General features: G+C 30.8%; 7 protein-coding genes and 1 long non-coding RNA gene across 8 annotated transcripts; 5 read left to right on the forward strand and 3 right to left on the reverse strand.

Annotated features, from left to right (window-relative positions):
* Positions 1 to 1,075: 1,075 nt before the first annotated feature.
* Positions 1,076 to 3,258, forward strand: LOC130951354 (phosphatidyl-N-methylethanolamine N-methyltransferase). Its single transcript, XM_057880005.1, has 2 exons — positions 1,076 to 1,640; positions 2,721 to 3,258. Exons 1-2 carry the CDS (start codon positions 1,396 to 1,398, stop codon positions 2,968 to 2,970), a joined length of 495 nt encoding a protein of 164 aa, XP_057735988.1. The 5' UTR covers positions 1,076 to 1,395; the 3' UTR covers positions 2,971 to 3,258.
* Positions 3,259 to 3,393: 135 nt separating this feature from the next.
* LOC130951353 (photosynthetic NDH subunit of subcomplex B 1, chloroplastic) lies at positions 3,394 to 7,095 on the reverse strand. The gene is made up of 7 exons (XM_057880004.1): positions 6,556 to 7,095; positions 6,123 to 6,273; positions 5,842 to 6,032; positions 5,139 to 5,396; positions 4,305 to 4,410; positions 3,955 to 4,040; positions 3,394 to 3,678 (listed from the first exon to the last, which is right to left on the reverse strand). The coding sequence occupies exons 1-7, from the start codon at positions 7,026 to 7,028 to the stop codon at positions 3,513 to 3,515; spliced, it is 1,431 nt and encodes a 476-aa protein (XP_057735987.1). The 5' UTR covers positions 7,029 to 7,095; the 3' UTR covers positions 3,394 to 3,512.
* An 861-nt stretch (positions 7,096 to 7,956) lies between these two features.
* LOC130948286 (uncharacterized) lies at positions 7,957 to 12,048 on the forward strand. Its single transcript, XM_057877001.1, has 5 exons — positions 7,957 to 8,874; positions 10,372 to 10,429; positions 10,527 to 10,610; positions 10,960 to 11,101; positions 11,429 to 12,048. Exons 1-5 carry the CDS (start codon positions 8,376 to 8,378, stop codon positions 11,792 to 11,794), a joined length of 1,149 nt encoding a protein of 382 aa, XP_057732984.1. The 5' UTR covers positions 7,957 to 8,375; the 3' UTR covers positions 11,795 to 12,048.
* A 659-nt stretch (positions 12,049 to 12,707) lies between these two features.
* On the reverse strand, positions 12,708 to 15,001 carry LOC130948287 (probable WRKY transcription factor 40). The gene is made up of 5 exons (XM_057877002.1): positions 14,727 to 15,001; positions 14,572 to 14,634; positions 13,895 to 14,236; positions 13,658 to 13,774; positions 12,708 to 13,459 (listed from the first exon to the last, which is right to left on the reverse strand). The coding sequence occupies exons 1-5, from the start codon at positions 14,808 to 14,810 to the stop codon at positions 13,103 to 13,105; spliced, it is 963 nt and encodes a 320-aa protein (XP_057732985.1). The 5' UTR covers positions 14,811 to 15,001; the 3' UTR covers positions 12,708 to 13,102.
* Positions 15,002 to 20,892: 5,891 nt separating this feature from the next.
* LOC130948192 (uncharacterized) lies at positions 20,893 to 21,977 on the forward strand. Its single transcript, XM_057876904.1, has 2 exons — positions 20,893 to 21,121; positions 21,187 to 21,977. The coding sequence occupies exons 1-2, from the start codon at positions 20,893 to 20,895 to the stop codon at positions 21,975 to 21,977; spliced, it is 1,020 nt and encodes a 339-aa protein (XP_057732887.1).
* A 144-nt stretch (positions 21,978 to 22,121) lies between these two features.
* Positions 22,122 to 23,437, forward strand: LOC130948194 (uncharacterized). Its single transcript, XM_057876905.1, has 3 exons — positions 22,122 to 22,170; positions 22,288 to 22,745; positions 22,922 to 23,437. Exons 1-3 carry the CDS (start codon positions 22,122 to 22,124, stop codon positions 23,435 to 23,437), a joined length of 1,023 nt encoding a protein of 340 aa, XP_057732888.1.
* Positions 23,438 to 39,846: 16,409 nt separating this feature from the next.
* Positions 39,847 to 42,743, reverse strand: LOC130947657 (uncharacterized). The gene is made up of 4 exons (XR_009072759.1): positions 42,051 to 42,743; positions 41,841 to 41,968; positions 41,586 to 41,723; positions 39,847 to 40,096 (listed from the first exon to the last, which is right to left on the reverse strand). It is a non-coding gene; the product is annotated as an uncharacterized LOC130947657 (long non-coding RNA).
* Positions 42,744 to 51,130: 8,387 nt separating this feature from the next.
* On the forward strand, positions 51,131 to 53,235 carry LOC130951214 (V-type proton ATPase subunit D-like). The gene is made up of 2 exons (XM_057879848.1): positions 51,131 to 51,267; positions 52,015 to 53,235. Exon 2 carries the CDS (start codon positions 52,046 to 52,048, stop codon positions 52,832 to 52,834), a length of 789 nt encoding a protein of 262 aa, XP_057735831.1. The 5' UTR covers positions 51,131 to 51,267; positions 52,015 to 52,045; the 3' UTR covers positions 52,835 to 53,235.
* Positions 53,236 to 72,089: the final 18,854 nt, after the last annotated feature.

Below are 72,089 nucleotides of genomic sequence, written 5' to 3' on the forward strand. Positions count from 1 at the left end.
AGAGGGTAGAATTGATTTTGTAATTATCTTTAAATTTTATCATCTGCACGTGAGTCTTAATTTAGTTCTGAAGTTTTAATTATCTCTATTTAGTCTTTAAACTTTGCGAATGTGACTCATGTTAGTCTCCGGAATAATTTTTGACGCACAAACATTAACAGAAAGTCGACATAGACAGCCAGATGCCATATTGGACTATGTAAAACGATGTCGTTTTTGTTTTGTCACTCAAATAGCTCTAAAAAACTATCGTAAGTGATATTTATTAAATTTTTTCTTTCCATAACTAAAACGACATCGTTTTACAAGTTTTAGTGTGGCATTTTATTGTTTATGTTAGCATTTCATTAATGTTTTTGTGCTGAAAATTGTCTAAAGACTAATGTAAATCACATTTGTAAAGTCTGAAGAGTAAAAAAAATAATTAAAACTTTAAAAACTAAATTGATATTAATATACAAATTCAAAAATAAAATTGAATATTAACTCATCTAACATTGATTGCAATTTTTAAAATTTTGATTCAGGAAAAAAAAGGTAAAAACCGATGATTTTTTTTATCAAATCACTTTTATAAAAAACTACTAAACAAATTCTTTTGTACATATATAACTTGTAACGAATATAGACATCACATCTTGTACTCTAGATCTTATAAAATGTATGATATATACAAAATGAATGACAATATTTTATTAAATTTCAATGTAAAAACAATTTGTTCACATTAAATTCTGAACTAAAGATAATAATTTTAATACATTATTAAGGAAAAGGAGCATCTATCCCCCAAATTCGACAGCCCAAGAATTAATACGTCGCGGATCTGAACTCTATTTAAGGGTTTATTGTGGAATTCAAACCTCCGACACTTGCTTAAGCGGATAAGTGAGCTGACCACTCGACCAATTTATGGTTAAGTGAAAAATAATATGATGACTTTGAAATAAATTTTGTAAAAAAGCCTTCTTCCCCTTTTTATTTTGGTCTGAGGTAAATAATAATAGAAAAAAATAAGAAGAAAAAAAAAGGGTCTCAAAATGGAATCCAACAAATCTGGACTTAGGATCGGGCCAGATAGCAAAATGCACAATCCAATAACAAAAGATACATACATTATCACCTTCCCTTTTAGTTTCATAATTCCAACTTTTAAGGATCAGTACCCTTTTTTTGTTCATGTCCATTCCCTTTTTTTAGTTATTTTTTCTTTATTTTCAGATGAAAAAAGGAAGAAGATCTGAGTGATAGATTTTGCAGGAAAAGCAGAGAGAAGGTAAAGGTAAAAACAATAGAAAAACAAAAACAAAAAAAAAGAAGAAGAAAAGGAATCTCCTTTAGATCCCCAAAGAAAGACGCACACTAAGTGTTTGTGAAATTGTGTGAGTGAGAGTGATGGGGATTTTTGCGGCTGTTGGAGTGTTGTCACCATTCCCATTCTACTGGTGGCTATGGAACTGGCCCCAGTCATGGGTTGACCTCTGTGGCAAAGACCGTGACCCTTCTAAGGTCATGGCTCTCGTTGCTCACTTCTTGAAGCTCATTCAATTCATCTCTCTCTTCTCCGTTTCCACTCTCCATTGGCCTCCTCCTTTCTACTTTTGGCCCCTCTTTGCCTTTGGCCAATTCCTCAACTTCAGGTATTCTTCTCTCTATATCCATATATTTGTATACGTATGCATATGTGAACTGTTTTTCATTGATTCTTTTCTGGGTTTGCTTGATCTAGTAATGGGGTTTTGTAAATTTGACTCCTTTTTTTACTTTGGTATGCTATGGATTTTTTAGAAATGGAAGTAACTTTTACTATATAAAAAGAAAGTGCTATGTGGATCTTATAGTTATACTTTAATCAGTTAAGATCATGATTTAATGTCAAAGGTTTAGCATTGCTGATTTACGTAAAGGAGAGTAATGATATTGTTAAACTAGAGGTGGTGGATATTATAGAAAGAGAGAGACTTAGAGAAATGGTATTGCTGATTTTTTGCTTGAGGAATAATTAGCATTACTACTTGTATAAGTGTGTTGTTAATGATTGAGGCCTATTGATTATTTGGAGATTGAGGTATGAGGTTCTGGTTTGGAAATGGCTGTTAAGTGTATTGTTTAGGAGATAAGAAAAGTACTTGATGATGGGTTGATTGATGATACTTTTTGAGATTTTGGTAATCTCTCCCACGTTGCTACGGTTGGTTTGTCTTTCTTTTACTGTTTTTGGTGGAATGAGATAAAGATGTGAGCTTACTGATTATGACATGGAAGGGAATCATTTGGAAATGGTCCAACAGATAACAAATGATTGGCTAGTGAAAAATGCTGCACACCTTGAATGGATATTCAGTTTTTTTTTTTTTTTATTTTGTTTTTTTTGTAAAATTTTTTTTTTGGGGTAACTCGGTATATTTTTATTATGAGAAATGGTTTATGTACTCATTTTTTTTGTACAAATAACACAACTCACACCGTAGCACTGCCTGATGGGGGAAGGGTCGAAGGGAGATATGATAGGAGATATCATTTAAACTGCTATTAGTGCACATGTCTACAAAACTGAAATAGGCAGAGTATAAAGACACTAAGCATTATGATTGTTTGTGATTATGGAATAGATGTTCAAGTTTGATACAATACAACGATTTGTCTACTTTTTTTAATTTTCTTTAAACTTTGTTGATGCATAATAGTAAATTAAGACTGATGAAATGTGAAATGGACAGGGTTTATCAGTTACTTGGTGAGGCTGGCACGTACTATGGCGTACGATTTGGAAAAAGCATTCCATGGGTAACGGAATTTCCATTTGGGGTCATCAAGGATCCTCAATATGTTGGCAGCATTATGAGTCTTGTTGCATGTCTCTCTTGGGTTCCTTTACAATACATTCTCCTGTGGGTTTTAGGATATTTGTTTATAATTATTGTGGAATCAAAAGAAGACCCGTCTACTCGTGCCAAGCCAATTCATTAATGTAGCTTAACAATGTGGGAATAAGACTGCGTAGATCTACCTTCCCTAGCCATATCAAGTGGGAGCCTTGTGTGCTAAGCCGCATTTTGTTCGGATTAGAAAGAATTGGAGGAACTCGCAGCATCCAATGTGCCAATTTCTTTGCATCTTGCTGTTTCATTCCTCTTCTCTAGAATAACATTACTATTTTGGTAGTTTATAATTCTTCATTGAGGATTAAGGGTTCTGTTTCTGATTCCTTCAAACTATTTCTAATGAAATGCAAACAATCCTTTCATTCGTTGGTGACTTTGACATTGTTTCCACTTTCCATAACATGATTCAGCATTCATTATAGATAATTCAGGATTTATTCTGGTGCTTTTGGAAGTTTTTTCTATCCTATGGTCTTTGTATTCCTGCTTTACCATACAGAACACCAAGTGAACCATGAATTTCTAGAGAGAAATATGTCTTTCCTATTAATTTCAAAGTTAAACGACAACATTTGATACAATCACTTAACAGGAAGTGCAGAATCCTTCCATCTTTTCCCTCATCCACTACACTAAGGCTAGAGAGACATTGAAAGTTTGCATTGCATTTGATACAGCCTCAACATCAATATCAATCAACTTCCCTGTCTTTGATGATATTATAGTACATTTCTTCTCTTCTGCATCTGGCACAAACTTTTTTCCCTTCTCTTCAGAACAAAACAATGCAATACTGCATGATAAGAGGAACAATTTCAACTTAGGAATTGGAATGCATGTGTTGTTTGATGGGAATACATCCTGTCATGTGAATCACTTAATCTTTATATATTTATTGTCATTTATTTGGATCTCACCTCTTTAATTATGGTAGATCTCATGTTAAAAACTCATATTAGAGAATCTACACCTTTTGATTGGTTTTTGAAAGAAGCATTTTATGGTCATCAAATTCTAAATAAATGGCCCCTTAAGGAGTTAAGGGACACCAATCATTATTATAAATTACCTTGGTTTGTCTCTTGCATTTGCAAGTTGAATGGCTGCTGTATTTGTAGCTATCACTCCAGCTGAGTCATTGATAAGAGCAGCCAACTGATGCATACATATAAAAGAATGAAATGCTATCACTGTTGTATAATGAAAAGGTGTTAAAACAATTTCTATTAATTAATTTATTCATTATTTTATTTTCTATCTAAAACTATAGTAAATGCCTTAATGTGTGTTCAAAAGCCTATTGCTCTCTATCAAAGGTCTTATTTATTTAATAATTTATTCATTCATCTAATTTACAATTTTTAGAAACTATATAATTTTGCTTCTTAGTTCTTACAAAAGAAGAGTATAGTTGAGTACCTGTCCAGGGGTGGTGATGAAGACTATGGAAGCATCTTCTCCAACAACTTCCTCCACATTTTCCCTTTCTTTCTCATGTGGAATCACAAAAACTGGAGTGAATTCCCTGTTCCTCAAACATTAAAAACATGTCGGTAACATTCATAATGCTAGTAATAATCCTGAGGGGATGTTTCAACAGTACATGTTTTTTAGTAAATATAATTACCAAAGTTAAGCATGATGCCTTTTTTACTTGTTTAGTAAAATGAAAGGCCGAAAGCTTAAAATTATTGAACAAGACAAACTCTTACATAACATTAAAAATGCTTTTGAGTCGACATCTTTAACTTGCTGTCACAAGTCTCCTATGCTTGAAGCAATGATTAACAATTAGTGTATTTTGGTAATAAGTTTTTTTTTTTTTTTTTTTCAAAAAGAAAAATGTAAACAATATTGACTCAAGAAACTCTTGATCATATGTTGAACTTGAAACACACCCTTAGATAATTACTATATACTTTTCATAATTGATTAATAAAAATGGACAGAGGTTTAGGTAAAGAAAATCGAGATTTTACGACAAATTAAACACGTAAAACATAAAATTATAACAACGTTGTTGATAGCTGAAAGTCATTAGATGACAATTTAGTCAAACTTGTCAAATCATTTAACGACTCTTCGTTATCAACTTCACATGAAGTTCACTGCAACCGAGTTTTCACTTTTCACCAATGCAAAATTGTCCGGTCTAATAAAGAAATTTTAAAATTAGTTAACTCATTTAAAATCATAATATCAACCGATTTTAAGAGTTAAATTAAAATCCTTGCTACTATGAAAAGTTTGTACCTTATCTCATATGCAATATCAGCCCAAACTTCAATGGGAAGCAAGCTATCATGATCACCCCTAGATTGCATGTTGGCCTTAGAATCTGATTGAATGCCATGAATGACAATATATTTCCCTTTTTGAGCACCTGCATTTGTGTATTTAGTCTCCACAGCCTCCTTCACCTTCTTTGAGAGTGATACCCTTAGAGGTGGCACTGGGGTCCTTGGAACACTTCTGAATGGCCTTCCCAACCAATCATTCATTTGTTCATACCTACTCAATCAAACTCATAGCAACAAAAAAAATCTCAGTTAGTATGTGTTTTGATTCACTTATCTTAAGGTTTAGTTACCTTAAAAATTAAAGCTTTTATGATTTAAAAACTTATTACTAAAAGGTTATATTATACAAATATTTTTAATCAAATTTGTTTAAAAATAAATTTATATCAGGAATTTGATTGAAAAAACTTATATAATAAAATACTTTGTTAAAAATGTTTAATGAACACAGACCAGATTACAAATTTGTAACCTAATATAGATAATTAATTGCAAATTTTTAAGCCTAATTGAAAATTGAATAAAATATAGGACCTCCATAGTAATTTAACATTTGAACCTATAATGTGTAGCTAAACATGCTCCTAACTAATGGCATGAAAAACCTACCTGATATGATTTAGTAAATCATCCTGTTATGAAGCTATAAAACTCACATATAATATCCTCCATCTGAGAGATTCAAAGTTTCTGGAGTGAATGTTTCAGTTAAAAGCAATCCAGCCCCAGCAGCATTCACATTTGGGTACACATAGCTTAATTTATCTCTTGCTGTTGTCATAAACAAGAATGCTGCATGCCCAAGCCCTGCTAATTTTGTGCTCAAAACCATGTCATAGAATCTATTCTGCAATCACAATATATATATAATGCAAACAATTCATCACAAGTTAACACAAAATAAAATTATTTAGAAGTAAAAATGAAAAAAATGTACCCTAAGAACTCCAAGCATATCAGTATACTCTGCAGGCTCAGGCCATTCATCATCAGGATCATAAGCATTTGCCCACCTCACATTCTTATTCATTTCATATGTTTGCTTCCCCCTCTCTGATGCCAACACATCAATCTGAACTCCGGGGTATCTGTACAGTGATCGATCTAGAAAATTTTAAAACAAAATTTCGTACAATTTTTGTGTTAAACTTAGCCTAGGTCTACTTACTATTTTTTCAATGTCACTATCTATTTTATCTTAAAACACTTATAAAAAACTACCTATTATCTTAAAACTACTATCTCATAATCAAAAACAAAATAAAAAGTCTAAAATAATAGAGAAAGAAATGAAAAATTGGGCAAGTTTGCATTCTCTATTCTAAAAGACATATCAAACACAATTTTAGATTCATGATGATGAAGTGTACCTATCCTTGAGCAACTGAATAGTTGGGAAAAACAAGAGGTTCTCATAAACACCACCAGAGATAACACAGCAGCACCTCCTAACATCACCTCTGACTTTGAGACCCAAAGAAGCAATCTCAACAGCATAACCAGCTGGGAACTTCAAGAATCCATAAGGGTTGTCAGGGTCATCTGGGGGCCTTGGATCCTCCTCTTGCTTCCCATCAGCAAACAATGATCCATACTCCATGTCAGGATCCTCACCATCATCAAAAGGGTCTAACCATGGATTCTTCTTCTTCTTGGCATTGCTTTGAAACAATGATGATGATGATCTTGTTGGCCTTGTTCTAGTGATGGATGAGTATGAAGAACAATATTGGGATTGGTCAAATGAGACATGAGTGAGGTTAGTGCATGGAATGGAAGGTGGGTTTGTGAGGAATGATGATAAGGATTTTGGATTTGACACTAAATTATACATTGCAGCCATTGAAATTTGTTACAAAGTTGCTTCCTTTCTTTTTGTTTAGTAGTAGTAGCAAAGGGAGGGTGATGAAATGTTTGAATGTGTGGAAAAGCGTTGGATAAGTGGGTCCCATTTTTTCTACATTCTAGTTGAGGTTTATTAGTAGGGGTGTTATCGGTTCGGTTTGGTTCGGTTTTGGATCAAAAACCAATCGAACCGATATGTTTGGTTCTTATAGACACATAATAACCGAATCGAACTAACAGTAGTTTGGTTCGGTCGGTTTTTTTTATTTTTAATTTCTAATGAGTAAAATATGAATCACAATAATTAGAGGTTCAAAATAGTTAATAAACTAAAATAATAAGAGTAAAACATTGAAATTGTTAAGAGTTGGAGATTTTTATTGTTAAGTTAAAGATTAAAATGGTTAAAACATTAAAATAGACATATGTTCGATTCGGTTTGGTTTCTATCGAACCAACTAAAAACCGAATCAAATTGATCGGTTTTGTCAAATAAAAAAAAAACAATTTTTTGATTTTCAAATTAGTTGTTGTAATTTTGGATTCGGTTTGCGATAATTTTCGGTCCAATTCAATAACATCCACCCCTATTTATTAGTATGAGTTATCAGTTTTTTTTTTTCCTGGCAATATCTTTCAATTAGATATGTTAATACTAACTCCCTTATGTTGGTCGAATAATTAATTTACTATGAGGATACAGAAAAAAATAATATACAGAAAAAATGCGTCCTATTGTCCAAACTTTCTCTCTCATACGTTTCACTTCATGATTGGTCAAGCTATAACCTTTTCCTTTCTCTCTCATATGCTCTTCCTTGATTCGTTGCTTTCTTCACCAAACTTACCTTACCACCCCATTTTTTTTAGACTTTCCCTTTTCCAACTCTTCTTCTTCACTTTCACTCACATTGTGTGTTTTTTTTTTTTTAAATTTCCCTTTCACTTTCTCACCCTTTCTCATAAACTTTCTCACCACTCTAAACACACTCTCCACCATTTTCCGCCACTCTCACTCAAGCACCCACACCATAAACAGAACAATCCAAAGCTTCAACCTTTTTCACTCACACAACAAAAAGAAAATCACAAACCCCAAAAAAAGAAGCTCAGTTTTCAGCAATGCAGCTAAAAAGAAAAAGACACACTAGGGTTTTGCATTGAATTGAAATCTTATCACTCAATTAGGAATTCAAATTTTCAAACCCAACAAAATCTCTTTTTTTTTTTCCGATTGTGTGAGTGAAAGCCTTAAATTTTGAATTTTTATTCCTGTGGTGTTTCGTTATTCAGCATTGTTGACCTTCCGAGAGAGTTTTCAGAAGAAGGTTCTAGAAGAGCTGTAATGTCGGGTCCACCGAGAGTCCGATCCATGAATGTGGCTGCCGCCGGCGACTCTGAGCTCCGGCAAGTGCTCGTCCCCGCCTGCAACAAGGCTCGTGCCGCCAGCGACGGGAGGAAACCTGTGAAAAAGCCTTCGCCAGAGACTGTGTCAAAGGAGAAGAAGCCTTCGCCGGCGGCGGCACCGGCAATTCTGAAGCGGCAGGAGCGCCACCATCAGGCTCTGCTGAAGAACCTGTCGATGAATGCCTCTTGCTCATCCGATGCCTCGTCGACGGATTCCTCCACTCACAGCGGGGCTTCATCGAGCGGAAAGGCCGCGGCCGTGGCGGCGCGTCGGGTCAGTGTGGTGGCTAGGAAGAAGCAGGGTAGTGTCAAGGCTGAGAAGGTTGAGAAGGTCAACAATTGCAGTGTGGCTGCTGCTTCTGATAATGGTGCTGAGGTGGATTCATGTGATAGCTTGGAGGGCAAGAAAAGATGTGCTTGGGTAACACCAAATACAGGTATCTTTTGACTTTTATTGCTGCTTCATGTTCATGAATCATGATTTTATTTTAATGTAGTTAGTTTGCAAGTTGTGACATTGATGTTGTTGGTTATAGCTATAAAGATGAGATAGATAGGTATTAGTAGTATGTTATCTAATGTGGTTAATAATGGTAGGACATTATGGTGTTATCAAATTTATGTTGCTGACCCCACCTAGGTTGTGTCTGGATTAGTTATTAGATTAAAATTACTTCAATAATTGATAGTTGATTATAATAGATATGATTGATTTTGGAAACACTTAAGATGGATAGGTTTTAATATGTTATGGTATTGTTTGAATAATGTAGCTGACTCCATCTAGTTTTACAGCTTGGATTGTTATTTAAGAGTTATTATGTATATAATGGCATGGTTTCACTGGTAGGGTCTAGAGAGTGAGATAATGGAACAAAAGTAAGAAAATAGCTGAACATGCTTCTAAAGTTGATGGAATGTGAGAAATATGTGGTTTTAGGAAAAGCAAGTGCAATGGTTATTAGAAATTTCCCGGTGTTTAAGTTTAGTGAACCAACTAGTTATTTAGCAGCTTTGTAAGTTAACTACTCAATTAGGATGTGAATATTGTGGGGATTTGTCCATAGAATAGCCATAATTGGACAGAAATTTGTGCTTGAATCCAGTATGGTAGTTGACACTTGACACTGTTTCTATTGAGATATGTTCTTAATTTTGATAGTTTCCATCTTTTTGTAAAGTCTAATTAACATCTGGTTTTTGAATATTACTAAATGCTAATACGTTTTCTCTTGTTCATCCCAATTTAAAATTATGAACTATTGGTCAAAAAGCACCTTCAGCTTTGTATGTCATGTTTTTTTTACATAGAGCAAATGACAATGATAACATTAATGCCCAAAAAGGGAGAACAATAATTTTTTTTTGGGGGATGGGGGGTTTTAACTCACCATATCAAGCTCTGTTTTCCACAGATATGCCACATTCACATCTTTGATAGGCATAAGCATAAGTCATATGTATTGATTGCAAAGGAAACTAGTGGTTGCTAGTGTAGTTAAAATTGGATCATAAGCTAAAAAAAATTATTCCTCCCCCCTCCCCAAGCCCCCCCAAAAAAATTATTGATGATTAATTGCTCTAAACATGTGTTCAAAACAGTTTATTTTGTTTCACCGAGATGGTAATTGCTATTGCCACTGTGAATTTGATGCAATGATGTCTGGCAAAGCAGGGTGCTATAGCAGCGAGTTAGCATCACTAATTTTCTTTCATTCTACCTCATACTGGGCATCTAAGGTGTTTTATGTCAAACAATAATTCTAAGATTCATAATTTCGCATTGGTCATATGCCTTGTTCTTTAGTCAAAATTTCTGTACCTTCAAACCTAGGGGAGGATAAATAAAATGTTATAAGTTATCTATTGCATTAACATTGTAACTATCATTTCTTGTTCTTCTTTAATTTCTGATATATTCTCATTTGTGCCAGAACCAAGTTATGTGGCTTTTCATGACGAAGAGTGGGGAGTTCCTGTTCATGATGACAAGTATGCCAGTTTGTTTTGGTGTTTGCAGAGTCTTTTCTTTTATTTTCAGCTTCCGTGTTGAATCTCTATGAATGCTGGAATTCGGTTTTTTGTGTAGGAAATTGTTTGAGTTGCTCAGCTTCTCTGGAGCCTTGGCTGAACTTACATGGCCTGCCATTCTTAGCAAAAGGCAGTTATTTTGGTACTGACATAATTTTCTTCGGATTTTATGTGTTCTGGATTCAATCATATTTGTATACGAGCTCCACTTTATAGTAAAAAACAATTTGGTACAATGTTCAGAAACCCGACATGGTGGTAGACTGCACCATGACAAAAATCAATGTGAAATGACAGTACAGACTTGTTTTCGTATTAAATATCGCTTCCCTATTAATCTTACTTGTATCGGAAGAGAATGGTCATTAAATAATTAGCATGTTAATATATATTTCCAGTACTATTTGGTTTTTCATTGATTCTGAAGATTCTCATATGTAGCAACTGCTCAAAAAATTCTATTAATTGTTCTCATGTATTCCTGAGCACAGTGAAGTCTTTTTGGATTTTGATCCAAGTTCTGTCTCAAAACTGAATGAGAAAAAGATAGTTGCACCAGGAAGCACTGCCAGCTCATTGCTGTCCGAGCTCAGGTTGCGATCGATAATTGAAAATGCACGCCAGATTAGTAAGGTACATACTCTAATACGGTACATCGTTATTTTCTTATCTTATACACAGAATGTATAAAAGTAGCAAAATTTTGTTCCTTAGTCATTGTCAAAAGGATCTTGCTTCAGGGAATCAACCTTTAACACTTAACTTTCAAACTTTTCTGCTACCTGCCATAGAAAACATTTAGAAAATGAAAGAAACCTACTTCCTGAGACCCTGACCCACATATGAATTGATTAAGAAGACTTGGTTGAGAAAGAAAAATGTTCTTGGTCCATAACTACATACCTTGAGGCTTTCTACACTGTAATTAACATTTTTTTGTCTTCTTCAATTGCAATGCAGATAATAGAAGAGTTTGGTTCCTTTGACACATTTATTTGGAACTTTGTGAACCACAAGCCAATAGTCAGCCAGTTCAGGTATCCGCGCCAAGTACCAGTCAAATCTCCAAAAGCCGAAGCCATAAGTAAAGAACTTGTAAGGAGAGGGTTCCGGAGTGTGGGTCCGACGGTCATTTATACATTCATGCAAGTAGCTGGACTAACAAATGACCACCTAATCAGTTGCTTCAGATTCAAGGAGTGTGCCTTAAACTCGGAACCAGTCTGCAAAGAAAGCTCCTTCAACTCCAAGGTCAAGGAAAAAGCAAACGATGAATCGACAGAGACAGGTCTATTGCTAGCCGTGAACAAGTTGAGCTTCACCTGAAATTAGAGTTCTAGAACTTTGATCAATGATCATATTGTCAAATGAGGTAGTTGTCAGGGAACAGGGTAGGTTGTGGAGTGTACAAAATCCATAGAGATATGAAGTTAGCCGAAATGCAGATGTATTTGAAAAATGCAAAATGACCTTTGGCAATTTCTTCAAGTTCTCTTGTATTAAAGATTCTTGAAATAGTCATATTTTGCTCTTAGCCTACCCTTTTATTTTTATATGCTGACTAATGTGAGATTGATCAAAGTAATGGTTGATTTGGTTATTTAATCAAATGGAAAAGATTGGTAATGAGACTTTAATCAAGTCAAGTCGAATTTCTCATAAGAACAACTTGGAAATTGATGGTTTAATTGGTGGATTAATCAGGATCAAAATAATCTTATTTTACATGCTCATGATTCATGAAAACTATTCACTTTACCCTATGATGGGGACAAGACAAGGGTACACCTTGTGATATCTTATTCCCATAGGTACTCTTTCTTTCAACAATGTCCAGCATTACCTACCTGGTCATTGGTCATCATGGTAAAACAATGGACTAAGTTGAAAGTTTTGATTGAGCACCTCAACAATGTGGGCCCCTATTAGTATATCACTTTCTAACTTCTACCTAATTTCATGTAATCACTGTTAGAATATTGATTAGAGATCCCAGGAATCTTGACCAAATTTGGTGGTTTGATAAAAAATGAAATTGTCTCGGCAAACAAAATACAATGAATGTTTCAAAAGTAATTAGGTTTGAGGCAAGATACTTAACAGCTAAATCAACCTTTTCTTCCAAATGTGACAATGTTTATAGGAGCAATTGAAACAAGTATAAAACTAGATCAATTTTGTAACTTAAAAATTGCATAAATGTACAGTTCTTGATTGATGTATAAGATAAATTCCAAAATGCAAAATCTCAAACAAGGAGCCTGAATCTTTGTATTGAACAGCTTGGAAAATGTCCTAGCTTTACATCACTCCTATTAAATCATCTATATATAATTGAAAGGAGAAATTATAAAGCCATCAGAACTACACTGTATGAAAGGAAATTCTTTGGAAATAACTCAATTTGGAAAATCAAATTTGAAGTAACCTAGATATTTTCCATGTTGCAGAATCCATCCTCAGTGGATCTTAATTTCCACTTATAGGATCAAACTGAGAAATATGTCTCAATTTTTCTAATGTTTGTATTTACATATATAATAAGATCCTATGTTCTAAAAATGAACCATTTATGGAAAATGCCTAAATTGTTGGCACTATGCTAAATAGCTACACTTTCACCAAATTCTCAATTCAATTATTGTGCATCAATCTTCCTGAAAGGGCAGCAACAAGTGCTGCTCTGAAATTTGGATCTTTGGTCAATGAACTAGCCATCTGTTCCACCAAAACATTAGGTACTTGTTCAGGTGAATCAACCTTTGGTTTTGTTGTAATCTTGGAATCATTGTTGTTGTTGGGCTTGGATTTTGTCAAGTCAAGAGTAACTGTTGGTGCAGAAGAGCTAATTGATGCCGAACAAGGTACCGAACCTATGGTCATACAACGGTTCGAGCCGGATGTTGCCTCCATCTGAGAAGGGAGGGGGTGGTTGTGCTCACCCTCGTAAGTCGCAACCAGCACAGATTGATCTTCAACACTTCTTTGCACCTGAATTAAACCAAGCAACAGCAAAACTGACTTAGCTTGTGATGAAATTTTACATCAGGATAGTAGCCACTAACTTCAAGGAACCGAGGCTGGGACAGATATCTATCCTGTACTTGTCCCGGACTCGGTTTCTATATGAAGGTCCTATAATGACAGATATTTAAAGACAATTTTTTTTCTTTCGTTCATCGGATTTACCTTCTTCTTTACAGGACAGCTTGGAGCAAAAGAGCACTTGAAATATGCTCTTGGAGAAGGGTTATCTCTTGTTACTTTTTGTCCATATTTCCTCCATTGGTATCCATCTTTCACAATCTGAAAAATACATAAAAAGAACAAAGCCTATCAACAATTGCACAAAATCATTCATAATACTACTATTAAACAAGGTCGGCTACACAGATCAAACAACGCTGTAAGGGTAAAGAATCTTACAAGGCTTGTATCGGATGCTTCCGTCCTAACATAAACTCTTGAGGTCTTAGCCTTGATGGTTTCTTCCCTCGGCTTCTTGCACGATTCTTCGTCAGTCGAGCTGCTCTCGGAGTTCCCATTGTTCGACGCCAATGCCATCGGATCACAATTGTTGTTGCTGCTCTCAGATTTCCTCTTCTTTGATGAAGGGCTAAGCTCCTTCTCAGGATTTTTCTTCATGTATTCCATCAAGTGGTTCCTCAAAGTGTTGTAATTCTCACAAACCACAGAGAGCATTTCAGCCAATTTCTTGTTTTCGGCAGTCACACGCTTCAGTTCCTCTTCTAAGTAATCAGTATTGGACTGAAAATAGCAACACAAATTGGATCATTCACAGAGTTCTAAACAATGATGCATGAATAATTGAATACCAAAAGTTTGTCAAATTCTACAGTTTCCATGTTTACTTTCCTTAAATCTGAGTTTATGAGTTGAGTTTTACTATTTAAGTTTACCTAAGTTCTACAAATTTATGCAAACTCTTAAGAGATTGATAACCTTATCTTGTATTAAACTACAAACACAAGCAATCATTTCAATTAGAAACCACAAAGAAAGATCTATTTTGCATATTCTAATCATTGAAAATCAATCAATTCTTCTAGATTGTTGCTAACAGATGAAATTACTAAACTAACCTCTTCTTTCAAAGGAACCATGGACAACCCCAATGAGAAAACATTGCTTTCAACCTGTTTCTTCTGAAATCAACAAACACATCAAAACACAAAGAATTAATCTCCATCTCAAGACATTGTTCTTACCAAAGCACTTCACATATAACAATACTTACAGGAACTTCCTCATGATGAACTCTATGATGATGAGGATTAATGTTGAGATCCAAGGAAGTGTTAATCCAAGAAGAACAATCCATAGTTGTCAAATCTATCAAATTCAAACAAAGTAGAGGAACTTTCCCAAACAATAAGCACTTAATAACCAAGATGAAGAAAAAAATCTTAGAGAAATTAAAGAGTGAACCAATTGAGACTAACACAAAGCATGTGTATATATATAGATAGAGAAAGAAAGAAAGAGGAATAAAAGCCAATAAGGTATCACTTTTTTCAATGAATGAATCCAAGTTGAAGAAGGAAACTGAGTGGAAAGACCACACATGGGGAAATATATCCAACCACTTGCTTATAATTAATTAAATAGCTGGCATTTGCAATGTACACAGAAACTGGTCCACTTCCTTTACTTATTTAATTTATTTAAATCAATCTGAAAAATTTTGAACTCGACATTTTGGTCTCTAAGATAGCGTTTCATAGAGAGACAGAAAGAAACGGAAAGACTGAGATTGAGTGGTAAAAATTTATTGAAATAGAGACAAAAATTTTAGTACTAATTTCTGAACTAACAAATATAATACTGAAAAACAAACGCTACCTAAAAAAGTTTTATTACATCAAAGTTTTAAAATTTATAAAAATAAAATATATTAATTTTTATCTTAGTTAGATTTATTATTGTATTTAGACAAATAAATCTTTATAAATGTAATGAAAAAATTTATATTTTATTTTTAAAAATTTTAATATAATAAAATATTTTTAGAAATAAAAATGTCAGATACAAAATGTATGTGAAACCTATTTAAATATATATATTTTTTATTATTCAATTCAAATTGTTTTTCTTTCTATTTTAATACATAGCCAGTAAAACTAGATAAGGAGACGTACGTGGCAATCCATCTATTATTTTATACAAAATAACGTTCAAGCATAGGATATAGTTATAGTTGTTACATATAACATACAAATTTATTTTTAATATATTAATAATATTAAATATTTTTTAATGAATAACTATGTGTATAGTTAATATAAAATTAGTTATTTTACTAGGTATTACTTAATTAACTATATATATTAAGTATTTTATATATACAAGAGAATTATTGTATAGTGAATTGAGTTATCGAAAAAAAGAGCATATATTATCCGAAAATGACGAGACAGAATTATATTCTTGGTAGAATAAAAACAATGGAAATGAATTTTTCAAGTCAAATACACACACCTCTCTGCTCTCTCTATCAATAATAATAATTCGAGAATTCAAAACTACCACTAGTATGGCATTTACAATGAATACATACACTTTTGAAGGTTTTCTATATACCTATTAGGACTCTAATTTTATTTTGGATTTAGCTGTTATATACTGATTTTTTTCCAAAAAAAAAAAGAAAATTGAATTATTATCATGTGTTACCTAGATTTTTTTTATCAATAATAGACTTATCATTGTAATTATTTTTTAGTGAAAATACATAAAGAGTACATAGTATTTAAGGCGTAATAATTCAACAAATATTTTCTAAGAAAATTTTTTAATTCTTTTTAACAATGAGAAAAACTTATTTTTCTCCCTCTCTTAATTCTTTCTGATTTATCAAACCATCAACATCACAATTTGAAGAATTTAGGGTATGAGATTTTTTTCATCGTGTAACAAAAAAGATCTATGTATTTGTATGTCTTTTGAGATAGTAAATTAAATAAAAATCAATTACTTTTAGATGTGGCAAATTTAAAAATAAATAAAATTGAATATTTATATAAATTTTTTATATTAAAAGAATATATGAATTAATTTTGTTATGTTAATTAGTGTAAGAATTTTCACTTATTTGATAAGAATATTTATTGAAAATAATAGTAACAAATTAATAAGATGATGCTAGTTGGAGAGTTAGAGTGACTAGAAAACCTAGAAGCTCTTTATTGACCAAGCGATTTGTCGTCTTTATTAGTATTAGTATATTCTTTAAAATTTTAAGTCTTTATTAATAATAATAATAATATATTAGTGGGTGTTTCTATTGTGTTTGTGGTCCCTTGATTCTTTGTTTACACGTTTACTATTTCAAACATTTTCCACGTTGCATGAATTATAATATATATAATTATTAGAGACTATAGAGAATAGAGATATATACCTTTAATTTTCTTTTCTTTTTTTTTTTCTCTCTTACAGAATTATTGACTTCTCTGTACTTTACTTTTTACCTTATACGCGTCATATACATACTTTTGACAATCTTTGTCGACACCCAATTTTTTTTGTTTTTAAATTAAAAAAAAAATCCGAATTTATTTATATTTTAAATATACCCACATGTTTATTCATTCTTTTTCTTAATAATGTGATAAAAGTTACATGTACACCACATCTTTTTATATATATATATATATATATATATATATATATATATATATATATATATATATATATATATATATATATATATATATCCCATAGAAAGCTATGAGGTAAAATATTTCAATAATTTTAGCTGTTAAGTTTAATTATTAATTTTAATTATAGTATATATATAATTTATATTAATGGTTAAAAATATTAGAATATTCGACATTATAGTATACTTGAAATATTTTCTATTCTATATATATTTTGTTCTTATATTAATTAAAAAAATTATTATTTCAAGTACCTACGAAGAGAGGATGGATAAAAGCAAGTAAAATTAGCATTGTTATTATTTTTTTTTCAAAAAAGGAGGACGTTAAGAATATATAATAATTAAAAATATTATATATATATAAAATTTATTTTTAATATATATTTTATAATAATAATACTTAATATTTATGACAAATTTTAGTGTATATTTAACGTAGTTATTTTTTTAATAATACAACACTACGTATTTAATTAAGTGATGGTATAACCTATGATGTACGAATACTGACACGGACATGGGACACGACACGACACGGGATACGCCGACACGCGAATTTTAAAATCTTACACTACACAGGAACACACATATATATAAAATATAAAATATTTTTTAAATAAGTCGTAATGATATTTTAATATTTTATTGATATTAAAATATAAATTAATTTTTTAAATTATTTTTAATGTCTTATTTTAATTATATCAAGTATTTAAAATATTTTTTATTTTAATAAATAATAATATATACTATCTCTAAATTTATTTTAAGAATATATATTAAGAATAAGACCGGACACGCTGACACGTAATGGTATATTAGGTGTGTTCAAGTGTGTCCGAAGAAGAATTTTTTATTTTTTAGTGAGACACAGTTTAAACGCAGCAGATACGCGTATCGGACGAATATCGATAAATGTCATATTCAAAATGTGTCCAGCAATTCAGCAAAATATCCGTACTTCATAGGACATGGCAATTTTTCATGTATATATGAGTTTTATTTTATTTAAAATATTGAAAAATATAGTAGGTGACGTGGAGCTCAAAGAAACCAAAAAATGAGAAAATTATTTTAGGTGACTGAGATAAGCCTCTGTTGAATTTGACTTCCAAACACGACTTCCACGCGAAAATTCAAGTAAAACTATTTTTTCCCCTCTTCTCTAGGCTTTACTTTATTCAGTCTATGGCTCTATGTATATGTTTCTTCCTTCATTCGTTTTTTTCTTGTGGGCACATTTAAAGCAAATAATAATGGAAAAGGAAAATAAATATGTTATATTTTATTACTAATTAATTGACATTCATGACTTATACGTACACTATTATTAATTGTAAATGCATTATTGTGGCAATAATATTCCACATTGTGCATGGATTTAAAAGATTACAATATATATGTTGCCTTTGGAAAATTATAAAAAAAAAAGGATTAGAATATGTTTGTTGATATAGTGCATCAATAAATATAAAATTTAAATATATATTTTAGTTATGTTTAAAAATTTTTGTATGCACGATTCTTTTTATGTTAAATTCCTTTTTTGTTATATAATATGCAATATATTATACAGTTTATTTAATGGATTCATTAAAAATGAAGATGACCAAATTAAAGTACATGTTAAATAATATAAAATAAAAATAAGGGATTTTTATAAATAAATAAATTAAATATTTTATTTATCAATATTTTAAAAAATATTTTCAATTTTAAATTATATTATATATTTTGTTTACTATGTAAACAAAATAAACATAAACGTATATTATCTATACTGTAAATAAAATAAGTAAAATTTTAGTTAAAATTAATTAAATTTTGTATGTAAACGAAATATATATATATATATATATATATATATTTGTAAATGAGATATGTGTACAATAATAATAAAAAATATTTATAGAATAATTTGGATCGATTGAAAAAATAAAATTGATATAATTATGTTTTAAATTTGAACGTGTAAAAATTGTAATTTAGTCGATAAGAATGGGAAGGGAAGGTTGCTACGGCTATTTTTTTTTATATAGGGAAAAAATTGGCATGTAATACATAGTTATTGGAAAAAGGTTAGTTGGTATTTTTTTTTAATATGAAATTAACTTTTTTGTTTAATTATTATTGAACAAATCAGACGTGGAATTTGTTAAGAAAAGAGACAGAAAATAAATTTTGAACGTCTAATTTGAGTGAGATACATAAAATTGAGAGGTAGATTTGTATGTTAAAAATTTTTAAAAACTAAAATCTACAAAGCTGGGAATTAAATTTAATATACATTATAAATATTTTAAAAATTTAGGTACATAAATTTAAAGATTAAATTTGTATTTTAAATAATAAATTTATGGATAAAATATATTTTTGTCTTTAAAATTTAATAAAAGATTTAAAAATATGTTTAAGTTTATTTTGTTTCAATTTTGTTCTAAAATTTTTTAATTTATATTAAATATATCTTTGACAACTAAATTTTCAAAAAATTTAAGACTAATCCAATAATAAAAAATGAAAATTATGTTTGATTTACTTATTTTAAAATTTATTCTTATAAAATTTTTGTCGAATTGATCCTAATTTTTTGAAAACTTAGCCTTTAAGAATATATTTAATGCAAATAAAAAACTTTTGGGACAAAAATAAAATTTAGAGATATTTTTAAAACTTTTACCAAATTTTAAAAACAAAAAATATATTTTACCCTAAATGTATTAATCTAATTTATATTCTATACATTATACTTAAACATATATCATCCTCCAATAAGATATAAAACATCTTTATCTCTCTAATATTTATCGATAATACTAGAAAGACCAAAAAATAACAAAAACGTATTTTATTTAATATTTATAAATACTAAAATAAATTTTTATTATTTTTAACTAATACTTTTTCTTCCAAAAGATTTTTAAATATTTATTAATTAGTGGAATTTTTTTTGGGTGACTTATTAAGAAGTGGATTGCTGCAACTTGGGCCATTTTTAACAACTAGTATTTTATTTCTTAGTATTTATTTTGCGAGGAAAAAGAAAAGAGAATGAATCTTACATAAAAGTCAAACACCGACACCGTGACTTATCTCCAGGAGTTGTTAACCATACACTCAGACTCAGTCCTGCTCAGAGATTGTCTTCATACCATTTCTCACATTTCTTTTTTTTTTGTATATATTTTTAATGATAAGTGAAAATGTCTGTGTTTTTGAGACCTGAAGTGTTAAATTGTTGTAAGTTTTAAGAGATTAATCCTTAAATTTAATATCTAAAAAAGATTCGTATAAGATTTTAAATTTGCCTACTATACTAGTAGTTAATTTTAAAAGAATAATACTTAGGTTATTATTATTAACCCTTTATTTTTCTAAATGAACAAAATTTTGAACAATTTACTATAATAAATAATGTAGCTTCTAATATTATCAGAATGTATAAAATGAAAAATAGATACTAAAATGTATTTTTTTATAATCTATGGAAACCGTGACAGGAGTATCGCAGTTTATAAATATACGTAATCTGCTATAAGGGTGTCGCAGATTACGTTACGTTGGAAAAAAAAACATCACATAATCCGCGGTAGGGGTGTCGCGGTTTATGTGTGTTTTGGGTTTCGTGCATAAACTGTTACAGAGGTGTCGCGGTTTATGCTTTGTCAACTTTGCCTATAAATACCAAGTAAGATAGAGAGTGGGTCATTTGAGGAGATTCATTTTCATTCTTTCACAAATGGATAGTGAGGAGAGCTTGTTGGTTCTAGTCTACTGCTATGGTAAAATTAAAAAAAGTAATAGGCATGGTGTTAAGTTCACGGATAAAGAACCGTTGAGCATTTTTATTCGTTCGACGGATACTTTGTCGGATCTGAAGAGGAACATATTGCAGAAGGCAGGGTTGTGTGGGGCCAAGTTGGTGAAGAAGCTACTCTACAAGATTCTGATGACGGTTCTGTCAAGTGGTGTGCAGTATGAAACATTTGTCATAGGGTCGGATGAAGACATTGGGGTCTTGTTTCATTGTCAGCAGAGTTTTTCGGAGGTGAGAATACACGAGTTGTATGCCAAGTTAGAAGACCGAGTGGACAGTTCCGGGGCTTCAGCGCCAAATCCCCAGTCGATGATGGTGGGGGTGCTTCCACCTCGATGCCTGTCGTTGCACCTGGTTGTCTCCTAGCTGCACCTTCACTTGCTTTAGCACCAGCATCTAGGTCATCTGGTTTGATTACTGGTCTTGTTGGTGGTGGTGAACCGGATCACGTTGAGGACGCGATGTGGGACGATGATCCGGATCACATATCTGGGGATAGTGAGGAGGACACTCCTGTGTCCCCACCTGCACCTCAGGTGCCGTCCAGTTCTGGGTCCCGCCAACAACCGCCGCATTTCTCAACGCTTAACCTGGAAGCAGTGAGTCAACAACCGAATGATGCACACACCTTCGGATACCAAGGATTACACAACGGCAATGCTTCTGATGAATTTCAGATTGGCCAATCTTTTCAGACTAAGGATGAAGCTGTGATGAGTGTTAACGATTATAGCATTCGTCCTGGAGTTCAGTATCGGGTTATGAAATCTGATCATCTGAAGTATATTGGGAGATGCAAGAAGTTCGGAAACGGCTGCACCTGGATGATCCGTGTGGCACTTCGGCAGCGCAAGAGTACCTGGGAGGTTAGAAGGTACAACGGAGCCCACACTTGCCTGGCCACATCGATTTCGAGCGACCACCGACAGCTCGATTACCACGTAATTTGTGCGAGGATCTATCCGTTGGTTAGGGCGGATGCAGCGGTTACCATAAAGGTGTTGTAAGAAGCTACTGAGTCAACCTACAGATTCAGGCCTAATTACAGGAAAGTGTGGAAGGTAAAGCATAAGGCAGTCGCCCAGATTTACGGGGATTGGGAAGAGTCGTATGGGGAGTTGTCCCGGTGGATCCTTGGGATGCAAGCAACGATGGACAGAACCGTAGCTTTGTTGAAGACTTCTCTAGTGCGTATAGGTGGTGAGGTTGATGAGTCTACAGAGCACTTTCACTGACTTTTTTTGACATTCCCTCCATGCGTTGAGGCTTTCAAACATTGCAAGCCACTAATCAGCATTGACGAAATGCATCTGTAAGGGAAGTATGGTGGGACTTTGCTTCTGTCTATTGCGCAAGATGGTAACTCGAACATATTGCCAGTTGCGTTTACACTTGTTGAGAGGGAGAATGTTGAGTCGTGGGTATTTTTCTTGTCCCACTTGCGTCAACATGTGATCCCACAGGAAGGGATTCTGGTAATCTCTAACAGACACAACGATATTAAGGCTGCACTGGAAGCACCAGACAGTGGTTGGAAACCGCCTCATGCATACCAAGCATATTGCATTCGACACATTGCAGCTAATTTTGCTCTCAGTTTCAAGGGTCAGGATGCAAGGCAGATGCTCGTGAATGCGGTGTATGCCAAGACTGAGGTCGAGTTTGACTACTGGTTTGACATTATGAGGATTGAGAATCCGGCCATGTGTGACTGGGCCAACCGACTGGAGTACGATAAGTGGACCCAACACCAGGATGGAGATTGGAGGCAGACGGTTCGGCCACATGACGACGAACATATCTGAGTGTGTTAATTCTGTACTGAAGGGGACACGGAACTGCACTTTTCAAATCCACATATGGGAGGCTAGTAGAGCTTTTTGTCATCCGAGGGCAGACAGCAGAGGTGCAGTTAGGATCAGGCTAATGGTTTTACGAGGCGCTGGTGAAGGCGATAGAGCACAACCTGAAAGATGCGAGATGCTTCACGGTTACTCTGTTCGACAAACATCAGTCTGAGTATACCGTGGCTGAGACGACTCCTACCGGTAACTTCTCGCTTGGGACGTATCGGGTTTCCCTCAGAGATCGCACTTGTGACTGCGGGTACTTTCAAGCTCTCCATTACTCGTGCTGCCATACGATTGCATGCTGTGCTCAGTCCCGATTAGACTGGGCTACGTACGTCCATGAGGTTTATACCATGAGTAAGGTGTTCAGCGTATACCGGATGGGATTTTTGCCCCCTATTCTAGAGGGTCTGTGGCCACTGTACGCCGGTCCTACTATCGTCCCTGATCCTTACATGAGACGTGCCAGAGAAGGGCGACTGAGGTTAACAAGAATCCGTAACACCATGGATGAGGCCGATACTAGTCGGCCGAAGCAATGTGGGCTATGCAGACAGACAGGACACACTCGCAGGACTTGCCCTCAGCAAGGATCCGCCCCCAGTACCGAGGCATAGGTGTCATTAGGTCGTTATGATTAGCTTATATTATTCTTTCTCTATTTGTGTTCTTATTTTGTTTTAGTTGTACTTACTGTTAAGTAAAATTGTACTTGTTGTGTAGTTGTCATTCTCTCGAGTTAACGTCTTCTAATTTTGTTGGTAATTCTATGAGTATAACAGACTAATGTCAATTAAATCCAAGCAGGAACCTATGTTGCGACATACATTTAATTGCAAGCCAAACTTTCAACCAGAATCTCATCCTCCATGAAAAATGAACTAAGTCCACACTAAAGCATAAACCGCGAGACTCCTGTAGCAGTTTATGTACGAAACCCAAAACACACATAAACCGCGACACCCCTACCACAGATTATGTGATTTTTTTTAACGTAATTCGCGATACCTCTGTAGCAGATTACGTGCATTTATAAACGTGATATCCCTATCGCAGTTTACATAAATTATAAAAAAAAAACGCATTTGGATATCTGTTTTCCATTTTATACATTCCAATAACATTGGAAGCTACATTATTTATTATAGTAAATTGCCCCAAAATTTTACTATTTGTTATGAAAACTTAATTAAAGTTCATTTGTAAAGCTTTCCGAGATGTATTTTCATTCTATTTGTTTATTTAAAACAATTTAAATTCCACAGTTTACCTTTCGTAATTTACAATTTAAATTATTTATCTTTAAAATAGTGTAAAGTTTATAATCCCTAATATTTTAATATATTAAAATTATAGTTGACAAATAATAAAGGTTACATATAGAAAAAAAATGAGAACGACAGGTTAAAAAAAAAGGGGGCATTATAACTCAGATTCAAAAGTTACGTCATTAAATAGTGTTGGCATCCTACCTTTAATTAAACAGTCTATTATAATTAAATTTTTAATTAATAAACTTGTTTATTAAACTAACCTCTTATCGTCACGTTCCTCCTTTAATATTGGTATATTATAGAAATTTAAGTTATAATAATGTAGCACATGCTTATTGTTGCAAAACTTTTTAAGTCTTTTATATTTCCGCATTTAATATAATTAATCTAAAATATGGAAATGAACCTATAAAAACAACTCAATTATTTATTCTGTAGTCGTTGTTTTCACATTTCAATAATAAAATATGAAAATTGGATTAAGAAACTGTGGGAAACATGGGTATTATTTCATATATAATCTCTTTATAAAAGTAAAAATATAAATTAACGAGAATATTAGTAGTTGGCAAATTATATTGTTTATTTTTTTATTTTAAATCATCATCATCAAAACATAAAATATAAATATTACAGTATCTTTAAAAAAAACTCAAAGCATGTAATAAAATAAACTCTATTAAAAATATAATTATTCATACATTTTTTTATTAACTTAAATTAAAAAAAAAAACAATATCATAAAATAATATCAAAATTTTTATGAGTTAAAAATTTAGAGTTCGATCCTTATCGATGTAAAATAAAATTTCCTTTAAAACCAAATAAAAATAAACAAAACCTATAAAAAAAAGGTTATGTTAAGTAACCAATAACTTTCTTTAACAACATGAACAATTACCAATCAAATCAAAACATAATATACTTTTAAATTATCCATCTAAATCTTAATATTAGAATAACCATCCGTACACCTAGTGAAATGAATATCCGATATATTCATTATTCACATTATTTAGTATTTATTTTTATTGTCTACCTATACTTTTTCTAAAGAAATTACGTAAATCCAAAAGAGACAAAATATTGAGTTGACCATGTTTGACCTAACCATGTTATGAATAAAAAATATCTCTCAAAACAATAAGCCAAGCTTGAGTATCTCCGTTTAAGCCATGTATTATTTGCACCATATAATTTGATTTTGACATACATAACATAATGCAAGAAAATCATTAATCTTAGTATAGATAGAATAAATTGTGAATGGTGAAAAGTGGGAAACATAATGGAAAAAAGTGAGTCCCACAATTGAATAATGAGCATGACCAAAAAAAGTGAGTGAAGCACACCCTGGCGAGGCTAGATAGGTAGGCAATATATTTTTGGTCAATTCATTGAATTGAAGGCAGAAAAACAAAAGAAGCCGCTATTAGGATCCATAATTTTCTTAAGGTGTGTTGTGACTTTTTGTGTTCACATTGACGAAATGGTATAAATATATGTCGACGTCCCAATTAATTACAGCACCCTATTATGGACAAGTAATCCCTCCAATGGAATTCAAATAATAATGTTTAGATGGTCTTAGTTCGCAACACATGCACGAGAAAATTATTAGAAGTTGAACCACAAGTTGCATTGTTTGGTTTGTTTAAATGTTTGTAATAAAGTTGTTGTCGTTATTTGAGAACGAAGGACCATCAACTTACACACACTACTTGACTAGCTAACGCCGGTGCATGTCTTTGACTCTTTTGCTTTTTGCCCGAGGGTTTTCGACGAAAGAAATCAAGTGAGAGAATATAAGATAAAAATATACTATATTTAACTCAAATTCTTAGGTAGTATTTGGTGGAGAGACAGAGACTAAGAGATAGAGATTGAAATAAATCTTAGTATTCTGTTTGGTGTAAAATGGGAGACAGAAATTGAAACAAGAATGAAATTCTAATTTAATTTGTACAAAAGGTAAAATTGGAATTAATTAATTGAAATGAGGGTATTTTAGGTATAAAATGTTATTAAAGTTTCAGTCTCCATCTCTAAAAATTTTAGTCCCATGTGTCCCTACTTTTTGGAAGTATTGAAATACTGAAATTTTAGAGACAGAAACAGAAATTAAATTTTAGTACCAGACTCTGAACCAAAAAACATAATACTGAGTGTCAGTCTCTTAGTCTCTGTCTCAATACCTCAAAACAAACGCTACCTTAAAGTGTCAAGTTAATGGGTCTCTCACTCATCTTATAAACTCTTCACTTTTTCTTACTTTCTTTAATATGGGACTAATTTTATAAACTCCTTTCACTTACAACATTAACACCAATTACTCCCTCTATACATTTTTATCATATTATTTTCCTTTTTTATTTTTACTTAAAAAATATTTTTTTTATGTGAGTCTAATTACAATAAGAAGTCAAAAATTAAAGTCTAATTTTTACACGACTTACTATAGAGTATGTTTTTGCTTAACTGTCATCAGACTGTATTACCCTTTTTTTGCGTATAAATATCACCTCAAATAATATTTCTAACCAAAGAATCACTAACATATTCATATACATGCTGACTTTATCATTAGAATTCTGAAGAAACTATCAATAAATGTGAAAGGTGCCAGAAGCTCTTAAGATAGTAATGGATGTTTCCATTATGAATATGAGAAAATAAGAAAATGAGCTTTTCTTACACTTATTACACTGTAGCTCAATATTTATATTCGCTTAAAGTTCTAATCATAACAGTCGTATAACATCCTATTACACAGAACCTTATGTTTAGGTTGCAAAATAAAGATGATAAAATATTACGATTTAAAAAAAAAAGATTTGTATAAATATAATTAAAAAAAATTATATATAGGAGTCTTAAAGAATAAGCTAGACAAAGCAAAAACAAAAAATCGTTTCACATTCATGTGGATAATCATAAAACGAATAAGTAAGCTCAAAAGAAGGCTAAAAATATAATATACAGACCAGAGTTCCAAAATACAGATTTTAAATTCCAAACTCGACTTGCGAAACTAAGACCGGCTAGAGTATATAATTATATATATTTATACAACCCAAAATATAACTCAAACTACAGAATAAACACATGTTTCTCCAAAATCAACCTCTAAGAGGGACAAACATAAAATATATATACAAAGAAGAATCTATATACATATATACATATCATAAATACAAAATACAACATCTCAAAATAATCACACTACTTCGCTTGCACAAGAAACTCCAGACGCTCAGTAAAGTGCCTCTCGACCTGCATCTGAAAAATAACAGAATATATATGGAATGAGAACTGGAGGTTCTCAACATGGTAAAGATATCTGCATAGTTAATATAAAATGTCACGGGAAAGCCAGAGGCATTCCTAAAACTTCAACACTCATATTTAAACTTAAAGATCCAACTAAACCATAAATTAAGTAGGTTATCTAAGGTATTCAAGTTCTAAATCTAACTTTAACTTAACACTTCACTTTCTGTCTCCTCCAATCCTCCAAATCACCGGTGGTATACCCCCCTCACACCTCCTCAAAGAGGGGTCTCTCAGAAAGCATACACATACAATTCAAGCAAGGAAAACACAGACAGAGGTGCAATTACAACAAATAGTACAAGTAGCAGATAAGCAGAGTTAAGCAATTAAGCAAACAAAAACAATGCACACCCAAACAAAACATACAAATGCACATGATATATGCTTGTCCTATGGCTGATGAGTCTTATCTGTTGGTTATATAGCCAGTTTGACATGTCTTGGTAGTTAACCATTGGACAGTCTCTCTGTGCGCGCATCTCCAAACTCAAAAATAATATCCATGGAGTCAAACTCCAAGCTCAATAATATTCCATAGAGTCAACCTCCAAACTCAATAATATAATATTCAAAATCCATATATATGCATGCCCATGGGGGAACCAGAGAGTTAAAGTGTCCGGTCACATATTGCGACAGAGGGTCAACAAATAGTCTTAAATACACAAGCCACATAATAATCTTTTTCTTTTTAAAATAACACTTCAAATAAAAACTCCAATTCTTATAGAAATTTCAGTAGTATCTCCTCTAAAACTTAAACTTTTGCCACTCTTCAAGGGTTCCAACCACCAAACCAAATACCTCTCAGTCATTCAAATAATTTCTTGTATCAAATTATTTCAAAATAAAATCAATCACAATATTAAATCTTTTTTCAAAACCAACCAACTCCAATAGCAAATTATTTACAAAAGCTGAACCCCACATCTGATGCCATATACACAACCCATCAATAATTCATTCAGTTTATTCTTATCTTAAGGTCTTTTTGCCTAAGTTTTCACGTGATATTAAATATTAAGTACGAGAAACCAAAACCATACCTTGGTCGATTCCTCCATAAGTTTAGAACACCTTAAAAACCTCTCATTTCACAAGCTCCAAGCCTCCAAACGTCAATTTCTCAAACCTAATTACCCGGATTTCATTCCAAACCACCCAGTTGAACTCCAAATCAACCAGAACACAATCTATTTCACACAATATCACTATAATCATCATTGAGTTCACTAATTCAATAATTCACAAGGATTTAACAGTTTTTTACCTTACCTACGGATCTATTAGATAAAATCCAGTGATTATCCGCTGTTAGAATTCACCTAAATCATCAAAAAAATCATTCAATTCCTCAATACCCAAACCCTAAAATCACAAAATTGACGGGAGAGAGAACTGGAAGAGAAATGCTAATTTCTTACCACTTTGTTCAAATAGAATTGAAGAGAATTTTGAGACAAACATATGGCCGCTGACAACTCGTTAATCGGAGCTCCGGATTGAAAGTTATAGACGATTGAATTTCTTGGAGACGTTAGGATTTGTAAACACGATTCTCCCACTTCTTCAGCACTCTCATGTGTAAAATGAAGGAGAAAGCTTCGTATGAGTGCTATATAGGTTGGGCCTTGGGCCAGTTTGAGTTCGGTCTGATTGGTTCGGTCTGTTGATCTGTTTTTAAATTAAAATCTTTAAAATTAATGTAAAAATTTGTATTTTTAATATTTCTACTCCTCTAAATTATGAAAATTTAATTTTCTAATTTCTTTGAATAATAATTAATTTATTGACTAATTATTTATTAATTTTTGGGGTTTATATCCTACCCACCTAATTAAGAATTTATCCCCAAAATTCATATTCAGTTACTTGAAAATAGGTGCGGGTAGTCCTTTCTCATTTTTGACTCAAGTTCCAAAGTGTGCTCCTCAATTTCATCTCGACTCCAAGCAACTTTTACTAATGAGACTTTCTTTCCGCGTAATCGCTTAATACTAGTATTGTCAATTCGAATCAGAAATACTTGAAGCGTCAGATCCTCTTTTAATTGAACTGATTCAGGTTCTAAAATGTGGTTAGCATCAAAGGTGTATTTCTGAAGTTGCAACACGTGAAACACGTCGTGCAGGTTCGAAAGATGCGGTGGTGGAGCTATCCGATACGCCACCGACCCGATTCTCTTCAGGATCTGAAATGGACCGATATAACGAGGATTCAATTTCTTTGTCTTGATCGCTCTACCCACTCCTGTTGTTGAAGTAACTCCTAGGAATACATGATCTCCTTCATCAAATTCTAACGGTTTCCATCTCTGATCGGCGTAGCTTTTCTGACGACTCTGAGCGGTAAGCATTCGGCTTCGAATTTTTTTAATCTGTTCGGCAGTTTCAACTACTAATTCAGGCTCTAACAAACTTATTTTCCCAGCTTCATATCAACATAGTGGAGATTGACACTTTTTCCTATATAGAGTCTCATACGGAGCCATTCCAATACTTACATAGTAACTGTTATTATATACAAACTCTATTAGCAGCATATATCCATCCCAACTTACTGGTTGGTTTAAAATATAATCCCTGAATATGTCCTCTAAGATTTATGATTCTTACTATTATAATAGCGATAATAACTAAAAAATTTTAATAATATTTATAAAATATTATTAAAATTAAAAATATATTTTTTATAATACTTTTTATTTTTAAATTAAAAAATATTATTTGAATTTTAACATTTTTTAGTAGGAGAACGAAGGAAGAGGCGACTTTTTCTTTATGTTTTCCTTTTAACGTACACATAATGTAGCTTTTTGAATTTCTAACAAAGGGAATAAGAACCAAAAAGCACCGAAAAAAAAATAGTCACGTAGCAGATTGGAAGGATTACACATTATTTGACTTGAGAAGGACTTTGAAGATACACCTTTTTGACTTTGTCAACTTATTTAATTTGTGTTACCACTTATTATCTTTCGGCTTCATTGTGTATATTATTTGCAGATCAACATTTTTTAAAATGAAAGAATGGATAAAATAATAAAATAAAAAATTAATTTTTTTAAATTAAAATAATAAAATATATATTTTATAAAATTATAAAATTAATAATAATTAATTTTTTATTTTATTTTTTTATCTTTTTAAAATATCTAAATTCATTATTTGCAATTTATAAACTATATCCCTTATGACAATTTTATTTAATATAGAAAAGAATATTATTCCAATAATAACATCAATTCATAAGTGCTTTAGGTAATATAAAATATAAGTTAGTTGAATTTTATCTGAAAAGGGAGTGTTACCCGAAACTTATTAATTACTATTTTCGTTATTTTTATCATATCTTTAGGCAAAGACTATAAAATACTTCCCTCATTGAGAACTAGATAAAGAGTAGCAAGGAGCATGAACTTTAATTAGTCACTAGACATATTGGTGAGGTGGTTCAATAACAATTAGTACATATTAATATAGGATATGTTTTGTCATTTTATTAAAATTACGGAGAATTTACATAAATAAAATGAATAAAAATAAATATTATGCAAATGTCTTAACTACAAATTGATTACGGTTTTTTCTTAAAAATATAACCTATTTACAATTAGGATATTTGTGTAATATTTGCAATTAGGCAATTAGTACATATTGATAATATAAGGACATATTTTAACATTTTTATTAAAATTGAGTAGATTTAATTTTTAGGGTAAAGTACTAAATTGGTCCCCTATGTTTAGACGTAATTATATTTTGGTCCTTAAAGTTTAAAGTGTTCTATTTTAATCTAAAAAAGTTTCATTTAGCATCAATTTAGTTCCACAATGGGGTTAAAGTTAAATAATTAACGGAATGTGCTGCATAACAACCGTAGAAGACGAAATCGATAATCTAGAGAACAAGTACCAGCTCCAGAGGTACAAAATCAACCGTTGATGCATCAATACATTTATTTATCATTCTCTTTAGTTTTATAAAAAATATTTTATTTATATTATAAGAAAAATAATAAATAAATGTATTGATACATCAATTGATTTTATGTCTCTGGAACTTGTACTTGTTTTTCAGATTATCGATTTTATTCTTGTACTGTTGTTATGTATGATATTCTCTTAATTATTTAACTTTGATCTTACTGTGGAACTAAATTTATGCTAAATGAAACTTTTTTAGATTCAAATAGGACACTTTAAACTTTAAAAACTAAAACAGAATTACGCCCAAACATAAGGGACCAATTTAGTAAAGGCGATTCTTGTGTGAATAAATATGTTAAATATATATAACTATTTAAATTTTTAAGATATAAGCCTTGGTTTTATTAAGATTGTAGTAATAATACAAGACTTTGATTTTTGGTATCTTCTAGTTATGAAAACTGTTATCATAAAATTAATTTTTTTAAAATTTAAATTAATAGAAAAAAATGACATAAATAATTATATTTTTAATACATTCTTTCAAGTAAGAATCTTTTTTTTAGATTTGTTTAATTTTTTATATAAATATTTATTTATTTTAGTTCAATAGAAATCGAACTATTTTAGACTTTTTGGACATAGAATTCTAATACTATGTTAAGAAATATTTTATTCTAAAATCTTAAATTAATAGAAAGAGATAATGTATATGAATAGTTATTTTTTATTGTTGTCATGAATTAAGGTGGAAGAGTAATTTAATAGACTTTACTACGGGTCGAAGTATTCTATATTTTTCGAACATAAAATTCTAATACTATGTTATGAAATAATTTATCCTAAAATTTTAAATTAATAGAAAGAGATAATATATATGAATAGTTATATTTATAACAGAAAGTAATATTTAGATTATCTTATTAAATGATATTTTGAGAATAACTTTAATTTTAGTATTATTAAATAATGTTTTAAGAATAACTTTTATAAAAGTGAGAGAAATAATTAAACTTTACCAACTTATTATGCCAATATTTTCATTTTTATCCCATTCTTTTTACATGTCTTTTAGGTCTCCTTTCATTGGGTTGTTGTAATTCAATATTCTATATATAATATTTAATAAAGCAAATTAAAAAGCTATAAACCCTGCTTGCAATCTAATCCAATTTGTGATTCTTGCATGTATGGCATGTCTATATATCTATAATTAAGTTTTTAATATGAAAAATATATTTTTTAATATGTTATTTTATAATTAAGTTTCACTAATTTTTTAATATTTTTTCTCATTTTCTTTCGACTTCTTCAATTAAAATTTTTAGTTATCAATCCGTATTAAGATTAACTTAAACTTAATTATCAAAATATATTACTATTATTATTATTATTATTATTATTATTATCATTGAACACATGCATAAGCTACTTAATAATTAATTCAACTAACACAAACACATTGATTGCATACTTGACCGAATCAACACATACACACTAATTATTAATTCACTAATTTATTTGATAACTGTCTTTTGTTATATACAAAAATTTGATCCAAAAAGTTAAAGCTAAGAGAGAGGCTGCAAATGAGATATGCATGTGACTAATTTTTTTTGGGTGTCTTTGCATGTGACTAAATATTAGTAAAACTTATTATGCTTATTATAATGATTTATATTGAATAAGGACATCTACAATATTTTTTAAAAAAAATGCTAAATTCATCACCACCATGCATCATGTTATATACTTATATGTCATTCGCCTAATTTGATGTGTCAAGTCAAAAAGCATTTCTTGTTGGGTGTTAATTAATCACTAAACAAATGTCAAAAACAAAAAAGGTTTAGGAAGAAAAAATTAAACGGTCACTGCAAAGTGATGGCATGGATGAGGTCAGCAACGTCAACGCCCCCTTCAATTCGGTTATATTAAATTATTAATAATTATTTCTCTATATATATAAATTATCTAAGATATTATATATGTAATTAAAAAAATACATAGAAAATATCAACAATTATTTATTATAATTTAATATCAACAAAATATCTTTTATATATATAAGCGCCCTAGCTACATATTATTATTATTATTATTATTATTATGTGTCGGCTGTGATCAATTCTTTTTTTTTATATGGTAGTACTTTAATTTCTGTTATTAACCCTCTTTTTAGCCAAGATTATTGGGTTAAACACTTTAACCTGTCTCTTGCATATCACTATTTTTATCTTGAGTAGTGTTATCTAATTAAAATTCTATAGTTAGTGTTATTATTATAGTTTGTATGAAAGTGCTAATAATATGTATAGAGTTTTGAATGTTACTTGTTAAGATGGTTTGTAATAAAAGAAGTTATAAATTAATTTTTTAATAATACATTGTAACTGAGTAGTATATTTGCTAATACTTTTAAATAATACGCTAAATTGGTTTTAACTATTTTTGTTTTGGATAAGTTAGTCTCTATCACAAACAAAATTGGCAAATTAATTGCTAACTTTTTAAAACATTACACAAATTATTAGTTCCTAACACAATAAAATATAAATTTAATTATATATAGTGTCTAATAATAATATTTTTTAAAAAGTGACAAATTTTCCTAAAAAAAATTGAATAATAATATAATTTGAGGCTGATTTTTTTGGTTATGGAAGAGGTGAAAGTATTGTGCCAGGTTATGAATAAGGGAGGTGCTACACCAATTTGTGAGACAGCTTTTTATTCAGATTTGGTGTTAAGAAATCGGACCCTTCGAGTTCTTTGGTTTTAAGTTTTTGAAAGCAAATCGTTGGTTCGTTTTGCATGGAGGGAGGATCTGAAATTCACATAAAGTAAATTGGACCCTGCGACTTTTTCATGATCAAAAATTTTTTTTACGATTTACATGAAATCGGATGGTCCGTTTTCTCTGTTACTTTGCTTTTTGAATTAAGTTTAAGAAGTCGCTGGGTCCGAGTTGTGCCTGACACCACACCAATGTTAAGCATCACTCCTCCTCATATCCAAGTCTAGCACCAACTTTACCTCCATAATCAAATTAAAAAGCGACAATTTGATTGAATGACTAATTAAATTATCTTACATTTTTAAAAAACCGGATTCATTTATTCTTTTATTTTATTATAGATTAATTTATTTAATATTTTAAAATATTTGGAACTAAATTATCGTTTTCTTTACTAGAGTTTAATTTTTGAATAGTCATAGGTCATGATTAATTAAAATCAGCAGCCGAATAAGGAATAGTGACAGTTTCATAAACCGTAACAAATACAAAAACTGTAGAAAATAGAATAGAAATTGACCTAAGTATGCGCACGTTTGGTATATTCAGCAAAAAACGTCACACATTACGTTTTATTCTCGCTATATATTCACGTGCGGTCTACAATATCATTCAATCTTATCCACTTTCAATAATTAATTATTATAAGGAAGAAATGAAGAAAGGAGTTTGGGCTTGACTTGACTTATTATTATATTGGTTGGTTCCTTGTGCATCTTGTGCAAACCATAATGAAAGAGTTAGAGGAGTTGTTATTATTTGTAAGAGACTAAGACTAAGACTAAGAGTGTGATTTGTAAATTTGAATTCTTAGAAATTTATATTCATAACTAACATTAAAATATCAACTCATATTATATGTGATTATTATGAGTGGTTATATTATTTAAATAAATGATAAATATATCTCTAACTTTTTATCTTAAAAATAAATAATTTATCGACTAATTAAAAAATAAAAATACAAAAATATTTATCATTTTTAAAATATAAGACATTTAAGTTTCTTTTAGCGATCGATTTGTCCTTATATATTTTAGACAAAAAATTTAAATATTTTATATTTTCAATTACTCTAAAATTCATGTGTCTTCGAACTAATAAGAGAAGTAAATTATTTTTAAAAAAATTTATAATAGATTTATAGGTCATTAAAAAAATATATTAAATAAGTCTTTTATAAAAATTGTGATGAACTTATTATAATAGAAAAACAAATATTTTAAATTAATCTCTAAAATTTTAAAATTTATAAATCTCTAAACATTATAAAAATATATACCACTCATTTTTCTGTTAGAGATTTATAGGCTTATGTTTCAATTCTTCAAAAAATTAATACTTTTTTTCTTCAAAAACTTATAAATCTATTACAAAAGCTTTTTAAAGATTTACTTGATATTTTTTTTTCTTAAAAACTTATAAATTCATCACAAAAAATATTAAAAAATTTTATTTGTCTTATTACTTTTTTTATTGTTTTCCTTAGACGTTTTTTTTAATTAATTTTTTATCTTAATAATTGATATATAATTATCAGTCTCAGTTATATACTTTGCTCCCTTTTTTTCTCTAAAGAAAAAGTCGTGTTATTTAATTTCAATATTTGTCTAAAAATAACATTTGTAATTAATAAAGTAGCGCAAATATACATGAGTGTGTGTGTGTGAATTTTTATTGTATCAAAACTCCAAAAGAGGAGTGTTTTATCCAATTAAACTACTATTCATGACGTTGAATTAAAATCAAACCATATTAATGAAATCAATTTGAGTAGTCAGTGATTCAAATTAAACCAAACCAAACCAACAATTAAAGGTAATTTGATTCTCAAATTCACGACTTCTTTTTTTTTTTTTCAACTTAAAATATATACATCCAAATGATCCAATATTATTAATCCTGTCATGTATGGGTTCAACCTCTTTTTTTTCTTTTTGTTTAAAGGGAAAAAATTGTATATCTGGATATTTTTACAATTAAAATTTTAGTAATTAAATCATTCTAAATTTATTTTCTTTTTCTGCAAATTTTAAAGTATTTATGATCTCGATCATGGTATTATTAAGTAATACAATCTCATAAGTAAATATTATATATTTATATATACTATTGCAAGATTAAAATATGCCATTTAACTTTAAACTACGACCCACACCAAACTAACCTAATTTTGATAAACTTGGTTTTCTTTAAATTTGTTTAGAAAATTTCTAACCAAACCAACCTAATTATTTAGTTTTGATAAATTCAAATTTATTTATTTTATTTTTGCCAAAATCTTCTATTTATATTATGACTCTAAATTTCTCAATTTAATAATTTAAATTTCATACATTATTGTTATAAAACTTTTAAATAGCCATTTAATTATAAATTGATACAACCGTTGAAGTATTTGACTAAACTATCTATTAGTTTGAAAATTCTATAAATTAAATAGAACCATGCCATGCATATGAGAATAATATAAAATTAAATTTTTTTATTGTCAATACATCAAGTTACATATGTATTATAAAGTGGTAATCGGTAAGAGTAACATCTTTATATATACATGTTTAGAAAATGTATTATATGATAAGTACTCAATGATATATATTTACATGTATACTAAAATTAGCCACTAGTATAAAATATATATTAAAAATAAATTAAATTATAATAGATATTTATATATAAATATATTGGTAGTTAATTTTGATATATGAATAACATTTTTGATATATATAATTTAATTTTAATACACTGTCAATGTAAAATAATTTTACACGTACATTTAATTACGTAACATCACATCAGTAAAAATAACAACTTTTTATATTAATTACGTAAATAATCATTTAAAATTATATAAAATATAATTACATAATTATATAAAACGCTTTATACTCTTAGTATATATATATATATATATATATATATATATATATATATATATATATATATAATAACAACAACATGAAGGGCAAACAAGTAGTTCTTAAGAAAATGACAAAGAAAAAATGGTTTATAATAAATAATACTCCCCAACTCCCACTACATTAGTGTGATTGAATCAAAAACTTCAAACCGACCACTGTAAACCAATGAATTAATCTATCTTCTTTAAAAGAAAAATATAGAAGATTCAGAGAACTTAACCAAATCCTACAAGAAAAAAAGGTTTTGCATTGAATAAATTTGTGTTAGGAAGTGAAAATAAAAATGTGTTTGTAATTTATATAGTCAACGAATGCAGAGTATTAAACTCGTTCCAGCCATTATAAAAATTGGTCTATGCATGATATCTACATTCAATTAACCTAGCTACTAAATGTCAGGCTAGGTTGACGAATGTGCTATTCATGCAAGAAAGAAAATAATTGGAATTCAAATTCCATAGGTCTTAGTCTTAATTACTATTATTATTATTATATTTATTCTTAGCACATGTTTTTGGCTATACAAGTAGCATATAGGCGAAGTTAAAACATTGTGGGTCCTTATTAGTTGACACAACCTTCAATTTAAAAATCTGAAAATGTTTTTCTTATATTAGAATGGGCATAGAGTGTGCATTAATTAATAATTGTCTAGCTAGCTATGATGCATGAATACTGATACGAATACGAGATACAATACGATATAAGATATACTAATACGTAAGTTTTAAAATTTTATAAAATACGAAAATACGCCTATATATAAAATATAAAGTATTTTTTAGATAAATTATAATAATATTTTAATATTTTATTGATATTAAATTATAAATTAATTTTTTTAATTATTTTAATGTCTTATTTTAATTATATCAAGTATTTAAAATATTTTTTATTTTAATAAATAATAATATATACTATATCTAAATTTATTTTAAGAATAAGACTGGATACGCTGACACATGATGGTATTTAGGTGTGTTAAAACGTGTCTGGAAAAACTTTTTTTTACTTTTTATTAAGATACGGTTGGACACAGTAAACACACGTGTCCGACGAGTGTCAGTGAATGTCGTATCTAAAATATATCCGATACGCAAACACGACAATTTAACGAAGTGTCCGTGCTTTATAGTTGTCTAGACTTTTATCTTCATAATTTTCTTCTCCTCTTTATAGAAATAAAAACCGGGTAATTAATTAGATAGCGTTTGCTATTTTTTTTTTGTTTAATTAAAGGAACAGACTAGATTTTTACTTTATTTTTGGATAAATTATACTTAGCTTACCTAAAATTTATCAAAACTATACATATATATTATTTCTTTATTTAACTAGCTAATACAATTAGATGTTTATATCTACTTGTTATCCGTATTATTAATATTTTCTATCTTATTTTACTTTTTTAATTGAAATAATAAACAAATAACTTCTACAACAACTTTTAAAAAAAACTACGAGTTTTTATAATTTTACACATTCTCTATACATAAACAATTATAAGAATTATAAAAAATACAATTACTTATATATTTCTATCCATCATTTTAAACTTTGAGATAAATAATTTTGTGGTATATATATATAAAATTTTTCATAACAAAAGTTATTGTATGTAATCACAAAAGAAAAGAATTCTAGTATAAGATAAAATAAAAAAATGTAAAATAATTCACACTTTAAACTCAAAAAGAGGCCAACTATACCCAATGACTTTAAGTTTTTTTTTTTAAAAAAACCTTTTAACAGGTTTAAAAATTACTTTGTGTTGTAAAATAACTCAATAAATATATAAAAAAGAGGTAACAAATTTAAAATATGAAATATAATTAGATAACTCTAGTAGTAATATTTACCACAATTACTATCTTAATATAAAAGAGATGATTCATATATATATTAAATATATATTACTAATATATGTAGTAACGTATGAAAGAAATAGGAAAAGTTTTATATATATGGACAATATAAATAGATAGAGAGAATTGTTATTGATGTTATTGTTTGAGGCTTAAGCCTCTATTTATACATGAGTGAAGTTTTGAATTTTTAAACTTCATTAATTCTCAATTTAACTTGGGAGCTTCACTCTTTTATAGGAAAAATTAGCCGCCATGTATTGAATGGTCATTCATATCATCATGTTTATCACAACACTCCTAAAGAGGGTGATTATAAATGTGTAATTTTTAAAAAAAATAAATATATTTTTTGTGCCTAACATTTTTTAAATTCTTTAAAATAATAATTAATTTGATTCTATTTTTACTCTAATATTTAAAATATATTTTAATTTTGTTTTTATCGTTATTCTTTTTAACAAAAAATATATTTTCCTATTTTACTTTTACAAATTAATCATTATCATCTTTTTCTATTTTAACCATAGAAAAAATATTGAATTAATTTTTTTTGAATCATTTGAATTATTAGGACCATAATATATTAATTTCACTTCACAAAACAACATAAAATAAAATAAAAATTATTTAAATTTAAAATATTATTTATCTATTTTAAATAATATATATGTACTCAATATGAAATACTCCATCTTTACATCATGCAAATATTAAAAATTTAGTATTATGTTAAATATTCACAAATCAATTTTATATATATCTCAGTAAATTATCATTGTAACACCCTCACTATCAGAAGTCACGCTTCCGGCTGCGCCACTCTGATAGCAAGAAGTATTACGACTACTTTACATACTAAATATTAAAATAGGAGCCTGTGACTCGACACTATATCGCTGATCTTTTCAAAAACCGGAAATAAATACTTTAATCTTAAGAAAGATACAAGCAGGCATAGATTCATATACAAAACTCCTTACATAATAATTCATAATATAATATACATATAAAACATACAACTCCTATCCCTCTTACAAATTTGTAATAACAAAGACGAGGGAATAAAATAATCTAATTAATACAACAATACATAAACCAAACGCAGTATAACACTCCTTAATGCCTCTTCATTTGGTTCCTGAAAAGGTAAAGCTGTAGGGGGGTGAGAACCTAACCACACGGTTTCACCACGGAGTTTCAAAGTTGTCATAAGAAGATATCTTATAAGAAAACTGTTTTCAAGCTCAGTGATTATCATTGCCTTATGAATCTTTTTAAAAACCAATAGGTAATTATTCAAAACCTTTTCAAAGAAACAATGTTTAATCTTTCAGAAATCCGAAACCTTTCCTTTCTTATAAGAAACTCTCAATCAGAAACCAACCACGCAATCAAACAACATAATCATTAATATAGCACCAAAGTTCAATCTCAAATGTAGCACACCAGGACAATCACAGGCAAGGCAGACAAGGAAAGCACAAGTAGGCAGCAGTTACAGCAAATAGTCCAAGTAGCAGTTACGAACAGTTTAGCAATTAGGCAAACCAAAACAAGTTCAAACTCAAGCAAAGCATACAAATGCATATGATGCATGCCTGTCCTATGGCTGATGAGGCTCATCTGTCGGTTATCCAGCCAACCCGACAAGTCTGAATTGTACTTAGACAGTCCCCCGACGTGCATCCCCAAGAGTCTATGCATAGCTTTTTCTCAAATAATCAATATTACTCAATGGGGGTAACATTCCCGGAAATTTATATAGTGCCCGGTCACACACTTACATCGTAGGGTCAACAGAGTATCGAGTTTTCAACCTGGTATACGTGGTGGCAAGCCACGGCACTTAATCCAGGGAACCTCGTATCTCAGATATTTCAAATTCATAAGCCACATAAATAATTCATTCAGCATTCATCAATATCTAAGCCATTCTCAATATCATCATCATTCGTCAATCCATATCCCATTTCCAAATTCATTCAAAAATCATATTTCAAATCAATTCTCATCATCCTTCTTTCCGTTAATCAACAATCTCAATTCAAAACATAACTCTTTCTTTTTTAAATAAATCAATCCGAAACAAATAACATTTAAGAACTAAATCTTTTTAAACAATTACTTCAAACAAAACTTCCAGTTTTATAAAATTTCGGCAGCATCTCCTCTAAAACTCGGATTCTGCCACCCTGATTGGGTCCCATCCAAACATTTCTCAAACCTTTCCAAAACCTCAATCATTTTCTAAGATTCGGCTAGTTCCAATATCAAATAATTTTCAAAGCGAATCAGTGCCCATAATAAACCTCTTTTTAAAATCACACCAGCTCAAATACTAAATCATTTATAAAGTCACTAACTCAAAATTAAACCATTTCCAAAGCCAATTCCTTTACATCATCAAAAATAGCTTCAAAACCAAGAAAAGCCATTTTTCATAATAATCAACTAAATAACCTTCCAAACTTATTTCTTTTCAGCAATCACAAACTACTCAAGCAGTCAAGCAATCAGTCATTCAGTCCAGCAAAAAATCACATTTAGAAGGCAATTATAATCACAGGCATATATTCTCTCACATTAATATCTATTTATCACAACTCTGTAATATGAATTAGATTTTAAGAAAAACCCCTACCTTGATTAGCCAAGATCGTGTAATTTAAACGCGACAATCCCCTTTCCTTCCTAATTTGCAGCAGCGTTAATTTTCCTACGGTAATGACAATGGTTGCAGCAGGATTCGAATTTGATGAAATCAAATGCAGGAACAACACTGAAAGTTCAAGGCAACACCGAAATTAAAATGGAATTAAAACCAGAACAAACAATAAATGAAACCAAGGCAGGTTAGCGTGTAAAAGTGAAATAGAACCAGGGAAAAAGGTTAAACCAGGGTAGTGACACTGGACTTGAATTAGGGCAAGACAATAGAAATTCCAGGGCATTCAGGCGGTGACTGTGGCGGCAGCTATAATCACCACGGCATAGCCACACAAGCAACAGTGGTGACTGTATAACCTGATGCAAACAACCTCAGTAAACAACTCACTGTAGAACCAACTTAACAGAAAAGAAGATCTGAGGCAAGATTAGAGCTTACCAAACAGACTTAGGCCTCAGTGGCGGTTTCCGGAGGCAACGTGGCGTGGTGCGGCGCGGTGGACGGTGGCGGATCTGCAACGGTGAAAGGCGGTGGAGGCACGGCCGCTCGAACAAAAACCTCCTCCGCCGATCTTTCTCTCTCCTCGAGCTTCTCTCCCTTTGAATCTTGCCGGCGGCAACCATGGGAGCTCGGCGACGGCAACAACACACGGCGGCGCAGCGTCGTGTAGCGGGTCGCGCTCCTCCTCGCGGCACTGGCCCGCGTCTTCTCCTTCCCCTGTTCGTGATTCCAACGGCGGCGGCAAGAACGGGTTCGGCGGTAAGGATCCGACGAAGCTGGCGGTGATGACGCGAGCAGCAGGACGCCAAGGCGGCAGCAAGCTACTTCCTCCCCGACGCTCTCCCTCATCGGTGCTCTCTTCCTCTCTCTCGGATCTCCCTCCCGACGGCACAGCGACGGCGATGGTGGCAGTGAGGCCCACCGGCGTCGTCTCCCTCTCTTCTCCCTTCTCCCTTTCTTTCTTCTCTTCCTTCAGTCCCCCATCTCTCCTTCCCTCTTTCTCTTTTTTCTTTCTTCCATGAGTTTGCTGTTTTGCTGCGTGGGTTTGGGAAGGTTTGGGAAAAAGGGAATCTTGGTGGCTGAAGGAAGTAAGGCGGCAGCTGGGTTTCATCTGGGTAAAGGAAAAATGGTTTATTTAGGATTAGGATTTGCTTATGAAATTGGGAATTTTGGATTTAATATGAGTAAAATAATTTTAATAAAATTAGAGTATGAAGGATTAATATTTGAAAAATTAATTAAATTTCTAAAATTACTTTAAAATAGTATTTATAGTATAAAAATACTAATTGATTCTCAATAAATTACTCTAATTGAAAATATATAGTAATATAATTAATTTTCTTTAACTTAAAGTACTAAATGATATAAATATAAAGCATCTAAAATTGAATCATATAAAATTTTTATTATCTCATAACTACCAACTTTATAATTTAAATGATACAAAATAATTTATAATAAAATTTATTTGAAAATTCTGGGTCTTACAATCATACCATAAAATGATAAGTCAAAAGTTATATATCATAACAATTATATAATTTTTTAAATTTTTTAATTTTTTCTGTGTATTCTTTATACTCTTTATATACTCTTTATTTATTATTTTTTTTTCTTATACTTAATGTATGCTCATACTTTCGTATTGAACTCTAGAATCGATTTTTATATAATTATTTTTTATTTTGATTTATTTTTTAAATCGGCAATAACTCTCATCAAACTAATGTAAATATTTCAAACACAATTTAGATTCATAATTCACTTTCAGATCAAGAATCAATAATTACATTACTTAAATGAGTTATATTACTAATTAATAAAGTATCTATGACGTCGGAAGAGATTTCTCTGATACAAGCTTTATCATTCTTAATTCTTGCAATTTTTCACCATTGCTTTACTTCCCAAGTCAAGTCAAGTCAAGTTCTTTTAACTTGCAACAACTCTTTGAAATAATAAAGTTTTTTATTACTAATGATCAACTGTGACAAATTCAACACAAACACACAATTGAAATAGCTCTACAAAACTTCAACAGCACCTTTAAAAACCCCAGCAGTTGCTAAAATCTATCATCTCCAAGTTGGGGCAAATCGAAGTAAGTTTAGTGACACTATTGAATCAACCACTTTTAAAGCACAGAAGAAGTTTAAAATTCACAACTCCATTAGTTTGTTAGCGTAGTTTAAAATTTAAAATTCTATTAGTTTGTTTTGCATTTGTGTATATATATAATATATTATAGTTATCAGAATCGAACTGGTAATCAACTCGGTTATATGACCGGATCACCAGATTACTGATTCAACCGGTGGGTTACTAATTCACTCGGTTAACCCGGTCATAACTAAAAAAATATAAAATTATATTAATAAAATTGAAATAATGTCTTAAAACTTAAAATACTAGTCTTACAAACATTAATAATCAAATATCAGGTTTTAAACATAACTAATAATCTAAAAAAGAGTTAATAAACTAATTTCTAGTATAAAATATGTTCTCAATTTAAATCAATAAGAGCAAGTTAAAGATAACATAATCATTAAATCAAGTCCAAGGGGTGAACTCAAAGTCGGCATCAACATATTAGGAGCTTGATCACATTTTTCTCATTTTGATTTGTATCCATATCTTCCATAGCATTGTTACTTGGTCCATCATTATCTTGGTCATCTTCCAAATTTAATTGATCTACATTTGTGTATTTTTGACAAATCAATATCAAGAATAATTCGTAATAACAACTGACAATTAAAATATTCAAACAATTGAAGAATTTACCAAGATCATGCAAAGTTGGTTGAATTGACATATTTGCCAAATTATTTCGTAGAGCATCAACCTCTTCAGGGGTTAAAAACGGCGGTCAATTCACCAAAGTTCACTGATTCAAGTCATTCAACTAACAGCAACTCTAAAGTCTAAACAAACCAGCAATAAACAACAACAGTTCTAAAAACTCACAGTAAATACAATAGTCAGCAACAACAACTAAAAAATTAAATACCAACACAGCAACCAGCAACAGCTGCAACCAGCAACAAATAGGAAAAATACCAACAATACCAAATACCAACACAACAACCAGCAACAAACAACTCTAAAAAACTAAATATAACAGCAATAACTACCAAATGATCAAGAATAATTTTAACTAAAATCGCCCAGCTTCAATAACTATTTTAAAAAATCAAATTTATCCACCAGATTCCATAACAATAGATCAATAGCAACTAAAATATGCTCAAGTTCAACAACTCTAAAGCCTAAAAATCAAATACAACATAATAAAATCGCGATCTGGATCTGATTTTATTGAAAAAAGTAAAATTGAAGTGGAAGAAAAAAAAGACTCAAAGAAAGTGAATTTATCATAGGAACAAATACAAAACTTAAAGTTGAAAGAAAAACCAAAGAGTATACAGGAGTATATATTGTTATCCACTGTTTATAGCTATTACTATTGCTAGCTTTAACCTCTAACCAAAATAAACTTTTCTATCATTCTAACTAAAGTTACAAAAACAAATATTATCAACAAATTGTTTAAGCATAATCAGTTACAGCTTACTTTTGTGAGCCATTAGATAACAGCTTAATATCATCTTCAACACAACAGCAATTGACAGAGACACTAAAGGAGAAGATGAATGTTTTCTGAGCTTTCTGACGACCACCACTTCCACCCAAACGACCCAAGGGAGCAGAGAGTGACGGAGAGGTGATACCACAGAAGATGAATGCTTTTTGAGCTTTCTGAGCTTTACTTTTTGATGAACACTTTCTGTCGCTGACGAGGTGAAGCCGAGACTGAGAGTGACGACGAGGTGAGGCCGAGATTGCGTGACGTCGAGATTTTTGTCTGTGTATTCTCTGTACTCTCTATGTACTCTTTATTTGTTATCTTTTTTTCTTCTTTTTATATTTGATGTATGTTCGTAGAACCTTAGAACCGGTTTTTATTGTACATAATTATTTTTCATTTTGATTTATTTCCTAAATTCGCAATAACTCCTATTAAAATAATGTAATATTCCAAACACAATTCAGATTCATAATTCTTTTATAGATTAAGAATCAATTACAGTTGAGTTAGATCACTAGTCAATAAAACATCCATGGCGTCGGCTGTATTATCCTTAAAGATGGCCTTCTTTCTGCCATCTAAATGACAATATCGGGAGATACTTCGTAACAATCAATCAACTTTATCCTTCAAGGTTTCTGACGGATGAAAATGTGATCGAGTTGTTCTCAATGCTTTCTCATTTGAACTCTGTGGATCTTAGTTGGGATGATAAGCTTAGTGAATTGAGTTTCGTAGCTATTATGCAAAACTGTCAAAGGATACCCGAAATCAAGATGCAGGTTACGAGTATTAGGAAATTGAGTGAAGATGATGAAAAGGAGAAGGAATTGCAGAAGCAGTTTGATGATTTGAAGAAGGATCTTGAGGTTGTGAAATCTCAAGTAAAGTTTATCGATTTATTTTTCAACAAGTGTTTGAATGATGAATTCTCAGTAGATTGCTTCGTTTTACCTGAGTTAGAGATGATGAATTTGAGAATGTCCTACAGAATTATAAACGGTATCATTGAAGTTATGCGAAAATGTAAGAAGATTTGGGACATTAACTTAGGTTCGTTAGAGTGTGATCTGACTCAGGTTTCCTTTTGGTTTAACTTCCATGTATCAATATTATTTGTTTTGGATTTGTTGGATACTAAAATTAAAAACGACGATCTCTATCATATCTATTTATATTATTTATTTTAATTTTTTTAATTATAAAATACATAAAAAGTACCAAGAGTACATAAAAGAATTTAAAAAATCTAAAAAATTATATAATTATTATGATATATAATTTTTTATTTATTATTTTATGCTATGATAATTTACAAATATATATATATATATATATATATATATATATATATACGCGCTCAATATGACGTACTCCATCTTTTTTTCATGTAAATATTAAAAATTTAGTATTATGTTAAATATTCACACAACAATTATATATATTAGTAAATTCTCATAGCATAAAATAATAAATTAAAAGTTATATATCATAATAATTATATAATTTTTTAGATTTTTTAATTTTTTTATGTACTCTTTGTACTCTATATGTATTTTATAATTAAAAAAATTAAAACAAATAATATAAATAGATAGATAAAAAATAAGCATTAACATGAGCAATAATACATTAAAAAATTTTAGCAATATATTTTTAGACTATTAATATAATTAGACATTTTGGTTTCATTATTAGTTTATATACATGTTACCGCTAATTAATTTAAAGTTTTCAAATAATGACAAATTAAACTTTATTGTAGACAAAAACTTCGTATGGATAGTATTTTTTTAAAAACTTTAGTTTAATTAATCTCTAGTTGGTTGTAATTAGGTTAATTGTATCTTAATTTTGCGTATACAAACTAATCTAATGTAATTAGATTAGAATAATTAACCACGGAAGTCTAAATCAGGTATGTTTTCTCTCTTTTCACATTTTTTCATTTTTTTTTTAACGTTTTCACCAAACTTTGCCTTTAAGATTAGAGTTTGCATATAGGTTAAACAATTGTGATTCACATTATAACATATAATTTCTGGTGATTATTTATTTAATATCTTGTTCTATATATTATTTTAGTCCTATTTAAGAAATGTATGGTGTGAAATCACCCTTTACAATAACAATTAAAAGAAAAAAATTTGTGAAAATCAACCAATATTATTAGGATATATGGATATGATGATTGTTTGAAAACTCTTTTTCTATTTAACTGTCTTAAGAATAATGTTTCTGTAGATTAAAAAACACATTAAAGTAATTATTATTATATTATCTCAATGAACTTACATATTTGTCCTTATAGTAAACTTTTCAAAATTTACAATCACAAGATATTTAATAAATCATGGTTAATAAAATTAGACAATTTCAAATAATTACTAAATAACCACCGTAAAAAATTAAAATATAACACCCTAATATTTTTAAATTAGATTTAAGTCTTATTTAAATTATATTGGTAATTGATATTCAAATTTTATAAAAAAAATTTAAAAATTAGTCTTTATATAAAATAATTTTTATATATAAAAAATAGTGGATAACTAGTTTTCACTAGAATGATTACAAGTTGAAAAATATAAGTGGATCTAGAGATATTAACATAAAAAATATACATGTTAAACTATAATTACAAAAACAATGACAAATTTTACTCATATCAAATAATTATTAAAAAAATATCATATCCATAATTGTAGTCACTCAATAAAAATAAAACAAGACACATAAAAAATTATAATTCTCTCAATTTACATAACTATGACTAAAACAATCGACTACTCTCCCTTCTTAATATGAATTTGGGTAAGTGCTTAATATTCTGTGTATCTATACCCTTGATATCTCGCTCCTAATTGTGCACTGATCTTTTCAGCTCAATTGAGCAGTGTATTGTTTTGTGCCGCGTCGTTCCTGAAGATGGTACGGAGAGGGGTAAGAAACGAAAGTTTCTCTATAGTTTATCCATATGGTGTTATTATATCTATTCCCGACCACTTCGAGTTTTAAAATAAAAACAATAATGATGCAATGTTGTTCAATTATTATTTTCAAAAGTCTTTGTTATTCGGAGTGGTATAATTTTTAGATGCTTCTTATTTATTTATGTTATGACACGTGTGATTTATGACTGAATGTCTATAATATTAAATCATACACAATGCAAACTCATGGATCTTGATTTGATTTCTCTTGACATTCTCCTTACTTTTCTTCACATGAAAAAAAAAAATTTCTTGTTGACCAAAAAAATTCTTATGCAATGCATGAAATAGACTTTAATTTTTCTTAAGTATTCTTTTAACATTACTTTGACTTTGAAATGTATTAAGCTTAAACCGGTATAAAAAAGTGGAAGTTTTCTTCCTTTATTAAAGGTTTTTATCCCAAAAATTTTGGTGATTACCTTCTCTTACCGAAAGATCATCCCGATCGATCACTTTTCCTTATCGAAAGATCATGTCGATATCTTGTCTTTGGAGTAACCTTCCCTTATTGAAGGATTATTCCCTCAATTCTTTAATACACATAAGATGTTTATTATAATGCATAATGCGTGTGAAATAAAGAGATATTATATCATGACATGCAATGCTAACATCTATATTAAAAAACATTTAAGATATAACATATAAAAAGATAGTATAATACCCTTGCCTCATGAAGTTTGTAGAAATCTTATATATATTCTAACGCAAATAGATATGATTTGTTAGCAAAGAGAAACGTGTTTTATGGTTAGACTTTGCGTATGTTCTGATGTAGGTATGAATCTTTGACTGAATAGAAAGGAAATCTTTATATTCCGTAATTTGCATAGTTTAGAGAGGAGTTTGGCGAAGGGTTTAGAATGAGAGTAAAAAAGTGAGAAGAAATAATGATTTTTCTTATAATAAAATTGAGAAAGTATATGAACGACAACTTATAGACATAATAGAAGATAGAGAAGATAGGTTACTTAGAACGTTTTGTATAAAAAAAAGAATATTATGAGAAAGAAAGGACTCGAATAGTTCTTAGGTATGTACGGATTGTGTTAGGAGAGTCTAACTCGCGTTTAGGTGAAATCTCCAATCTGAATCGTCGCTTGCAAGTCCTATAAAGTTTATATGTTTGGAATTTGGAAACAGCTATTAGGCGCAAATTTATAGATAATTTAGTTAACTTTAAAACAAACTTTAAATGAAGTCAATCGCATAACCACAACTTGAGATATTCACGAAATACTATTAGTATATCAGGCTGATTGGTTAGAGTGCGATTTTCTATTATGAACTTATAACAGATTTATCTACCTAATTTAATTTATATTTAAATTTGATTTTACACTAAACTTAAAGAATAAAAATTAGTTTTCTTATCTTTTCTTTTAATTAAAGATCATTCAATCCAATAAATATAGAATTAATTATGACTATATCTTAAAATATTATTTATTGTCAGTTAGAAAAAAATTTTTAAAATTAGTATTTTCATATTTTTAAATTTTAAATTAAATATATTAGTTTTTTAAATGTATTATTTTTTAATATTTTATTATGAAGTTAAAATTTAAATTATTATAAACTTAAATTAATTAAATAATAAACATAATTAAAAAAACTTAGATGTTCAAAAAAAAAAAACCCAGCAATATGCTACGAACTTATACATCCCAAAATATTAGATTCAAGCTCAAACCTGGGTTTGGAATAGCTATGATAATAGACATCCTTTTACTTTAAAAAGTGTTCAAGCTAGAATGCATAGCCAAAATCACCCTTTGGAAATGGTTGAGATACCATAATACAATTATTCCTTGCAAGAAAAATCATATTTGACGAAATATATTCAAATTCCTTTATAAGAAAATGTTTAACATACATTTAAACAATGAGTATGTGTTTCGAATTATGCATTGACTTAATGCTAATGTCAATGCAACGTTCTAATTAATGTTTTAAATTTGGTACTTATCATGGCTTTAGAGATGCTAATAGATCAGAAACTTTTAAGAAGCTTAACCATGTTAACATTAAATATTACAGAGCAACATATTCACAAGCTGGTTTATGAAATTTTGAAAAATAATACTCATGGGTTGTCATTCTACTTATTTATCACTCTGTCTGTCATGGTAGAAATCATCTATATTTGTGGTAGAAGCTCATCACCATTCTAATATGCATTGTCCTATTTTAATTAAAGACGCAATTATGTAGTTGCAAGTGAAGAGACTAGGAAATTTTGGAAAGAGGTCTTGTGTGAACAACTTAGACGTAACCTCAGTTATAGAAGTTGACGTCGAGTTTTAGTCTTTAATGCCGAACTTTGATCTTCAGTGCCGAGTTATAAGCCGGGATGGTCCGAGCTTCTCGTCCAAAGAGATGTCACATTACAGAGAGTACGAGTAAAGGGAGAGTGTACTTGCAAAAGGCACTCTAATGCTTAAATTAGTACTCAAAATTTAGTGTGTTCCTATTGAGAATAAAACATCATACCTTTATAGATGAATTAAGATAGGTCAGTTACGTATAAACAATTAAACATACTAGAATTGGTAGATTTTTTTTTTATTTCTCATATACTTACCAATTTTTCTTCTCGGTTGCAGCTGGTAGGACTCAAACTCGAGACCTTTGAGATGAGAAAGGGGCGGAATGCCGTGTGAGCTACGGCTCAGTGGCGAATTGGTGGATTAAGTAACTCAAAAGTCTCGATTAAAAAAACAAGTCCAAATTTAAAAACTCACTCATGCAAGTGTCATATATAATGAAAAAGAAAAACTTGTCCTTCTTTTTTGGACTCGAGCACGATATTTGTCTAAATGGGAGTTTATTAGGCCTTTTTGAGAAGCCCATTTATAGAAAAATAAAGCCCACTAATAAAAATAAAAATAAAAAAGCACAGAAACATGTCCACGAAAACAAAATATGAAAACCTCACATATCCATCACCGAAAAAAAAAAATCATATTCTAATTAAGCAAGCCTCTTCTCTCTCTCTCTTGCTTCATTCTCTCTCTCTCTCTCTGCTCTTGATCGATCTTCGAGCGCCAACTGCTCTTTGCAGGTGAATCTCCAGTTCTTCTATGATCCTCTCTCTTTCTACTACCCTCAATTCAGAGTTGCTTTCAAATTTTAATTTCACCATTCTGAATCTGATCTTTTTTTTTTTATTGAAATTAATTTCTATTGTACTGCATCATCATCCACTCACATCTAACTATTTGATTGGAAAAAAAAAAAATTCCCAGCACTTTCACTCTTCTTGATTTTGTTGTTTTTCTGTTGTGTTGGTTCATAGGTCTCTCTGGTTAGCTTAATTTTACTTGCGAATTTCTACTCTCTCTTTTTAAAAATAATTTAGGGTCTGAAACTGAGTTTTTTTCTTTTACATAAAATAAAATTTGTAAATTTGTTCAAAGTCATTAGCTTAAGTTGAAACAGGAGAATCAAAGGGATATCTTGATATGCATTTGGATGGGTGTGTGTAAGAATGATCTAATTCATAGTAATAGTAACAGTATCATGAGTACTTGAAAATTTTGATGTCGCATTTTTATTTCATTTTTTGCTGAATCATAGTCCACACATTATTGGGTTTGATTTCAAAGTTTTTTGAATGGTAATGAGGCAAGCACCTTTATGAGTTTAAATATCTTCATGATTTGACACTGGAAATGAAAATATAATTGTCTAATCTTTCTATGATAGATGTAGCATATTGAACTTAGTGAGAATAGATTTACATTTACTGATGATCGGTCAAAGGGAACTGAAATCCTTGTTTATTTGTGTGGTTTGTGTTTGGGATCAGATATTGTTAGGGTTGAAAGAAAGAAAGAAAGATGTCGGGGCAAACACAGCGTTTGAATGTTGTCCCCACGGTGACGATGCTGGGAGTGGTGAAGGCTCGTTTGGTTGGAGCCACGCGTGGTCACGCTCTCCTAAAGAAGAAGAGTGATGCACTTACTGTGCAGTTTAGGCAGATCTTGAAGAAGATTGTGTCTACCAAGGAGTCAATGGGGGACATCATGAAGACCTCTTCTTTTGCACTGACCGAGGCAAAGTATGTTGCTGGTGACAACATTAAGCATGTTGTGCTTGAGAATGTTCGTGAGGCCTCCCTCAAGGTCCGGTCCCGGCAGGAGAATGTTGCTGGTGTTAAGCTTCCCAAGTTCGAGTATACCAATGATGGCGAGGTTAACAAGAATGACCTCACTGGATTGGCCCGGGGTGGCCAGCAGGTGCAGCAGTGCCGAGTTGCTTACATCAAGGCAATTGAGGTCCTTGTGGAGCTTGCCTCTCTTCAGACATCCTTCCTCACACTCGATGAGGCAATCAAGACTACAAACCGGAGGGTTAATGCCCTTGAGAATGTGGTGAAGCCTAGGTTGGAGAATACCATTAGTTACATTAAGGGAGAGTTGGATGAGCTAGAAAGAGAGGATTTCTTTAGGTTGAAGAAGATCCAAGGATATAAAAAGAGGGAAATCGAGAAACAGATGCAATCTGCCAAGTTGTTTGCTGAGGAACAGGTTGCTGAGAAGCTTGCGTTGCAAAGAGGTATTTCGCTGAATAATGCTCAAAACATTTTGTCTGCAACGGCCCAGAAAGACGAGGATATCATTTTCTGAATGTAGAGCATTGGTTTTGTTTGGTTTTCATTGTTCTGAGTATAAACTTGGCTCTGTTCTCCTGTGCTGCCGCTGCATCCTCTGGGTGAGAAACTTACTTACAATTGTTTAGACGATAGTGTTCTGTACCATGAATAAAGGAGCTTGGTATAAGTTCAATTATTTGTTTGTTATTTATGAACATCATTTATATCATATTCAGAGGTATCGAGACAATCAGCACTTCAAAGTATGGTTCTTCTAGTATCTTATGAATGTTAGGTATGTCGTGATTAGCTTTGATTTCCCATTCGAAAGTATGTTACATGCTATAATGGAATCTATTTGTTGTAGCTGAATCATGATTTATGGAACATGTGGAAGAGCAAATTTATATTTATTAGGACTTATATCTTTTGTGATGCTGATTGCATTAATTTAGTCTTCCAATTACACTTTCCTTGTATCTAAATTGTATTTGGAGATTATTAGCTGTATTTCACATTATTGTCTAATCCATGTAGTCCATTCCACCTTGGAGGATAGGCTCTGCTGTTAACTTTTGTATCATACGTATTTTACTTGTGTCAAGACCTCATTGGCAAAATAGTTTTGTCTATTTTGAGATGGTAAAAAAGGGCTGAGAGTAATGCACATCAGGACAAGAAAGCAAAAAGTTGTTTCAAAGGATCTTGATTGTTATTAAGTTTTTATTTGCTCATTTAATGATAATCCTCCACTAGATGCTCCTTTTTTCAGTGTGTGTTGGTTAGTGGTTAAGAGTTACTGCATAAACTTAAGCTGTAATGCAGAGAACTTACATGTGCATCATAAAATTGAAGGAAGAAACTGAATGATAATGTTAGTTGAAGACTAAATCTCTATTACAGGACAGGAGTCCACAATAACTAAGCATTTTGAAAGAAAGTGCAGTTATCTGGCTGAAACTTGACATTGAATATTGCATATCAATTATATAGTGTGTGCCATTGTGCCAAGGGAAAAAAAAAAGTGTATTATCTATTCTGCATTTCTGCTTTTGTTTTTGTGTACATATGTCCTTTAATTAGCACCTAAATTCAAACATTTTTGTGCTTCCTGTTTCAGCAATGTACAAATTTTGTTACATTTTGACTATTCTTTTATACTTAAATTGAATTTCTTTTAGACGGTAGCAATCAAATACATATGCTGTGTGAAATTCTGAGAGCTGCTCGGTCCATTACTTCACATTTTAATTTTATTATTTTGTAAATTTTGCTTAATCGGTTTAGTTCAACCGAAATTTGATTGTCCATTAAGTTATGGAAAATTCTCTGGTATGGATTGGGAAAACATCCATACATATGGATGCTGAAGTGTGTACTAAGCATCAACACGTAGCTTCTTTTTTCTGTTACATGGGAAACTGCAAACCTAAAAGCCTGGGACCGCAGGTTGACATAGATGGGTTGTCATAACTGGTTGCACGTTTAATTTAGGAAAACAATTGTATTAATGTGAGTGACTATAGTTTTCGGAATTGGGCTAAATTTTTTCGGACTTGCTTTGGGTAAATGGGCTGAACTTCCAAAATTTAGAAAAACATATACATTATTATAATATATTTTATTTATTACGTTAATCATGAAATATATTAAATTTTTGGGTAAATGTTCTTTAAAAAAGTAAAATATTTTATACTATGTAACAATAATAATAAAAACATATTTATTGTTAAAGTAGTAAGTTTTATGTAATAATAAATTGAGAATAATAATAATATTCATATATTTTATATTATTATTACTAATGTACATAATGATAACAATAATGAGTGAAAAACATTAATTTTGATTTTGTGAGAGAGACGTCATTCATCCTCTTTTTTAGATAAAATTTTACTTTTTTCTCTTAAGAGATGCTAAAATAACATTATCCTCCCTTCTATTTGTAAAATGTATATTCTCCTCTTCTATAACTTTTTAATTATTAAATTGTGATTTTACCAAAATTTTTATTAATAATTATTTTTATATTTTATTATTAATTTTTTGATATTAATATATATTATTTTAACATTAAATAAAAAAATCTTAGTAAAATTATTTTCTGATATCAATATATATTAATTGTTATACATATTAACAATGGTATGAGTTTTTTATTTAATGTTAAAATAATATATATTTATATCAAAAATTAATAGTAAAATATAAAAATAATTGTCAACGAAAATTTTGATAAAATCACAATTTAATAATTAAAAAGTTATAAAGGAGAATAATGTACATTTTAGAAATAGAAGGAAGGATAATATTATTTTAGCATCTCCTAAGAGAAAAAAGTAAATTTTTTTTTTTGAAAAAAAAGGGTGAATGACGTCTCTCTCACAAAACCAAAATTAATATTTTTCACTCATCATTATTATCATTATGTACGTTAGTAATAATAATATAAAATATATAAATATTATTATTATTCTCAATTTATTATTACATAAAACTTACTACTTTAAAAATAAATATGTTTTTATTATTATTGTTACATAGTATAAAATATTTTACTATTTTTTAAAATATTTATCCTAAAAATTTAATATATTTCATGATTAATGTAATAAATAAAATATATTATAATAATGCATATGTTTCATATATTTAACATTAATCATAATACATATATTTAATATTAAAAATAACATAAACTATATTTCTATTAATGTAATAAATTTTGAAGTTAAATATTTCTGTAACACGTTAAAATCTTAAAAAATATCAAAATCTCAATAGATACATATATTTTATATTATTTTCTTTTTTTGAAAATAACAGAATAATTATTCCTAATTTATACATAAAAAGAATTATTAAAATATCACTTAATCAAACGGATTAAATAGTGGAGTGTGTAACTCCTCCTGAGAGCATCATCTCCTTTTTCTTCTTTTATTTTTTTCCTTCATGCATCATCTCTTTTTTTTTTTCTTGGTCAAAGTTAAAAAAAATGTCCCGCATGATATTCAGATATTGCTTTCATAATTCATTTAAGAATGCAAAATCTAAATAATTTTTCATATTATCAGAACATGACCATAAAAAAAGTTGAGCAAACTGCATAATTTTATATTATACAAAACAAAAAGCACATTCACTCACATTAATACAATTGTTTTCCTAAATTAAACGTGCAACCAATTATGACAACCCATCTACATCAATCTGTAGTCACAGGTTTTTAGGTTTGCAATTTCTCATATGACTCAGAAAAAAAAAGTTATATATTAATGTCTCGTACACACACCTCAGCATCCATATATATGGATGTTTTTTCAATCCATACTAGAGAATTTTTCTTAAGTTATATGATTTGTTTCTGGACGTTCATTTATATTAGTTAATTTCTAACAACTAAAAAAAGTTAATCCATTGAATTTTCTAAACAAAACAATTAGCTATATTCTCAATTAAGTTTTCTTTTAACCGGAAAAACTAGTTTTATTAACAACTAAACCAAAGTATTCTTTAGTGAAAAAAAAAAACCAAAGTATTCTTTTATAAATAAATTAAGAGAGAATTTTAGAACGGTAATATTAATTCCAATGTAAATAATCAATGCAAAAAAAATAGACTAATAGCACCAAAACAGGAGGAAATGCTTAAATACAATACTTAATAAAAAAATATGAAATACTTGAAATTAGGACATTTTTTTTATTTTTTATTTGTCAACAACTATCAATATATATAAAGACCACGCTAAAATTAAATAAGATATCTTGATAAAGAAAATAAAAAAATATCCCTAACAATTTTAATGATTTATGATAGACAGGAGCGATGATTACTCATGCAAACAACTTAATTACAAATAATTATAAGTCACGATATTTTGTTGATAATTAAATCAACTTGCAAAATTTTTTACTGTCGTTATATACAAAAGTTTAGTCAAAACTTGATCAAAAATTGAAGAAAGTAAAATTTGCAATGACTATGAAAAATAATTAGAAAAGTTATAAAGGATCATGATCAAATGTTCAAAGATTTACAGCTAGATAATATTAGACATCAACATGTGTAATACTTGTGATAAATTGACTTTTTTCTATAATTTTCAATAAGTTACCGCCTTATATCCAAACTTAACCATTAAACTTAGTTACAAGTTGTTTTATTTAAATCGCTAAATATAACTATAAATAGGTGGTGCATCTCTTGTATTTTATCTCTCCATATATGAACAAAAATGTTTAGTATTTATTTTTGTAAAATTTTCTCCTTATTAATACGAGTGTTAGTGAGTTTGAGAGATGAAAAATATGATAGCATCATTTATATGAGTGAGTAATTCTAAAGCTAAATTAAGTGTGAGTATTATACTTACATATTTGTAAACTTTATGATATATATATTGTCAAAGTAAAAATGCATCCACGCACAAACATTTTATATATACATTTTAAATTATTATCTCCCTAGTAAAATCTTTATTTCTCATATATACACTTTTTTTTTTGAGAAATTCATATATACTTCTTTGACATAAATGAAATTAAGGTATGAATTATCTCGATGTTATTGGCTAACTCAATTTTAGTCTCATGTATTAAATGAATGAAAAATTAAACCAATTAATATGTATTGAATAATAAAAGCATCATTTTAGTCAAGATTCTTATGTTTGTTGTCTAAAAAATGTGCTACAATTTACAAAATGAATGAATAGATATAAAAATTACGAAAACCAAAAAAAGTCTAAACAAATTTAACTTCATTATTGAATTTGCATTAATTGATTTCTTAGTTAAATTTAACATTACAGCAGATAAACTAACGTTATTTTAGGATAAGTAAACAAAAAAATGTTATCATAGAAAATAAAAAGATAACCACAAAAAGGACACAAAGAAAATTATTTTTTAGATGTATCGTTTTAAATTCTAAATGAGCATTTTATTCGTACACTAAAAAAGTATAATTTTCTATTATCTTTTAGCAGTGTAAATATGGTAATGTAAGTTTATAGGTAGGTTCATTTTAGTATTATTTTTTACTATTCCTCCACACTACATCTATTAACCTCCTTTTTACTCTATCACTATTCTTGTTCTGTTCTTGATTTTATAACTCCTTCTTCCCGCTCCTTCTTCCCTTACCCATTTGACCTTCCTTGTCCTAAGGTTCGTTATTCAACTCATTTTCTTTTTCTGTCTCATTTTCAGTTCCTGTTATGTATATGCAGCGTATCATTGTTTCTTCTTCTTTATCATTTTAACTTTCTTTTATATTATTTACTCTAACCTACTTTTTTTTAGCATCTTTTTCCTGTTCTTCGGAGACTCGGCCATACTGTAAGTTTTGTCCTCCTTGTAGTCTATTTTTATTGTTCTACTGCATTTCTCTCTTGAGAACTCTCCATGGTGACTCAAAATTGGTATCAGAGCCGATGGTTAATTGGTTTGGTGTTTTAACGAGCTAGAAAGATGGGGTCTGGTGGTTTAAAGAATTAGAAATAGAAAAATTGATAGCTCACACTTGAGAGGTCATTAACTCAAAGCAAAACACTACATCGAAGATCTTTTATTTTATCTTTTACTTTCATGAAAGCAAACCTAGTATAGGTATCAGAACCTAACAAGTGGTATCAGAGCCGATGGTTAATTGGTCTGGTGTTTTAATGAGCTAGAAAGAGGAGGTCTGGTGGTTTAAAGAACTAGAAAGAGAAAAATCGATAGCTCACACTTGAGAGGTCATTAACTCAAAGCAAAACACTACATCGAAGATCTTTTATTTTATCTTTTACTTTCATGAAAGCAAACCTAGTATAGGTATCAGAACCTAACAAGTGGTATCAGAGCCGATGGTTAATTGGTTTGGTGTTTTAATGAGCTAGACAGAGGAGGTCTGGTGGTTTAAAGAACTAGAAAGAGAAAAATCGATAGCTCACACTTGAGAGGTCATTAACTCAAAGCAAAACACTACATCGAAGATCTTTTATTTTATCTTTTACTTTCATGAAAACAAACCTAGTATAGAAAATGTGAACTCAGTCTATTGTGGACTCAATCTATTTAATACACTTTTATAAAAATATGGACTCAATCTACTTAATATGCTTCTATAAAAATATAGACTAAGTCTATGTCTTGACTCGATCTATTACTACACAGTTTCAGCACTTTTACGCTTCCGAAATTTGCTATATATATCCTCATATGTTAGATTTTCAATGCAAACTAAAATTTCTCAAATCTATCTGAAAGTTTGTTTTGGATTGAAAACTTTAAAACTAAATAACGAACTTTCAATACCATGTTCAAATTCTTTTGTTTTGTTTATTATTACTATGTAGAGCCTTGTGCAATTTCAAAGTCGTTCCTTGTGATGAGAAGGACAATAACTCATTACTCAAGCTCAAACATGGAGTCACTGATCCCTCTGGAGTACTTTCTTCATGGTCCATTAGAAAAAAATTGTTGCCAATGGAGAGGAGTTCATTGCGACAATACTACTGGCAAAGTCACGGAACTCGGTCTTACTTGTCCTCAAATTTATCCTGTTTATGGTAATGATGTTAACAAATCACATTGCCCAACAGGTGAGCTCAACATCTCTTCTTTGTTTGAGCTTCAATTTCTAAGTTCTTTGGAGTTGGGCAACAATGACTTCACCATCATTCATTATCATGGTCAGGGTGAAAATTCTTCCAACAACCTCTACCACTTTGATTTGTCAGATAATGACAATCTTAAAGCTGATCATATGCTTCATTGGATTTCTAATCTTTCTTCTCTGTAGTATCTGGACCTCACTAGCATTAATCTTCAAAAGAAAACTAATTGGCTTCAGTACGTGACATTGCTTCATTCTTTTTCAGATTTATATTTGGAGTATTACGGACTTCGGGTCATCTATCCATCCTTGTAATACGCCAATTTTACTGCACTTGACTTCTTTGATCTTTCCAATAATGACTTTGTGCCAGCTAAGTTATCAAAATGGATTTTCAATCTTAGTTTTGGTATTTCAGCTATTTTTCTCAAATATTTTCACACTTTCAAAGCCTTTATTCCTTATTTTTGGATGACAATGATCTCAATGGATCCATTCTAAATTGGGTGGGTCAACTTGAGAAACTAAAAAACTTGTATCTTTATAGAAATTCATTTTCATGTCCTTTTCTACAGGTTTAAAAAATTTGTCATCTTTGACTTTTTTATCACTTGAATCAAATTCTTTTACTGAAAATATTTCTAAAAATTTTTTTCACTCCTTTTCAAACCTAGAATATTTAGGTTTAGGCTCACAACCATTGTTGTTCGACTTTGATCCTCAATGGATTCCTCCTTTTCAACTCTAAACTTTGATATTGGATGTTGTGAACCCCAAACTTCCTTCATGGATATATACACAGGATTCGCTGCAACTTTTAAACAATTTAAACTCAAGAATCCCATTAGAACCAAGTGAAAAGTTCTAAAAATTTATTTCTTATCAAATTGAGTATTTTATTTTCTGCTATCTTTCACCAGAGCAAACCTAATAGTGTAGGTTTATAGGTAGGTCCATTTTAGAATTCCTTTTTACTATCCCTCCACACCTACATCCATTAATCTCCTTTTCACTTTATCACTATTTTTGTTCTGTCCTTGGTTTCACAGCTCCTTCTTCTCTCACCCATTTGACCCTCTTTATTCTAAGGTTCGTTATTCAGCTCCTTTCTTTCTCCTTTGTAAGCTTTTTTCTTCTGGTTCATTTTCAGTTCCTGTTATATATATGTAGTGTAGTATTGTTTTTTCTTCTTTATCATTTTAACTTTCTTTTTTATTATTTTTTCTAACCTTCTTTTTTTAGCACATTTTTTTCTATTCTTTGGAGATTCGGCCATCCTGTAAGTTTTTTCCTTCTTGTAGTAGTATTTGTTGGTTCTGCTGCATTCCTCTCTCGAAAACTCTCTATGGTGACCCAAAAATTGGTATCAGAACCTAACAAGTGGTATCAGAATCGATGGTTAATTGGTCTGGTGTTTTAATGAGCTAGAAAGAGAGGGTCTGGTGGTTTAAAGAACTAGAAAGAGAAAAATTGATAGCTCACACTTGAGAGGTCATTAACTCAAAGCAAAACACTACATCAAAGATCTCTCATTTTATCTTTTATTTTCATGAAAGAAAACCTAGTATAGGTATCAGAGCCGATGGTTAATTGGTCTAGTGTTTTAACGAGCTAGAAAGTGGAGGTCTGGTGGTTTAAAAAACTAGAAAGAGAAAAATCAATAGCTCACACTTGAGAGGTCATTAACTCAAAGCAAAACACTACCTCGAAGATCTTTTATTTTATCTTTTACTTTCATGAAAGCAAACCTAGTATAGAAAATGTGAACTCAGTCTATTATAGACTCAGCCTATTTAATATATGCTTCTATAAAAATGTGGACTCAGTCTATGTCTTGACTCTCGATCTATTACTATGCAGTTTTAGCACTTTTACGCTTCCAAAATTTGCTATATATATCCCGATATGTCAGATTTTCAATGCAAACTAAAATTTCTCAAATCTATTTAAAAGTTTGTTTTGGATTGAAAACTCTAAAACTAAATAATTAACTTTCAATACCATATTCAAATCCTTTTGTTTTGTTTATTATTATTATGTAGAGCCTTGTGTAATTCCAAAGTCGTTCCTTGTGATGAGAAGGACAAGAACTCATTACTCAAGCTCAAACATGGAGTCACTGATCACTCTGGAGTACTTTTTTCATGGTCCATTGGAAAAAAAAAATATTGTTGCCAATGGAGAGGAGTTCATTGCGACAACACTACTGGAAAAGTCACGGAGCTCGGTCTTACTTGTTCTCAAATTTATCCTGTTTATGCTAATGATGTTAACAAATCGCATTGCCTAACAGGTGAGCTTAACATCTCTTCTTTGTTTGAGTTTCAATTTCTAAGTCCCTTGGAGTTGGACAACAATGACTTTAGCATCATTCGTTATCATGGTCATGGTAAAAACTCTTCCAACAACCTCCACCACCTTGATTTGTCAGATAATGGCACTCTTAAAGCTGATCATATGCTCCATTAGATTTCTAACATTTCCTTTCTGCAGTATCTGGACTACACTAGCATTAATATTCAAGATGAAACTAATTAGCTTCAGTCAGTTACATTGCTTCCTTCTCTTTCAGAGTTATATTTGGAGTATTGCAGACTTCGGGGCATATTTCCATCCCTCCAATACGCACTTGACTTCCTTGATCTTTTCAACAATGACTTTGTGCCAGCTAAGTTACCAAAATGGATTTTCAATCTTAGTTCTGGTATTTCAGCTATTTTCTTCAAACATTTCCACACTTTTAAAGCCTTGATACCTTGTTTTTGAATGACAATGATCTCAATGGGTCCATTCTAAATTGGGTAGGTCAATTTGAAAAACTAAAAAACCTGTATCTTTTTAGAAATACATTTTCAGGTTCTTTGCCTACGGGTCTAAAAAATTTGTCATCTTTGACTTGTTTATCACTTGAATCAAATTCTTTTATTGGAAATATTTCTGAAAATTTTTGTCATTCCTTTTCAAACTTAAAATATTTAGGTTTAGGCTCTCAATCATTGTCGTTTGACTTTGATCCTCAATGGATTCCTCCTTTTCAACTCTAAATTTTGATATTAGATGCTGTGAGCCCCAAACTTTCTTCGTGGATATATACATAGGACTTGCTGCCACTTTTGAACATTTTGAACTCAAGAATACCATTAGATTCAAGTGAAAAATTCTGAAAATTTATTTCTGATCAAGTTGAGTATCTTATTTTCTATTATCTTTCACCCGAGCAAACCTGGTAGTGTAGGTTTATAGGTAGGTCCATTTTAGAGTTCCTTTTTTACTATCCCTTCACACATGCATCCATTAACCTCCTTTTCACTTTATCAGTATTCTTGCTCTGTCCTTGGTTTCATAGCTCCTTCTCCCCTCACCCATTTAACTTTCCTTATCCTAAGGTTCGTTATTCAGCTCCTTTCTTTTTTCTTTGTAATCTTTTTTCTTCTGGCTCATTTTCAGTTTCTGTTATGTATACGCAGTGTAGCATTGTTTTTTCTTCTTTATCATTTATCTTTCTTTTTGATTGTTTGCCTTAACCTTCTTTTTTTAGCACATTTTTCCTGTTCTTTGGAGATTCGGCCATCCTGTAAGTTTTTTCCTCCTTGTAGTCTATGTTTGTTGGTTCTGTTGCATTCCTCTCCTGAGGCTCTCTGGTAATCGAGAACTCTTCATGGTGGTCCAACAATTGGTATCAGAACCTAATAAGTGGTATCAGAGCTAATGGTTAATTAGTCTGGTGTTTTAACGTACTAGAAAGAGGGAGTCTGGTGGTTTAGAGAACTAGAAAGAGAAAAATCGATAGCTCACACTTGAGAGGTTATTAACTCAAAGTAAAATACTACATCGAAGATATTTTATTTTATCTTTTACTTTCATGAAAGTAAACCTAGTTTGTGTGTGTATGTGTGTTAAAAATTTAGTGGATCATAGAAAAATCTTTTTAGTAAAATCTTTTAAACTAACAATAGCAATTATGGCTCAATTTGTCATTTTAATCAGCGTAAAGATTTGATAGTGTATTAGTATTTTTATTCAAGATAACCATAATTTCATATGACTAACATCTTGGACTATTAATCAGGATTCGATTATTATATTATTTTTGTTCAATTTAATGTCACTAACACTTTTATACTACCAATTATATGGCCTGTTTTAAAAGTTATGAAAATAAAAGGTAACAATAAAAACTAATGGTAGAAAGAAAAATTACCTTTTGCATGAATTTTTTGAATTAAAAAATATACTTTTTATTACTCTACGATAGTATAAGCTTCTTCTAACTTTCATTAAAGCAAATCAGGGTGTAGGCTTATAGCTAAATTCTATTTGAGTATTTTTCTCTATTACTCTTTGTTTTATATTATTCTTTTAACATCGGTGAGAGACCTACTGCACTCTTTTGAACCACACAATTTCGGTGGTTGAATGTGTTACTAAAATGATAATCGAATTGGGTAGACGGTGACTCTGGTAACGTAAGTCGCAAACCGTATACAATCAAGGAAGAAAGAGTCTATTTGTAAGTTAGCTATGAGAAAGATATGAAAATTGGGATATATTACCATTACTTTTCAAAAGGCTATGACTATCACTTAAGTAGGATTATATTTTATTTTAACTATGTGATTTTTGAATGTTACCATATGCTTTTTAAGAGCAAATTCACCACTGATAGTTCATTAGTTCTATTTTTTAAACCATGTTTGTAATTAATAACTTCAACATACTAATTTTTTTCAAGAAATGGACTTTTGAACAAATTTAGGCTCATTTATTTTGTTTAAATATTACAAAAAGCTGTAGCATTTGTAAATATATGTTTTGCGAAAGTAAAGAACAAAAAAAATTCAAAACATTTCACAAAATGAGCATAAGAAAGTATAAGAGGACATCACTCATATTAAACAACTTAAACAACAGGTTAAAAAAGAGAATTTAAATTAATTTTAAAAACAACTCGGTTAGGTAAACAACAGAAATAGTGAACATGAACAATAAGTTACACTCTCCGCCCACAGAAGATGAAAAAAAAGTTCACCCCAAAATCCTATTTTCATTTTTTACACTTTAATCATCCACTTTTTAATTTTTTTACCTCTACACTCCAACTCCCCAAGGGTTTGCGCCATTGTTCCTTCTCTCATCAGCCAGCTTCAGCACTGTCGTTCCCTCCCTCACCTGCCAACCTCACTGCCGTCGTTGCTATGCTAACTATCCTAGCAGAAGATAGTTGACGCACCCCTGCTCGAAGTTGCACCGTCGCCTTCCACCGGTGCCATAGACCGAGCAACAGCATCAGCAGCACCAAGAAGACATTGGTCATGAAAAATAAACATTCATAAATTAAACATTCCATTTGCATCAAAAATAAATATTTGCAAAGGTATAAAATTTCCACTGCATACCTTGTTAAGAAGTTGACCCTTATCAATGCTCAAATTCTCACAGTTGCCCTCTAATTGAGTAAAATGGTAAGTAATGTCAGAGATCAGGGCATTTGAACCATCTTCACTAATTGATGAATCCATTTTCGGTCCTATTCAATCACATTCAACAACGTTAATTTTATTGTTATAGCATTGTTATAGCAGCTGTGGCAACGCGCTTTTTGATCATGAGCCAACAACAGCGATGGCAGCCTTGGTGATGTGAACAACAGCGATGTCGGTGGTCCTGGGATTGTGAACGACAGTGAAAGCGGGAGAACGGGATTGTGAATCAACTGTGGTTGAGTGGGTTCTGTGGGACAGTGACAGCTCTCAGAAAGACAAGCATCACTGGTGATGGCTGCCTCTGGCGACGACTGTGAGATATGGAAGTTGACCTGCAGGGAGTTGTGTAGGCTACGTGGCAAAGATGGGAGGAACCGAATGTAGTGTGAATATGTTAAGGGATGTTAATCCTAAGTTTTCAAATTTGAAAACCTGATAATAATTAATTAAGATTCTAAATTTAAAATTAATTTAGCCTTCTTTTTTAATCTATTGTTTGCGTTGTTTACTAGCAATTCTGCTAGGTAGACAAAGTGAGATGCAATCAACGTGAACAATGGCCTTCTTTGCTCTAGGCCAACTAAACATAAAAAACATCTCAACCTAATTACTCATTTTTATTTGCAATTACACCTTTCACTTTCACTTTTTCCATTACTCTACTTTCACCACGCGACTCCCCTTCTCCTCCCGTGTCACGTCATCAATATGTGACTGACGATTGGACGCACACCTTGCATCACTCGACAGTGAACAAAATTGCTCCTCGCATAAGAGCTCCCTTCAGTGGCGACGACGCACTGTGGAGGCAGGGCAGCGGTGGTCGGCGAAAGGGACTGGGACGTTGTGTCACGGTGCGATGAGAAAGCGTGGGACATGGTGTGAGGCTGTGTTTAGTGGAGATTACGTTACCTAATCCTAATTGTTCAAATTAAAAAATATGATTATTCCTAATTAAGTAAAAATTTGATTTTTAAAATTAATTTAAATTTCTTTTTAAACCTATTATTTAGGTTGTTTAGTACGAGTGATGTTCTCTTATATTTTCTCATACAATAAGTATGGAAGAATAATATAGTTATATACAACTTTTTGCAAAATTAATAATAGCGTAAAGTATATTTTTTTTTCTGAAATTTTGCAGAAGTTTTAAAATATCTCTAAGTTATATTTTGTTTTAATTTTGTCTCAAAATTTTTTTATTTGCATCAAATATACTTTCGACGGTTAAATTTTTAAAAAATTTAAGTCCAAACTAACAATAATGCATGAAAATTATGCTTGATTTGCTTGTGTTGAGGTTTGTTCTTATGAAATTATTGTTGAATTTGTCTTAAATTTTTTGAAAAGTTAGCCATCAAGGGTATATTTGATACAAATCGAAAATTTTTGAGACAAAATTAAAACAAAATAAAATTTAGGGAGTATTTTTGAAATTTTTGTCAAACTTGAAGAACAAAAAGTATATTTACTCTTAAAAATAATACAAATTGTGATACATTTACTACCTTTCATTTTCTCACACTAGTTACTCAAAGAAAATGAAAATTCTTCCCACATTTCATATTCATACCAAGAATTAGTTACATTACTTAAATCTACCGTCAACAAAGCATCCATGTTGCAAGAAGAGATCCCTCTGGCTATGGGTAGGGCAAAATCCAGGTGGAGGTCTTATTTTCCTCAATGATGGCCTTTGCGGATACCATCCAAGCAATGACATCGAGAGATACTTTTTTCAATATTTTGCCACGAAATGTCACTGCACCACAGAGACGAATGTGTGCAATAAAAGTAATGTAATACATTAGGCCAGCAACATGGGGAGCACCGGCAACACATTGGACATTAACCTTGACAATCTTACGAGGCTCACTATGCACCTTCTAGATAGTAATAACAACAATAAAAATAATCATTAGTGAATGAGATTATAGACATAAATAAAACACAATAAAGCAAAAATAATCATAGACACAACTTTTTGGTCATTGTAGAATTGCAAGCATGGCTGAATCATATCCTTCACAAGTTTCTGACGATGCTTATTAAACAGCGCATAGGGTCCAATTCCTTCAGGCATTCTACCTCCATAGTCAGGAACAATTAGATTATATTTAAAAAACCCTAATGAGTTAAATTATGAGATTATATTTAAAAAAAAAAGCGTGTGGTGAATTGAAAAGAACCTGACTGCTGAATGACTGTCTATAATACTCATTAACTTGTTCATCAGTGAGTCTCGGACGGTGTACAGTAGAAGTTGCTTTCACCGTTTTCTTCGGTTTACCATCCACATCATCCGTACCTCTTTTAGTCTTTTAGCTCCGACAGAAGCCTTACTAGTCGGACGGTGTACAGTAGAAGTTCCTTTCACCGTTTTCTTCGGATTAAGATCCACATCATCCCTACCTCTTTTAGCTCCAACAGAAGCCATATCTCTCTCTAGCTGTCAATTTCAGAATCAATCAATCAATAACAACGAAACAAGATAGAAGCACACGGAGTTTCAATTCAATGATGCACAAAATCAATCGTGTGAATCGGAGAAGAGAAGGCGGAGTACTTACGACAATCACCGGAACGTATGTCATGAACAAAGAGGTCGACGATTCTGATTCTATTGAATTGGGGTTAGGGTTTTTATTATTTACTGGTGCCTTCAATATTGGGCTTATATGTTGGGCTTTTTATTGGGCTTCTTGTTGGGTTTATTTTCATGATTTTTACTACTTGGTAGGTTTATAATTGGCTCTCTTCCTTAATCAATGTTTATTCCGTTTCATTTCCGTTATTTAATACTTATAGCATCAACAAAAATTTGGTATATTCTTATATTAATGTATCCTTGATATATATATATATAGTATTTAATTTTCCCTGAGATAGTTAAAAGAAAAATAGTAATATACATATAAATTTAGTTAACATGTGTTCAGATTAGGTACTAAACAAATTTGTATAAAAAAAATAAAAATATCAGTTTTTAAAAAATGACTAAAAGATGTTGAGCCTTCTCAATAACGTGAAAAAATTATATATAAGTATATATTATATAACAAATCATTACTACTTTTGTGCCTGCTCTTAAACTAATTGCATATACACAATATAAATAATAATTGTGAATGTTAGTTCATCACTTAATTTGCTCTTAATATTTAAAAGAATACAAATTTAAATACATATGTTATTTTTTTTTAATATAAAATACACTGGTCTAACGAAAAATAAAACGATGTAAAAATATGAAAAGAAAAAAAAAAGAGACGAATTATCATATACGTTAATGATTGTTCTTTAATAATTATTTTCTCATATATACTTCTTTTAAAGATAAATTTAAATACATATGTTAAAGAAAGGTAGCGATTATATATTTAAAAGAACAGACAATAAAAAAAATAAATTTATAGATTATTATATAGACTTGTTTATTTTATAATAAGTGCCAAGTCTTGCATTGCCTTTCCCTCAAGTTATCCCCAGCTTCCTATATAAATAAATTAAGAGAAAATCTTAGTATGTTAATATTAACTACAATGCAAATAATCAATGCAAAAAAATAAATTAACCACAATCCACATGAAAAGTAGACAAAAAATTAAATACAATATTTAATTAAAATTATGCTATAACAATTTTTATTTGTCAACAATCATCAGTATATATAAAAAAACATCACCTTAAAATCAAATAAGATATCTTGATTAAAAAAATAAAAACAATATTAATTATGTTTTGATGATTTTATGATAGGCAGTAATTATGATTAGTTGATTACTCATGTAAAGGAACTTAACAATCACAAAGAAAAACAATATTATAAAACTATAAATGCATCCACACTCAAACAATAAAATCATAACTAAAACAAACAATATGCCAATATACACCATAAAGATTACATAAATCATAATGGTACCTGCTTAATCAGTTGCCATCTCACAAAACGTGACTTCTGTTCCAAAATTCATTATTTTTAACCATACTCTGGCGTCAAAGGTTTGAGGTGCATTATCCCCAGAGTGTGCAGTAAAAGTAATGTAATACATCATGCCAGCAACACCATGGCTACTAGCCTTGACGACAACGACGACGACGACAACAACAACAACAACAACAACAACAACAACAACAACAATAATAACAATAATAATTAGTGAATGAGATTATAAACATAAATTAAAATCAATAAAGCAAAAACCATCATCATAGACAATACTTTTTGGTCATTGTATACTTGCAAGGCTTGTTTAGCATAATTGCTCAAAAGTTTCTCATATCTTTCATCTATGTTAATGTGAGCATTTTCGCCAATCGGATGATCTAAACCTGAATCTGAATCTTCATCAGAAGAAGTTACTACTTTCACCGTGTTATTCAGTTCATCATCAATCTCGTAATCTGAATCTAAATCTGAACCTGAACCTGAATCTGGATCTTCATCGGAAGAAGTTACTACTTCCACCGTGTTATTCAGTTTATCATCAATCTCGTCCCTACCACTTTTATCTCCAACAGTAGCCATATCTCTCTTTAACTGTCAATCTGATTTAAAAAATGCAGAGGAGAAGCATGCCAAGGTTTAGTCAATGATGCACAGCAAATCACAAATTAGGGTTCTTAATTTCTTATTTATTATTTTTTGCCGTACCTTTTTTTTTTTTTGGCACCTTCGATTGACGGAGGTAAGTTTGGGCTTATAGGTTGGGCCTTTTATTGGGTTCCTTTAGCATTCTGGTTCTGTTTATTGGGCTTATACCTTTTGTTTTTTGGGATGAAGCTAATTTTTCGTAACTATACTCAATAATAATAAAAATAATCAGATTCATAAGAAGTTTTTAATAGGATTGTGACAATACCACTATCATGAGAGGCGGTTTCGTCCGTGGAGCACACTCCCGGTCGCATGCACCGAGAGAACCAAGACAACCACCAGGAAGAGATGTGCACCAACGACAGCTTAAGAAGGTAAGAAAAGAGGGAGAAGGTCAGGTTTTTATGGGGGAGACATCACTAATTCCCAGAGAAGAAGAATGGATGGTAGGAGAAGGTGAACGACAAAGTGAAGAAGCTCCTAGGCGCAGATCTTTCAGCGATGCAGTAAAGGGAGGGATAAGACCAGTGGCTGAGATGGAGGAAGACGATTCCTTCTCTTCTTCGGATGGTGAGGCTTCTGAAGACAAAAGCTATAATGGAGAGGAGCAGAACACAGGAGGAAAATACTCTACGGAGAAGGAAAGCCAGAGGCCAGAAATCAAGATAGAAAAGGTAAACGGTATTTTTAACATTGTTATAAATGAAGCTGGATTGAAAAACCTAAGACACCCATGGTGGGATACTTTAATAGTTAAGCTGCTAGGTAGGAAAATATCACTACCAGTGTTGAGTAGGAGATTGGAAGTAATGTGGGGAAAACAGGGTAGTATTGAAGTCATTGATATAGGTAATGACTATTTCATAGTGAAGTTCTATTCCCAGGAAGACTTAGATTTCGCTCTGACGGGAGGATCTTGGAGGATTTTTGATCATTACCTTGCTATCTCTTTTTGGAAGCCAAACTTCAATCCTATAGAGGCTACCATAGATCATATTGCTGCGTGGGTTAGACTTCCTGGACTAGCCATTGAATATTATGAAGAAGAGATGTTGAATAAAATTGGTAATATTCTGGGAAGAACTTTAAAAGTGGACTCAAACACAGCAGACAAATGCAGAGGCAAGTTTGCTAGATTATGTGTGGAGCTGGATTTAACAGAGCCTTTAGTGTCCCAATACTTCATTAATGGAGCGAGATACACAGTAGAGTATGAAGGGCTTTATAACATCTGTTTTTCGTGTGGAATGGTTGGGCATGAGAAACCAAATTGTCCGAAAATAATAGCACAAAGTAAAGTGCAACAAGGTGAAGACATGGGGGATAATGGTGGTGATGGAAACGGAAGGGCTCAGCAGAAGACGAAGGGGCAACAAGAAAAGGATAGTAATGGAATTTTTATAAAAGACAAGGGCAAGAAAGTAATAGAAGAGGAAGAAAATGGATACGGACCATGGATGATTGTGCAAAGGACAATACGAGGAAAAAAGACTGGAAAATCCAATACGGGAGAAGGTAGTGGGAAGAATAGAGACGCTGGAGACGTTGGCAAAAAGATTACCACTACAGAAGGGGGTACGAGGTATGCGGCGCTGAGTCAAGTTGATGAAGATACAAATGTTGATGAAGAGAAGGAAAATGATCAAGAGAATCTGATTGTGAATAAAAATGACCCACCAAGGACTCATAAGGCCTTTTCAAGCAATCAAAGTTTAACCCCCGGAAAAGACCAAACTGGACCTAAACATATGCAAGTCCAAAACCAGACCTCTAACCTGATTATCATCTCAGCTTCCCTAACTGACACCAAAAACGCCCAAACCATGCCCCAAAATGATAAAAGCACTTCTCTAAGTCAAAAAACACAAAGAACACCGCCAGCCAACATCCCTGAGCTTCAAATAAAGACCTTCCCCTTGAAACAAAAAGGAAACCTAGATAACCCCCTTGACCAGAACAAGAACTCCATACTAAACCTTCCTCATACCCAAACCATGAATAACATCAACCATCCTTTGTCCCAAACCCCCAGTTCTCTGGAAGAATTTGTTCCAGAAACTGTTCAAAGAGATGAAGAGATGACTGATCAACTTGACCCTGAACCCAAACCACCAGATATGAACTCAGTTGACAATGAGATAATGATGGAGGCTTTGGAACAGTTTGAGGAGCAGCAGGGAGCTGCATACAACCACCAGAAGAGTTACATTAACCTCGAGGAGGGAGATTGTATAGAAGAAAACACAATGGAAGAGTATCGAGAGGGAGGAGAAGTGATGGCGACGGCCATCTGATCTTCTGCGTTCTGATATGACCAGGTTTTTATTTCTTCTGTTTATCTTAGATATGATCATCATGTCCTGGAATTGTAGAGGGGCGGCTAGTGGGAGTTTTAGGCGCACCCTTTTAGAATTTGAGAGATTACATAGACCAGATGTGGTTATATTGCTCGAAACAAGATGCAGTGGGATTAAAGCCAGGAATGTCATTAGCAGTTTTGGTTTCTCCTTTAGCCATATTGAAGAGGCCGTTGGATTTAGTGGGGGTATATGGATTATGTGGAAAGACCCTGATCTAGCTATTGATGTGATATTGACAAA

The sequence above is a fragment of the Arachis stenosperma genome, chromosome 9, assembly GCF_014773155.1.
Source record: "Arachis stenosperma cultivar V10309 chromosome 9, arast.V10309.gnm1.PFL2, whole genome shotgun sequence".
NCBI lineage: Eukaryota > Viridiplantae > Streptophyta > Magnoliopsida > Fabales > Fabaceae > Arachis > Arachis stenosperma.

Bases quoted from the DNA above. Each gene is read 5' to 3' on its own strand.
- LOC130948287 (XM_057877002.1), bottom strand. From the start codon at position 14,810: ATGGATTGTTCTTCTTGGATTAACACTTCCTTGGATCTCAACATTAAT. The intron at 14,237-14,571 runs GTTAGTTTAGTA...TGCTATTTTCAG, and splicing joins TGGTTCCTTTGAAAGAAGAG to TCCAATACTGATTACTTAGA. The intron at 13,775-13,894 runs GTAAGATTCTTT...TGTATTTTTCAG, and splicing joins AAGCATCCGATACAAGCCTT to ATTGTGAAAGATGGATACCA.
- LOC130951354 (XM_057880005.1), top strand. From the start codon at position 1,396: ATGGGGATTTTTGCGGCTGTTGGAGTGTTGTCACCATTCCCATTCTAC. The intron at 1,641-2,720 runs GTATTCTTCTCT...TGAAATGGACAG, and splicing joins GGCCAATTCCTCAACTTCAG to GGTTTATCAGTTACTTGGTG.
- LOC130948192 (XM_057876904.1), top strand. From the start codon at position 20,893: ATGGATAGTGAGGAGAGCTTGTTGGTTCTAGTCTACTGCTATGGTAAA. The intron at 21,122-21,186 runs GTGTGCAGTATG...TTTCATTGTCAG, and splicing joins GATGACGGTTCTGTCAAGTG to CAGAGTTTTTCGGAGGTGAG.
- LOC130951353 (XM_057880004.1), bottom strand. From the start codon at position 7,028: ATGGCTGCAATGTATAATTTAGTGTCAAATCCAAAATCCTTATCATCA. The intron at 4,411-5,138 runs GTACAAACTTTT...TTTGAGGAACAG, and splicing joins GATATTGCATATGAGATAAG to GGAATTCACTCCAGTTTTTG. The intron at 4,041-4,304 runs GTACTCAACTAT...TGTATGCATCAG, and splicing joins TCATCACCACCCCTGGACAG to TTGGCTGCTCTTATCAATGA.
- LOC130948286 (XM_057877001.1), top strand. From the start codon at position 8,376: ATGTCGGGTCCACCGAGAGTCCGATCCATGAATGTGGCTGCCGCCGGC. The intron at 8,875-10,371 runs GTATCTTTTGAC...CATTTGTGCCAG, and splicing joins TTGGGTAACACCAAATACAG to AACCAAGTTATGTGGCTTTT. The intron at 11,102-11,428 runs GTACATACTCTA...ATTGCAATGCAG, and splicing joins ATGCACGCCAGATTAGTAAG to ATAATAGAAGAGTTTGGTTC.
- LOC130948194 (XM_057876905.1), top strand. From the start codon at position 22,122: ATGGACAGAACCGTAGCTTTGTTGAAGACTTCTCTAGTGCGTATAGGT. The intron at 22,171-22,287 runs GTGAGGTTGATG...TGCATCTGTAAG, and splicing joins TTCTCTAGTGCGTATAGGTG to GGAAGTATGGTGGGACTTTG. The intron at 22,746-22,921 runs GTTCGGCCACAT...GCGCTGGTGAAG, and splicing joins ATGGAGATTGGAGGCAGACG to GCGATAGAGCACAACCTGAA.
- LOC130951214 (XM_057879848.1), top strand. From the start codon at position 52,046: ATGTCGGGGCAAACACAGCGTTTGAATGTTGTCCCCACGGTGACGATG.